The 64472-nt window shown below is 48.6% G+C and overlaps 1 protein-coding gene across 3 annotated transcripts; it reads right to left on the minus strand.

Annotated features, from left to right (window-relative positions):
- Positions 1 to 39610: 39610 nt before the first annotated feature.
- HTR3A (5-hydroxytryptamine receptor 3A) lies at positions 39611 to 53060 on the minus strand. Of its 3 annotated transcripts, none has more exons than XM_027081870.1 (9): positions 52763 to 53060; positions 50302 to 50463; positions 49267 to 49311; positions 47028 to 47137; positions 45473 to 45642; positions 42989 to 43149; positions 42458 to 42668; positions 42126 to 42347; positions 39611 to 40252 (listed from the first exon to the last, which is right to left on the minus strand). In XM_027081870.1, the coding sequence occupies exons 6-9, from the start codon at positions 43082 to 43084 to the stop codon at positions 39954 to 39956; spliced, it is 828 nt and encodes a 275-aa protein (XP_026937671.1). In that variant the 5' UTR covers positions 43085 to 43149; positions 45473 to 45642; positions 47028 to 47137; positions 49267 to 49311; positions 50302 to 50463; positions 52763 to 53060; the 3' UTR covers positions 39611 to 39953. The 3 variants fall into 3 exon arrangements, with proteins under 3 accessions (XP_026937671.1, XP_026937670.1, XP_026937669.1); XM_027081869.1 differs by having other exon boundaries at positions 39954 to 40252; positions 50302 to 50445; positions 52755 to 52832; XM_027081868.1 differs by having other exon boundaries at positions 39954 to 40252; positions 50302 to 50468; positions 52763 to 52829.
- Positions 53061 to 64472: the final 11412 nt, after the last annotated feature.

Raw genomic sequence — 64472 nt, forward strand, 5'->3', positions numbered from 1 at the left:
TGTTTTCCTTCCTCCTCTGTGTCTAACTTTTCTGCCTTCTTTGCACGATCTTGAGAACAAATCCACAGTCAGGCTGACATTTTGGCCCAGTCTCTGCCCAAGTAGCTCAGATCTGAGATCTGTTTTCCTGGAAAGAAAGTTAATGCATGTGTTGGTGTGGGAGAGGCTTAGAGAAGAAAGGATATCCAAACAGGCTGGATAATAACAACTATAGTAATAATAAATAGCAATGGTACCTACATTTGCTGAGCACTAACTACATAATAACTGTGCTGAGTGATTTTTTGATGCTTTTTCTCATTTAACCTCCTAGGTATGATTGCTATATACCCATTTTAAAGATGGTTACTATTATGTCCATTTCCAAATGAGAAGGTTGAGGCTCAGACAGTTGCATAAGTAGCCTGAGGTCAAAGGGCTAGTAAGGAGGGCTGGTGTCTAGGTTGGCCCTACAGCTTTTAGCTCTATTTGGGAGACCCTGAACAGGTCACTTCACCGCTCTGCATCTCAGTTAAATTGCATCTGTGACAGAGAAATAAGGAGAGCTAGTCCTCCTTACTTTATAAGCTGGTTAGGATGGCTGAACGGGTTAAGGAATATGAGGTGCTAGGTAAGTGTTAGTACTTATTTTTATGAAATCCGAGACTCTCTAGATCTGGGATAGAACAGAATTACGTAAGACACTGGGAATTCTTTTTCACATGTGAAAATTATATATATGTTCCTTGCTCTGATGTGAACCTGTATCTCCTATTTTGAGAGATAAATCGTCCTTCACAAGCCAGGCTCTTTGGATAGACTAGGGGACTTCATGCTTTTGCTTTTCAAAAGATGGTTTTATTTGAGCCTGATGACTATTGGGGAGCTACACAGGACAGATATATATCCCCGTTCTGCAGGCCGGAAAACGGAAACCAGAGTGGCTGTCAGGAGATGGCTCAGAGCAGGACCTCCTGCCGTCTACTCTGTTCCTGTCTGCGTTCCTTCACTTTCTATCCCAGGAGCCTGGGCAGGTGACAGTGTTGAGAGATGGGTAGGGCCTGGCATGTCGGGGACAAGGTTCTTGGGGGGTGTGGGAGACAGCCCCTGGGCTCTCCTCCTTTAGGCCATCAGAATGTCCATAGGCCCTCACAAACATCATTTGTGTAAAACTCTACCTGAAATGTGAGCTGTGATCACCTACTGTTATTTTGTCGTCATTTAAATAAGTGTTTTTAAACATTTAAAGTTTGTCATTTTCCTTTTGTGTTTAGGTGTCAGTGCAGGGTTTTGGGTGTCACGCAGGTGCTGAACTTTGGTGGCCCTGGACACTTGGTCTGGAAGCCTCTGCACAAACAGCCTGGGCAGAGTAACCAGAGGCTCTACCTTGATTCTTTTATTTTATTTTATTTTATTTTTGAGGTGGAGCTTTGGAGCTCTTGCCCAGACACATCTGGGTTTAGATCCTATCTCTGCCACTTACTAGCTGCGTCCTGGAAATTATTAAAACTCTCAGTGTCATCTGTAAAATGGAGAGAGTGCTGCATATGTGTGGCTACTCTCCAATGTTGTTATGAGTATTTTTTGTTTTGTTTTGTTTTGTTTTTTGGTACGCGGGCCTCTCACTGTTGTGGCCTCTCCCGTTGTGGAGCACAGGACGCGCAGGCTCAGCGGCCATGGCCCACGAGCCCATCCGCTCCGCGGCATGTGGGATCTTCCCGGACCGGGGCACAAACCCACGTCCCCTGCATCGGCAGGTGGACTGTAAACCACTGCGCCATGAGGGAAGAAGCCCTGTTATGAGTTTTACTATAATGTATAGTAAGGTGCCTAGTCCAATGTAGTAAGTGTCTAATATTGTAGCTGTTTTTATAGCTGTTTTTATTATAGTTTCTTTTTTTTCCTTAACCTAGTTGGACTCATGGTGATGGCTCCCTGCAGGGCGGTCCTTCTGACAGTGTTTTTGTGAGAAGGGAGAATGGGCTGTAGAACTCGTCCTGATCATGTCTCTTGAGTGATCATGAAGAGGGTTTTGGTAGAGGTCTAGGCAGTGGCCAGATGGGCCCAGGTTAAACTCTAGGCCCTCAGACTCCTCTCGCCTCTGACTGCCCTAAATCCTTTCATTCCATTAAGGTCCAGGTTGAGACCCAGAACCACATCCACAAGGGCCCCAAGTTCAGGCCCCAAGTATAGTTTTCCAGGACCTCCCCCATTACCGCATAATGGGACGGGGGCCTGGCATGTTTGTCCTTCCCCTGCTGCTGGGGTTAGTAAGGGAATCCAAGGAAAGGAATCGTATAAAATAGGAGGAGAAAAGAAAGAAACTGCACTGTTGAGAGTGAACAGACCAGGTGGAAGAGAAAAGAGTATCTGAGGTTCTCTCTGCTGATGAGGAGGGCACTCCACAGCTCCCCCTGCTGGCTGGATGGAAGACTGAAGTCCCTGTGGGAGCATAAAACCCACCCTGGACCAGCCTGAAGTCAAGGTTGGGTAAAGAGCCCAGCCAGGAGCTGGGGGGATGGGAGGAGGGAAGGGCTCATCCACCTGACAATTTCAAAACCTGAGGCTTTTATCAAAAATACGTGTCCCAGGGCTTCCCTGGTGGCGCAGTGGTTAAGAGTCTGCCTGCCGATGCAGGGGACACTGGTTCGTGCCCCGGTCCGGGAAAATCCCACATGCCGCAGAATGGCTGGGCCCGTGAGCCATGGCCGCTGAGCCTGCGCGTCCGGAGCCTGTGCTCCGCGCAACGGGAGAGGCCACAGCAGTGAGAGGCCCGCGTACCGCAAAAAAAAAAAAAAAAAAAAAAAGTGTCCCTGAACTCCACCCAAAAACCTGCTCAGTCATTGTTTCTTAGGGGCATGAGGCTCAGGCACCTGTACTCTTAACAGATTTCCCCAAAACATTTGAGGGTCTTTAGGGCTGAACAGAAAAGGATCTAGAACATTTTCCGTGTGGGTTGATTTTAAATACCATGCAAGTTAGACTGAAGATAAGTTTGGCCACAAACATTTTGGCTTGACACATGTTTATCGTACACCTACCATGTGCTAGGCACGTATTCTGCCGTCAGGCTTGCTCTCAGTTTTGAGGGCTGGGTGGCCTTTGTAAAGAGCAATCACCCCACCGACTTGTGGGCAGCCTAGGAGCACACATGTGCAGTGTGCCAAGGGGCATCTGGGAGCTGGAACTGGGAACAGGAAGGAGGAACTGGAAGCGGAGCAGGGGGGCCTCTGCAGTTTTCATTTTTTGAGATCCAGTATTGCTGACAGAAGGTGGATTACCCTGGCTTTCTTTCCTCTTAAACTGAAATGTGGGGAAGCCTCCTTTCTGCCCACCCTTGTTATCCTTCTTGGACATGATGAAAGGAGAGCGAACCACGGGTTTACGTCTATTTGCTTATCTGAAATTTGGGCCCTGTGCGGTTCTGCGTACTACATCTTAGCCAAAGTAAAGGGACTTTCTGCTTTACTCTTCTCCAGCAAAAACAACAGTGAGTCAAAATAAACAACCTCTGGAATCCAAACGCTGGCTCCTCCTACCAAAAAGGCAAAATATTTCTCCTTTTATTGACGGAGGCCCTCTGTGTAGGGCACGGCTGTGCCCACCTTCAGCGCGCACCCACCTGCATCGGAGCGCGCTGGTGACCAGGTGGAGAAATCCTGGTGCCGAGACGCGCTCGCTGCGGGAGGCCTGGATTGAGAGCTTTTAATCAGGGATACTTTTTTTAAAATCTTGTAAGTTAAGTTGACTTTCTGTGGCTCATGGGCCCTGATCCAGCCAGCAGTCCGCCTCCGCCCCCTCGCGGTGTCAGGTCTTAGCCGGGGGCCGGACCTCCATCCGCTCCAGGCCGCGGGGGAGCGAGAAGGCTGGACCTCCGCGCCGCAGACAGCCCAGATCCCGGAGCCGGGCGGGGCTTGGCCGCCCAACCGCGGCCACTTCCTCCAAGCCCTGCTGACCTCTAGTGGTCACGCGATGGAACTGACAGGACGCTGGGCCAGAGTGGAAAGCCAGGGTTTGTCTGGAACCTCCGCGTTCTCGCCCTTGCTTTTGCACAGTAGAATCACTTGGGACCTTTGAAAATACCCCTGGGGGTCCTGTGCGTGAGTGTGTGGCTGCATGGGGTGAGAGACCTGGCTGGAACTCAGACCCTAGGAAAAGACTCAAGAAGCAAAGGGGGGCCTCCTTGGTGGCGCAGTGGTTAAGAATCCGCCTGCCAATGCAGGGGACACGGGTTGGATCGCACGTGCCACGGAGCAACTAAGCCCATGCGCCACAACTACTGAGCCTGCGCTCTAGAGCCTGCATGCCTCAACTACTGAGCCCACGTGCCTAGAACCTGTGCTCCGCAACAAGAGAAGCCACCGCAATGAGAAGTCCGCGCACCCCAACGAAGAGTAGCCCCCACTCGCCGCAACTAGAGAAAGCCCGCGCGCAGCAACGAAGACCCAGTGCAGCCAAAAATAAATAAACAAATAAATTTATTAAAAAAAAAAAAAAGAAGCAAAGGGTCCTGTCAATTTGTCCTTGAGAGTCGGAGACGATCGTTTACAGCCTTTTCTGTGCTCACAGAGTTCACACTCTCTGATCTTAGGAAGTTCTTCCTGTTGTCTCACCTCAGTTCCCTCTCAAGAAGAGATAAATCTCGAATGAACAAATGCCAGTTTACCTATCAGCTCTGGCAGCACTGCAGGGGAGGTAAGTCGGCCTGGGGCTGCAGTATCCACAGCTGTCTGGGTGCGCCGGGCCGATATCTCCAGGCTCTGCGCTCCATCAGGCCCTCGATGAAATGGGTTGGAAGGGAGAAGAATCAGCACCAGCACAATTAAGTTAATTTCCAGCAGCTGCATGGGATTAAAATTACCCACTTCTTGCCGGACTCTGTTTAATGTTCCTGAAAACCATCTCCTGATCGTCCACTTTTGCTCTTTTCTCTTCCTCATAGTCTCAGCTTTTGGTAAATTTACTCCTGTTGCCCTGCCCTTCCTCCCTGTAGACGTGGCTGGAGGGTACAGCCCTGGTGAGACCCACCCTTCCCAGACTTGCCCAGGGAGCTGGGCAGGGGCAACATCGGGGGCAGCATGACCCTCAGGAGTGGGACAGGCTCTGCGGGTGGCTCAGCCCTCACGGAGTCCCAGGGAAGGGGAGCCTTGCACGCCCCGTGCCTGTCCTTCCAGGCAGCAGAGGGAAGGCAATAGCCTGCGTTAGAACAAGCGCCAGATGGGCAGAGGATGTGAGCTCACGTGCTGTGCTCGCCTTCGCCAGCTCATCTCCCCTCTGAGCCTTAGTCACGTCCTCCGTAGAGAAGAGACTGTTCTCTTTACAGGTTGCTGTGAAGACTGAATTAGATAATACGTAGACAAAACGTATGTATATAACATATAGATATATAATGGATAGAACCCGACCCAGTAGATGATCATACGTAATGTAGATTATAGTAATAGCTATATAAATACATAATAAATAGCACTGGTTGAGGGCACATTACAGGACCGTGTTTTAAGCTTTTTACGTGTATTGTTTAATCATCACAGCGATGTGCTGAGGTGAATCCTTTCATTATCCCCATTTACAAATGAGGAAAACAAGGTAAAGAGGTATTGGAAGACATGCCCAAAGGCACACAGTTAGTAAGTGGGGGACTTGGAATGTGAAAAATGAGCCCTAGACATCTGATCACATGTCCTGGGAGAATGTATCACTGGGATGTGCCCATACTGAGGCAAAGTGCTTGCTTGTCTCTGTGCATGTGGGAGTGTGTGCGCGCACACACACACATATGCATACATACACACAAACACATACACACACACGCATGCACACACCCAATACATATAAGCACACACACATACACGCACATACACATGCACGCATAACACATATGTACATACATATACACACATGCATGTATATACACACATAGTCACATGCACGCATATACATTCACACATGCACACACATACACATGTCCATACACACATGCACACATATACACACATACAGACATGTCCTTGCACACTGTCACTGTGTAACCGAAGACCCTGTACCCTTCCTCCTAGAAGAGCTTCCCTAAGGGGGCCACCTCTTGGAGAAGTAAAGGGGAAACAAATTAGTCACTGCAACGAGTAGGAGAAAACTAGCAGGAAGGGAAACCAAGCGTCTTTGGACAGAGGGAGAAATTCCCGAGGAGCCAGCTGGGCCGACAGGGTGCCACCCACACCTCAAATTGTGAAGCAGACTCGTGAGAACAGGAACAGGCTTCCTGTGACACTGTCCTTGCCTGATCACCCTGTTTCTTTCTAGGGACCCCGGGACCCAGCTGTTTAGCATGAGGGGCAGCGCTCCTGATGCTGCCATGCTGCAGGCAGCTCATCCCAAAGCTTCATCCAGGGATTCCAACAAGGGGCCAGATCCTTTCTGTGCTTTTCGTGTAATTGAACTTAATGGAATTTGTTCAATTTCGAGTTCTCCTCTGCTGCACTCTGTTCCCTTCCTCGCTGATCTGCCGAATGGAGCTGGGGGTGGGGATTTAGACTAGGGACTTGCTTCCGCTCTTTTCTAGCTGACAGCCGTGGCCACATCGTCACCTTCTCTGGTCAGCTCTAAGGTCCCATCCGGCCTGACCTTCTCAGTCTAAGATTCTAATCAGGTCTCATCAGCCACGGCCCACTGTGGCTAGGAGGTGCCTTGGGTAGTGTGTGAAGGGGGGTCACTGCATTTGTGAGCCTCAGATGACAGCGTGTCATCACAGCAGAGGAAATGGTGTGTGAACGGGGGCATATGTCATCCTGACTGACCCTGCCCCTGCCCACACGGCTTGATCTCAGAGTCAGAATCAGGTTTGCGGATAATGCAATGTCATCATGGAGTTACCTTCCCCCAAATACGTCAAAGGGATAAAAGGAAATATCAGAGCGAAGAAAAGGGATAACCCGAGAGAGTGGTTCTGAATCACAGCTGCCCCCTGCATAGCACTGCGTAGTGTCAGCTACTGTCCTAGACACTTCAAAAGACCAACTCATTTAGTTTTTGGAACAACGCTGCTGGGGTGGGTACTGATATAACCCCCATTTTACAGATGAAGACACTGAGACATAAAAGGTTACACAGCTGGTAGGTGGCAATGCTAGGATTCAAAATTATAAACCAGTGTTTATCGTTTTAACCATTAAATTATACTGCTTCCCAAGGAAAGTCTCTGTCCAGGTGGGAGGAGCCACTTGGGAGAAGGTAAATTTCCAAGTTGTCTCTGGAACCCGGATTGGATACTGCCCGTTTCAGAGGAAGACCGTGATCGGGAAGAGGGGAGCCCCTCACAGCCAGAGCACTTGCTTTTGCACACTAAAGAATCGGCAGGCAGCTCCTCCTCTTATTTAATTTTTGCTTGTAGCCCCCAGGCGTATGCCTGGGGCTCCCACATCCAGAGGAGAAGGAACAGCGGGACGCTTTGCCCTCTCGAGATGACATTCTCAGACTGGCCCTCTGAGGCACATCTCTCCCATCCTCCTGAGGTTTCCCTTCCTGCTCTGGCCACCCCCATGCCCACCTTCCCTGTGGGAGGACTGGCAAGGCCCGGGCAGCAGAATGTCTTTGCAACACGGGCCAACGCTGGCGCCTGCGTCACTTCCCTATTTCTGCTGAAAACACGCGCCGAAGATAGAACTGGGAGGCGAAGCCCCAAGACGGGTTCGAGCAGAGAAGGCAGCTGCACCCAGGTGGCTGAGCTGCGATAGAGCGTGAGAGCCGGTGGATCATGGGAGAATCCCGAGTACAGCCCTCACCGCACGGGCAGCCCACCCCCTCTCCTTGGGCGGTGCTGGCTGCAGCTGGCCTCATGCCATGGAAGTGGAGAAGGAAGAGGGGGAATCCCAGAAGTGAAAACAGCACCAAAAGAGAGCGGAGAGGAAGATGAGTGAAAGTCCTAGCTGATGCAAATATTGACTTAACCATTACGGGAGTAAATAAAACTCCCATTTATGTCATGCAAGTGCTATATTCCTTGAATACTTCTGCTGGAGGAATGTTTTATTTCACCATAGAAGAAAAATGTTTTCATATTCTCTCCTGCCGTTCAGACCCAGAACCCAGCGAGGCCTTGTGCCCCCGAGAGCCATAATATTATTTGTTAACATTTTTATGATGCCAAATGGTCTGTAGGAGAACGGGCGCAATTCTTTAGCTGGGAAACCATATGGCACGACGAGTAATAAATAAGGTATTGTGATAGTTAATGAACCTAATTGCCAGCAAAGGCTTTAATACAGAGACTGTGCTGCTGAGAATTTAGCACCACGTTAGGGATGCTGCGGAGCTCCCCTGACTTCTGAGGCTTAATTTAAGTTCTATATTGCAAACTCCAGAAAATAATTCCAAACCCTCCTGCTGGAACAGCAACCTGCTGGTAGACTGTGATTATACCAAATTACTAAAATCACAATCAATTTTATACACACAGTTAACCCTTGCCAGGAAGGACTCACAAGGAGGAGAGGGATCAAGATTGCAACCCAGGGCCTCCCTGGTGGCGCAGTGGTTGAGAGTCTGCCTGCCGATGCGGGGGACGCGGGTTCGTGCCCTGGTCCGGGAAGATCCCACGTGCCGCGGAGCGGCTGGGCCCGTGAGCCATGGCCGCTGAGCCTGCGCGTCCGGAGCCTGTGCTCCGCAGACAGTGAGAGGCCCGCGTAACAAAAAAAAAAAAAAAAAAAAAAAAAAGGATTGCAACCCATTCTACCTGTGGATCTGGATGGAGGAGGACAGGGAGAGGCAGGAAAGGGGTGGTGCCCGAAGAAAGGGGCCGGAGCCAGGGGTCCTGGTCTGCAAAGAGAAGAAGTGGGAGAGTTGCTGATAGGAGACCTAGGCACAGGCACGGTGTGTTGGATTTCTCTAGTCCTGCAGGGTCCCTTTCCCTGTGGGACAAGATGACAGAGGGTCTTGGAGACAGGGGTCTGTGCTCACCCATCACTCCCAGCAGCAGGAAACCTGGCAGGAAAAGGAACTTTGCCATTGCTGCTATTATTCCATAAGTCAAGGTTATTAACTAGAGAAGATCAAATCGTGGCAGTCAAATAACCTTGCACTGTGGAAGATGTAAATGCCGAACAGCTGCCGCTGAACTTTCAGTGGTGTCTGGTCCCTGGGCAAGAGAGGCACACGGCAACAGGGAGAGGAGCTGGAGGAGAGGATCCCACACCCTTCTGGAGCTTGCAGTAGCCTCGCCCACCCACCAGCCCTGGCCCGGATGGAGAAGGGTCAGCTGTAGAAAGAGTCTACCGTAGCAGGTCAAGCCAGGCGTGGAGGGAGAGAATGCTTTGAGGCTGTGGCACCCCGTCCACAGCCCAAGTTCCATGGCAATGCCCAGGCTGTGGTTTGGAGAGCAGCTCAGAAATGTCCTTTCCAGAGAGCACTGTGAAAGAGAGGGGAAACCGAGCACAGCTCTGTGTGCTAGGCCCTCCTGCATTCAGAGAAGGCAAGTGGGGCAGGTTGAGAGATGAGAGTGAGTATTGGAAATAAGGAATCTTCCCATAAACCAAGAAGATAATGGAGGGGCTTCCCTGGTGGCGCAGTGGTTGAGAGTCCGCCTGCCAATGCAGGGGACACGGGTTCGTGCCCTGGTCCGGGAAGATCCCACATGCCGCGGAGTGGCTGGGCCCATGAGCCGTGGCCGCTGAGCCTGTGCGTCCGGAGCCTGTGCTCCGCAATGGGAGGGGCCACAGAAGTGAGAGGCCCGCATACTGCAGGAAAAAAAAAAAAAAAAAAAAGAAGACAATGGAAAAAGCTCAAGTTGGAGAAGCTGGTAAAACCAAAAATGTACAGAAGAATCTGGAAGGTCATTAGAACCAGGCAGGAGGCAGAGGCAGGCCTGGCCTCAGGTATGAGACCCATGAGGGGTGACCACATATGGCCATATGGCTCCTTCCCAGGGAGCTTAGGGCAAAGCCCATTTCCTACTGTGGACTAAGGTAGATTCAGCGTCATCTGGGATGTTGGGTGCACTCTGGAGTCCCAGCAGCAGGGTTTATGGGACAGGCCTTACGAGCTGTGGCATCAGGTGTGAGAGAGACGAGGCATTACTGTAGGTGGTAAGCTTCTTGAAGGCAAGAAAACTGACCTTGGCGGCCAGTCTGCGCACACTTAGGAAGTCGAACGAGTTGAATCTCAGAGGACTAAACTCCACAGGGGACCAGAAGAGGAAGCACGTGTATCGATCCAACCAGCTGGGCAGTCGGTGTGGGTGACAGGTCCTCCAGACAGCACTGGCAGGGTCTAAGACCCTCACGGTCTGCTAGAGAGGGTAGGACCAGCCTCACGCTCAGCCCTTCTCTTGGTGCAGGGCACTCCCTGCTGCCCTGGCTTGTCTAGGGTCGCAGGACTCCCACAGGCCCTCTCTAACCCTGATGGAACTTCAGAATCAACTGGGGAGCCCCACCCCCAAAGACTCTAATTCAGCAGATCTAAGAGTAGGTGTTTAAAGTTACACAGGTGATCTGGACACAGTACTGGATAGAAAGCTATTTCTCTGCATGGTTCCTCACCCTGACTTCACCCTCACTCTACCCTCCCCACTCAGCTCCAGACTGTGGAAGGAGAAATACATACACTCTCCCTGGTAAGCCATTGACAGAACACAGAGATTGTGCTTCAACAGCGAGCAACGTGGAGAAGCAAAAGGAAGACATTCTTAACTCCAGGGTAGTTAACCAACCCCTGGGTCAAAGGCACAGGTAAGGTTGTTGAATTTCCACATCTGGTGGCCTTTCCAGTTAGATAGATACACATCTGGAGGCAGAGGGATGACAATGGCCTTCAGGTCTTTGGTGTTTGTAATTTGATGGTATTTCCGTATTTATAGAGGAGGAAAATGAAGGCCAGAGAGGTTGTGTGATTCTTACTCAGAAGGATGGTATGGAAACTAACTAGTACCCAGGTGTCTTGACTCTAAGTGTGTGCTCTTTCTAGAACAGTTTGCTTTTTCTTCCTTCAAGTTGTGTACTCTGGGCACTGGGAAGATAAAACGAGCAAAAGAAGATCTAGGATTCATGTTCATATATTGGATATGAAGGGGACAGAGGGTTCCCAGAGGAGGAAAATGTAAGATGCTGCAGGAGCTCACCATCTAGTTGGAGAGATTCTTACAAAGTCGTAAAGCTGTTTATCAAAGTTAAGATAGTGTAGGGTTTATGGGAGGAAGGGCCTTATCCGAGAATGCTTCCTAGAAAAGGACTCGGAAGTGATAGGTGCTTACTGTTAATTGTGAGTTGATCACCCAGCTCTGTGCTAGAGGCTTTGGGAAAAACAAGGATATTGTGTCTGTCCACAGGGAGCTTTCAGTCAAGTTAGAGAAGCAGTGTGTACCTGAGAGGCATGGAGAATGCCAAGGCAAGCAGGCCCCTGAGCCCTAGCGGTGGGACCCAGACTCTCAAGTGCTCTAGTCTCCCAGTGAAACTCACTTTCTCCAGATTCCGAGAAGTGGGGAAAGTTGGACCAAGTTGGGCCAAGACTCCCAGTGGCAAAGGGGGCTCCCTGGGGATCCTGGGCGAAGAGTCCACAGGCCCTGGGGAAGAACTGCTTCCTCAGGGTCAGGGGGTGCAACTGGAATAAGCTCTTGACTGGCTTCTCCATTCGCCCGGGGCCGGAGGGCAGAGCCCAGGGCCTCAATGACCCCAGCTCTCCCTCTCCCAAACGGAAGGTGGTAGGAACCCACCGTGGGCCCTGAGCCCTGTCAGATCCAGCAAGTCCTGAGCTGAAGAGCTGCCAGGTGTGGATTTAATACTGTACATGAATACACTTTGCAATCACAGGGAAGGCTTACTACTTTGAGAAGACCATCGAATATGTTATAGTGATGCAGATCCAGTGAAAAGAAGGAGAATAAGTAAAAGGAAAGATAATTATTTGATGGAATTCTCTTAGGATATGCCACAGCAGGGAATACCTGCAAAGAATGCAGATGTCTAGAGAGACACAACTACTCAAGCATCAAACGAACCTTTAAATTGTCAGAAGCGAGGACGGGAGGAAAGGGATGGCAGCGATCTGGGTGCACATCACGCCATCAGTACTGGGTCCCTCACTCCACCTTGCTGGCAGCGGTCTCTGTGCGCCAGCCACAGCACAATCCTGCAGAAGGGAGATGTCGCCTAATAAATGTCTCTGGAAAATTACGACTGTACTGCTACAGTGAAAAGGTGGCGCCGTTTGTCTCAGCGCCATCTGCACAGGCTCGTTTGTTGCTCCCGAGGCAGCCCACACGCACCCAGCAAGTCTGCAACTCTCCACCACTTGAAGTGCTTTCCTCACGAGGATGCTCTGGGGCCTGGGGTGCTAATTCCTCTTCCGGCTCTGGGCAGTCAGCAGGAGAGAAGCTGGAAGAGGCCTGCAAATGAATGCTGCAACATCAGACCTGGACCTTGGGGTGCAGACCAGGAGCCCGGCACCCTGCCCACGCAGGTGAAGAGGAACACAGAGCATCGTTCATTATTCATTCATTCATGCATCTCTTCAACCAACTGTACGGAGGGTCTGCTAGTTGCCAGGCGCTGTGATGGACATTGGGGCCACCTGGGTAGTTTGCTTGCACTTCCTGAAGGATTGGATTCAAATGTCATCTTCTCCATGAGGTCTTCCCTGGGCCCCCCATCTAATATGGCAGCCCCCCCTCTTGTAGCAGACTCCCACCCCACTGGGAGTTGCCTTTAACCAATGATTGATGGACACAAACCTCTGACACAAACCCCTCTCACTCCTTTGCCCCCAATGGCTACCACATTGTGATGTGTTTGGTGCTGTTGAAACATAAAATCTTGAGGAAGGAGTAGGTTGCTATAAAGCTAGGAATGTGCACGTGCTGCATTCATGGGATCTGTGGGCATTTAAAGCGTCTGCGTTGAGCTGGTTCCATTGACAGGTTGGAGGCGGCACTGCTGAAAGCTGGTGAATGAAAGGGACAATATACCGGTGTGGAGGGATGTGGCCATGGTCTTTGCCTGGACCCCGGTCCATTTTTTCATCCACCTGGAAGACACAGACTGCTCTGGTACCTCTGGGAATCTCAGCACAGCAGCAGCGAAGCCCATCAAGACCATGATCCTGAGAAGGCTTGAGATGCCTCCCTTCTCTCCTTCAGGGTCCTCTGCTGATTCTGAAATGGAAACCCCTCTCTTCTCCCTCTTCCCTCCCCTCCTCTCTCTGCACACAGCCCAAGAACCTCATCTTCACATGTAATAACCCTCCCTCACTGTCTTCAGGAAAAATAAGCACTGTTCTTTCTGTCATGTGCAGAAGCGCTTGTCAGACTTTGCTTTGGGACTCAGTGAACTCACTGGAGGGGAGTTGAAGCTGGGGAAATAGGGACCAGAGTATGACGACGCTTGCTTGGCTTTTTTTCAGTAGGCAATGCAGATAACGGTGATGGTGTGAATCAGGGGCTAGAGTGAACCAGAGCTGCCCAGTGTGGACAATGGACTAGCTGGAGCCCATCTCCGAGGTGGTGAGTCCAAGGAAGGGGGTCCCTGGAATAATCGGGGTGATTATGTAGTGTGGGTGATGGTGGTACAACGCAGGAGCCTTGAAAGCAGCACCAGAGAGGAGGTAATTGCTGATGGATATTCAGGAAGTTTAATTAAGAGAATTCAGTGACTGATTAGGTGTTTACATGTGGGTAGGAGAGCAGATTTTTGTGCGAAGGAGAAATGAAGGGCAGAGACAGAGATTGAGAAAGGGAAGTGGACAGAGAGGAAAGGTAAAGAGATATTAACAGGATGATAGAAAGGGTAGAGAATGACAGAGGTCAAAAGAGAGATGGAAAAGAAGCAGTCAGAAAGAGTCAATGAAACTCCTAGTGAGACTTCCTAATTTTTTTTAACTTCTTATTTCCAACTAATTTTAGACTCACAGAAAAGTTGAGAAAACAGTACAGAGACTTCCCATATACCACTCACCCAGCTTCCCCTAATGTCAACCTTTTATACAACCACGGCACAGCTATCAAGACCAGGACATTAACATTGGTACAATACTGATCGCTAAGGTGTAGACTTTATTGGAATTTCACCAATTTCCTAGTGAGATCTGGAGAGGGAGAAGCATAAACACACAGAACCAGAGAAGGAGATGGGTTTAGACAAAAGAACTCAAGGTCCTCTTCATGGAAAAAGTTTAGAAGGTGGCCCCATCAGATCTCAAAGGCATGGACTATCTTAGGGACATACGTTTGGTACCTCATAAGTGGTTATTTGATAAATGAATACATTCAAGTGCTCCAGTCACAGACCAGTCATTGTAACAAGTATCCACACAACCAACCAGTCTTCAGTCTGCTTGAAGCTTCCGCAGTGTCCAGGATCTGTGGCTTACACCGTAGGCATTTTTAAGGGGCCAAATGCCGAGGGCTTCTTCTAATCTCAGGTTCCCAGCTTCATCCTCCAGAGAGAGGTTCCTCTACTAATGCCCTCTGCTGACCTCTCTCCTTAAGTGTCTCCATGGGCGCACAGTCATGGCAGCCAGGATCTCAATCCCACTCCCTTTGAACGTATAATTTAGGGACTGAGGGAAGTTTATTACTGCCATGGAGTGAAGAAAGGAGCCTTTTACCCATCAGTTGGGGTCCTCAGTAAACTCACCCTCTTCATTTAGGAGCCAGGCAGCCTAGGGGTGGGTGGCTGTCAATCACCAGGAGGTTCATTAGTTCTCCCCTTCTGGTTTCCTCAGGCATGGAGGGAAGCCAGCCACAGCAGAGAGCAGCTGTGTGAAGTGGCAACCCAAATGGGGCTCTCAGCAGCCCCTTCTCTGGCCAACTCCAAAAGCCTGTGAAATCTCCCATGGCCAAGCCAGCCTGCTTTCATAACAATGGCACATTTGAAGTCTTCTCTAAAAGACCCATTACTGTAGTTCTTTGTTGCATTACGGGGGAGAAATCTGCCATGTTGTCTCCTCTTGATTAAGTGTCAAGAGTCCCTTGAAGAGGTTGTCCACTCTCACCACTATTATTTAACATAGTTTTGGAAGTTTTAGCCACAGCAATCAGAGAAGAAAAAGAAATAAAAGGAATCCAAATAGGAAAAGAAGAAGTAAAGCTGTCACTGTTTGCAGATGACATGATATTATACATAAAGAATCCTAAAGATGCTACCAGAAAACTATTAGAGCTAACAATGAATTTGGTAAAGTAGCAGGATACAATATTAATGCACAGAAATCTCTTGCATTCCTATACACTAATGATGAAAAATCTGAAAGAGAAATTAAGGAAACATTCCCATGTACCACTGCAACAAAAAGAATAAAATATCTAGAAATAAACCTACCTAAGGATACAAAAGACCTGTATGCAGAAAACTATAAGACACTGATGAAAGAAATTAAAGATGATACAAACAGATGGAGAGATATACCATGTTCTTGGACTAGAAGAATCAACATTGTGAAAAAGATTATACTACCCAAAGCAATCTAGACATTCAATGCAATCCATATCAAACTACCAATGGCATTTTTCACAGAACTAGAACAAAAAATTTCACAATTTGTATGGAAATACAAAAGACCCTGAATAGCCAAAACAATCTTGAGAAAGAAGAATGGAGCTGGAGGAATCAGGCTCCCTGACTTCAGACTATACTACAAAGCTACAGTAATCAAGGCAGTATGGTACTGGAACAAAAACAGAAATATAGATCAATGGAACAGGTTAGAAAGCCCAGAGATAAACCCACTCACATATGGTCACCTTATCTTTGATAAAGGAGGCAAGAATATAAATGGAGAAAAGACAGCCTCTTCAGTAAATGGTGCTGGGAAAACTGGACAGCTACATGTAAAGGAATGAAATTAGAACACTCCCTAACACCATACACAAAAATAAACTCAAGATGGATTAAAGACCTAAATGTAAGGTCAGATACTATCAAACTCTTAGAGGAAAACATAGGCAGAACACTCTATGACATAAATCACAGCAAGATCCTTTTTGACCCACCTCCTAGAGAAATGAAAATAAAAACAAAAATAAACAAATGGGACCTAATGAAACTTCAAAGCTTTTGCACAGCAAAGGAAAACATTAACAAGACTAAAAGACAACCCTCAGAATGGGAGAAAATATTTGCTAATGAAGCAACTGACAAAGGATTAATCTCCAAAATTTACAAGCAGCTCATGCAGCTCAATATCAAAAAAAAAAAACAACCCAATCCCAAAATGGGCAGAAGACCTAAATAGACATTTCTCCAAAGAAGATATACAGATTGCCAACAAACACTTGAAAGGATGCTGAACATCACTAATCATTAGAGAAATGCAAATCAAAACTACTGTGAGGTATCATTTCACACCAGGCAGAATGGTCATCATCAAAAAAGCTACAAACAATAAATGCTGGAGAGGGTGTGGAGAAAAGGGAACCCTCTTGCACTGTTGGTGGGAATGTAAATTGAGGTTCCTTAAAAAGCTAAAAATAGAACTACCATATGACCCAACAATCCCACTACTGGGCATATACCCTGAGAAAACCACAATGCTCATTGCAGCTCTATTTACAATTACCCGGACATGGAAGCAACCTAAGTGTCCATCAATGGATGAATGGATAAAGATATGGCACATATGTACAATGGAATATTACTCAGCCAAAGAAAGAAATGAAATTGAGTTATTTGTAGTGAGGTGGATGGACCTAGAGTCTGTCATACAGATTGAAGTAAGTCAGAAAGAGAAAAACAAATACCATATGCTAACACATATATATGGAATCTAAAAAAAAAAAAAAATACTAGGGGCAGGACAGGAATAAAGACACAGATGTAGAGAATGGACTTGAGTACATGGGGAGGGGGAAGGGTAAGCTCGGGCAAAGTGAGAGAGTGGCATTGACATATATACACTGCCAAATGTAAAATAGATAGCTAATGGGAAACAGCCGCATAGCACAGGGAGATCAGCTCGGTGCTCTGTGACCACCTAGAGGGGTGGGATAGGGAGGGTGGGAGGGAGACGCAAGAGGGAGGAGATATGGGGATATATGTATAGCTGATTCACTTTGTTATAAAGCAGAAACTAACACACCACTGTAAGGCAATTATACTCCAATAAAGATGTTAAAAAAAAAAAAAAGAGTCCCTTTGAAGGCCAAGGGCAGTCCTAGGGGGTTGTGCCAGAGGAAAGAGAACATAAAACTTGGATTAGCAGCAGACAGTAGGGAAAGCTGTCACTTGTCTCCACCAAGGGACCAGTGATTCCAGGCCAGTATAGATGGCCCTTGTGGAACTCTTAGTCTTTCTTTTCCTTCCTTCCTTCCTTCCTTCCTTCCTTCCTTCCTTCCTTCCTTCCTTCCTTCCCTCCTTTCCTTTCCTTTCCTTTCCTTTCTTTCCCAGGATATGGGAAGCGAAGGGACTGAGAACACCCATTAGTTGAGGGATACTTAGGTAAACTTAGATAAAATTACGTCTCACACACCTCCAGACACTAGGAGTGTGCCCTGTATATGATCCCTCGTCCTTGCCCTTGAAGCCCTTCCCATGATCCCCCCTTCTCTTCATAGATAACTCTGATCTTTCTCTCAACCCGGTGGAGAGATGCATGGAGCAACAAACAAGAAAGAATTAAGGGCCTGAAACAATTTTTTTCAGATTTGTCATGTTCCCATATTTGACTCAACCCTCCCCAAATAATCACTCGATCAGTTTGCATCTTTTTCCCTAATAGCAAGGATAAGCAAGAGTTGGCTTATATAGAAATAGAAGGAATTCCGTTTAGCTGTACTGCTGGCCCAGTGCTTGACATAAAGCGCTCAAAAATATATGTTAACTGAATGAATGAATGAGTGGTAATACAGAGAAAACCTTTATATCTGGCCAATATGGTAGAAAGAGCATTGGAAGTAGAGAGAACCAGGTTAAAACTCTGGACCTGCTCCTTTCCACGTGCCCTCAGGCAGGTTAGGTGACCTCTCTCAGCTTTAGTTTTTCTCACTAAGAAAAACAAAGATGACTAGCTCCACTCTTCAGTGCTATGGTAAAAACAACAGATAATGTGTATGCGAGACAACGCACATAGCTTACTCGGTCTCTCTGATGGTTGGTGAGATGAGGTCTGGCTTTAGAATCCCCCAGCACCACGGCCGAGTGAGAGGCTACTTCCCGCATGGAGGAGTACCCTGCACTCTCAGCCCTCTAGCAGCAGCAGTCCGGGCACCTTCTATGTGACAAGGTGATGCTTGCTGTCACATACTGCAGTCTCATTGAATACAACAACCCTGCAAAACAGATGTCTTCTCCCCATTTTCCAGATGAGGAAAGCGAGTCTCAGACAGGGGAAATGACTTCACAGTGGTTGGAGCTTCAGCGAGCACCGGCGTCACCTGGAGGGCTTGTTAAAACTCAGATGCCTGGGCTCCAGCTTAAGTCTCTGATTCAGGGGGTCTGGAGTGGGGCCTGATAACTGGCGTTTCAACAAGTTCCTAAGCGACACTGATGCTGCTGCTCAGAGACCAGAGTTTGAGGACCCCTGATTTCCAGGGTCGTGGCTGGGAAGCGGCAGGCCAGGCATTGAAACCCAAGGCTTCTGACCCCAAGGCTCTCCTTCCCTGCCCACCTCAGCGGGTGCCTCTGCACAGTGTCTGGGTAGGAACTCCATCAATGCCCCGAAATCTCTCTGCCTGGAGTCGAGTAGACTGGCCGGGGCCACCGTAAATCTACAAGGCTCCCAGGGAAATGGGGTAAAGCAAAAGCAGGCTCCCGAAAGGGAGACGGTCTGAGGACAGGACGTGGCCCCAGTCGTGATCCCAGCTCACTGGCCCCTGAGCTTCTTTTACAGGGTGTTTTATGAGCCAGTTTTCAGTGCCAGCATCAGGCTGTGGGGGGAGCCCAGGCCCACCAAGAGTAAACAGCAGCCCGGGCAGGCGGGCAGGGTTCGCAGAGAGGCCCCCGCTGCAGGGCGCTTTTAAATTGCTACCGTATTTAATTGTTAGCCCAGCTCCTTCATTGGTGGAGTGATGGGAGAAGGGAGAGGTAGGCAGGGCCCAGCATGAGCTGTGAGAAGCTGTATTTCTCTCCATTTGGGGCTCACTGGGGATTCTGTACAAAGCAGCGCCTTGGGGCTCAGCGCTGGAGTTTATCAACCCCTGTGCTTGATGGGTTCAAGGTCTGTGCCTCCTGGTTAGTGGGACCCAGGAGGGTGGGGAACCCAGCTGCTCCTGGCACGCATCTCGCCATTCTTGCGGGCAGGGACTGACTTTGACCTTTGTGGGTCCTGAAATGGAAGCCACAGCTAGTATGAGGCACCATAAAGCTTCTTGGCAGCACACGCTGTCACCTGGCTCTTCAAGGCCTCGTCCACGCAGCGGAAATACAAGAAAGCTGTCTGGAGGCAGAGGGATGGCCACAGAGATCTCTCCAGGGCACTGCCAGCCTGAAATCCCAAGGATCTTGTGTCTCCTGAAACCTTCTGGCCCTAAGGTGAGGGCAGGCATCTTTACCCCTGAGATCAGTCCAGACACCCACCCATCTTTGCCTATTCTTTCCCTCCTACTATCTTCCAACAGGAATCCAGAACCGCTCCAGCCTCAGAGCAATTTAACCCAACTGAGCAGGGAGAATATTACACTGAGGAAACCTCATCACCAGAAAATGACAGTAATGATAACTATTGCTATCCCCCATTCACAGCATACTAAATGCTGGCCACTGTTCACGTACTGATGCATTTAATCGACTCAATAAACAATGACCTGGGTACTGTTATTATCACCATTTTACAGATGGGAAAACTGAGGCACTAAGGGGTTGAGTAGCTTGGCCAAGACCACACAGCTAGAGATTGAGTGAGCCTGCAGGGCAGGAAGGGCATTTGGGGCAGGTTGAGCAAAGGCCTAGGGAGGAGGTGGCAAGGCCCTTTTGAAGGTCAACTAGGAGTTCAGTGAGGCTGGAGTGTGTGTGTTGGGGCAAAGAGGTAAGAGAAGGTATGGCGAAGTAGGGAAGGGATTAATCAGGAAGGATTTTGAATAGATGCTAAAGAGTTTAATTTTATCCTGGAGGCAATGAGAAGTCACTGAAGAAAGCTAAATATGTAAAAGACGTACTTAGATCATGTTTTGGGAAAATCACTCTGAAAGTAGTGTGGAAGGTCAAAGTGGCATGGAGACTGTTCACGGGCCTACTGCAGTAATCCAAGTTCTCCAGAGACTTACACTTTTTTTCTATATATAAAGAGATTGATATATTTGTTTAGTTTTTGCCAAGCTGGAGACCCGGAAGAGCCGATGTGTAGTTCTAGTTGGAAAGCCAGCAGGCTGGGGATCTAGGAATAACTGATGCTTCAGTTTGAGTCTGAAGATCAGAAAAAAAAAAAATGTCCCAGCTAATGCAATCAGGCAGGAGGCATTCCTCCTTACTCACAGAAATGTCAGCCCTTTGTTCTATTCAAACCTTCAACAGATTGGCTGAGGCCCACCCCCATCAGGGAGGGCAATCTGCTTTCCTCAAGTCTAACAATTCAGAAGTTAATCTCATCCAGAAACACCCCCACAGACGCACCCAGAATAATGTTTGCCCAGATGGGTGGGCACCCTGTGGCCACATAAAATTAACCATCACACAAAGGAGAAATGATAGTGGCTTCGATGAGAACAGTGGCCACAGCAATACAGAGGAAATTACAGATTAGAAAATTGTTAACAAGTTGAACAGGATTTGGTGACCAGTCAGTCTTGAAAGATGGGAGAGAGAGTCCATGATAACACCTGGGTTTTGGTTGGGGGAGACCAAGTGAAAGGTGGTTCTTTTTACTGGGAGAGTGTCATCTTGTTGTCCCTTAGCTTCACCAGTTTATGGGGACAAACACTATCCCATTAACAGTTAAATATCAGTTTTACTGGCTCAAAGCCCCACCTGCAGATCCTTGCAAAGTTTTCCCAAAGAACTCCTGGCATCTTAAAAAGTCTTACCCACATTCATGAATCCATCTGAGTCATCAGGCATGGACGCCACCCCTGCAGAACAAGAGATCCACTGCCCACCCCCTCTCATTGGCACCAGCAGCCTAGTGGAGCTCTGCCCAGGTGTGCAGAAGCTGTAGGCTGTGCACATGTGTGCGGCCACCTGCTGGGAGGTCAGAGCTGGGAGCTCCTTCCTTCTGGCAAGGAGGCTGTCATAGACCATACAGCTTTTACCATGAGATTCTTAGTTTCACCCTTGGAGCCCTTGTTCCTGGGGTGCCTACCTGCCATCCCCTAGGTTCTGGGGGTTCGTCCATACCAGCTGCCCTGCAAAACCTAGATTGGTACCTAGATCACTGCCCTCCTATGACCACTGGGCAATTTTGGCGGGTATCCCTTATCATACTAGATGTCTCCATTTGTGGGGAATTCTCTCCTGGAGGCCTGGAAGTTCTTATGATTTGGCTTCTGCCAGCTACCCCCAGTCTCGCGCTCCACCCCTCCCACTGCACCTGACGTGCCTTTATGAGCCTGGAAACCAAATGCAGATGGAGTCTCTGTCCCCACACACCAATGATCCTCAGCCCAATGGATCAGTGCATGGAGATAGATGCTCAAGGACATGAGTATTGTTCAAATTTTGGGGTGGTATGTTTTGGTCTAGATTTTTTGTTTGTTTTCTTGCTTTGTTGTGGTTGTTCGTGCTTTGATTTTACTTTGGATCTTAGGTATGGAGGGTTGAGGTAACTGTAGTCCTCATTCCAAGTTACGGCCACCAGATCTGTGCAAGTTCTCCCTCCTATTTATTTCTTCTTCTTATTTCCATACCTAGAGTGACTGTATGTTTATTATACAAGAAGGAGCACATCTGAGAAGAAAAAGAGGCATTTTAATAATCGTTATGCTGGGATCACAGCCGTAATCCGGGACAACCACGGGCAAACCAGGACATATGGTCCCTGCTTATTCATGTGTCCGTTTCTGTGTCCCTCTAACAGCCATTCTATTTTGTCTAATTAGTGCATTTCATTTTTATACATTTTTATAAAATGTGTATTTTTGTTTTATGCACATGCATTGTTATATAAATGATACTTTGCTATAGATCTATTTCTGTTTCTTACCTTTTTCATTAAGCACTGTTCACGTTTACATCGAATCTGTTGCTTCTAGTGAATGCATAATAAATGTTCCGTGTCGTGCAACAACCACAGACACGGATGCGCCCACTTGGTGATGGACACCCAGGTGCCCAGCCTCACCCCATCATGGATCACGCTGTCGTGATTCTCCTTGTTCAGGGAGCCTCAAGAGCTGCTGGGAGAATTACTTTGGGATCTCAGGAGCAGAATTGCCAGGTTGTTATTTAAGTAAGTAGTACCAGATTGCTTTCCAAAATTTGCCTGACTCTTCGTGACTAATGTATACATTTCAGCTCCAGCCCAGCTGGGACACCCGGGGAAGAGAAGGTTGAGAACAGAAACCAAGGAAGCACCAGAGTTTTGAGAATGATCAGAGGGGGTGGATATGATGGTGGAGACTGTGGCCAAAGCTGTCATAAAGGCAGGAGGGAAAAAACAAAAAAGGCTGCAGCAAGATGAGACATGGCAGCACAGAGCTCTGGCTCTGAGGGAGACACCCCTGCGCTTGACCTCAGCCCAGCCCCCAGCTAGCTATGTGACTTTGTTTCCTCACGTGTCAACTGGGTATAACAAGTCCCTGCTTTGATAGGTTGTAATTTGGTTCTGTATCTGGCATCTCAGCATCCAATAAATGTTAGGAATTTGATCCTCTAACAGTTTTTCATCCAAGCACTTATCAGAGTTTGTGTTTATTTTGTCATTTGTAGGATTATTTGATTCATATCTGTATCTTCCACTATATTGTGTGCTGCTTTGGGGCTGGACCCTGTCTACTTGATGACGACTTTATCCTTAGCACCTACTACAGTGCCTGGCACAGAGGAGACACAACAGATATTTATTGCATTAATTAACCAGTGTAAGTAAAATACAGAGGATAATTACTGGTTGTGGTAAGTGCCCTGAAGGAAAAGACATCATGAAGTAATTGAGAATAATTGAGCTGAGGGAAGAACACAGGTAGGTCTGCAGTGAAGGCTTCTCTGAGGAGGTGACATGAACTGAGAGAGAAAGGTAGAGAATGGACCGTCCATATGGAACGTTGAGTGTTTCAGGCAGGAGGACAGCATGTTCAAAGGCTCTGAGGCAGGTCAGGGCTTGGCATGTCATGGGAAGTCAATGAGGGATCTTAATAGGGAAAGTAACATAATAAATGAACACAGAGAAAACAGTTAGGAAGCTGTTGCCTTTGAAAGATTATGATGGCTTGTATCGTGAATAGATGATAGGTGGGCTTGGGGTACATTTTGGAAGTGGAAGATAGGACATGCTGAATGATCAGGTGTATGGCAGAAGGAAGATATGTAAATTAAGGTTGACTTGGGCAATTGTGTGAGTAGTGGTACCATTTACTGGGACCAGAAAACCTGGGAAGAAATAGGATTGGTGGTAGGGTGGGAGATTGAGACTAGAAAGCTCAGATTTCAACATATTAAGCTTGAGATAACTTCAGATCACTAAAGGGAGATATTGAATAAGCAGGTAGATAGAGAAGTCTGAGACTAATCGGGAGAGGTCCTAGTTTATTTGGAGTCATCAGCGCCTGAGAGGGTAAAGTCATGAGATAGGATTGGATAAACTCCCAAAGGAATAACGTATTGATAGAGGTGATAAGAAGGCCCTGCACAGAGCCTTGGGCCCTCCAGCATTTAGAGGCTGTTGGAAGGGGAGGAGTCAGCAAAGGAGATTGAGCAGGTGTGGCTAGTGAGGTGGGAGGACCTGGAGTGATGTCAGGAAAGGCAAGAGAGAGGAGGGAGTGGGCAACTGTTAGGCTGCTGGGAAGTGTAGGAAGAGTGGGACAGGGAGACGAGGCCTTTGGAATTGGCAGTGTGAAGGCTGCTGATGTGTTTTTTTAATGACTTTTTAAAACAACAGGTTTATCGAGATACAATTCGCATGCCACAAAAATTGGCCCATTTTAAGTATACGGTACAGATTTTTCGTATATTCACAGAATGGAGCCACTGCCGCCACGGTCTAATTTTAGAACACTTCCATCATACTTATTAACAGTACTCCCCTTCCCCTTCCCACCCCCTACCCAATCCCAGCTCCAGCCAGCTACTGATCTACTTTATGTCACTACAGATTTGCCTAGTCTGGACATTTCGTATAAATGGAATCATACAATATGTGGTCTTTGCCGCAGGCTTCTTTCACTTAGCTTAATGTTTCCAGGTTTCCTCCATATTGTAGCACGTGTCAGTACTTCATTCCTTTTGTGACTGAATATTATTTCCTTGTACGAATATGCCACCTTTACTGATCATGCATCAGTTGATTACAGTTTGGATTGTTTCCACTTTTTTGCTATTATGAATAATGCTGCTGTGAACATTGTGTACTAACTTTTCTGTGGACATATGTTTTCATTTCTCTTGGGTAGATACCTAGAGTGGAATTGCTAGATCACGTTAAACATGTCATTTGGGCTTCCCTGGTGGCGCGGTGGTTGAGAGTCCACCTGCCGATGCAGGAGACACGGGTTTGTGCCCCGGTCCGGGAAGATCCCACATGCCGCGGAGTAGCTGGGCCCGTGAGCCATGGCCGCTGAGCCTGCGCGTCCAGAGCCTGTGCTCCGCAACGGGAGAGGCCACAACAGTGAGAGGCCCGCGTACCGCAAAAACAACAACAACAACAAAAATGTCATGCTATGTTTAACATCTTGAGAAATTACCAAACTGTTTTCCAAAGTGGCTGCTCCGTTTTACATCCTCACCAGCCCTGTATGAGGGCTCTAATACAGGGCTCTATGAGGGCTTTAATTTTGTATGAGGGCTCTAATTTTGCCACATCCTCACCATCTCTTGTTATTGTCTGTCTTTTATTTTAGCCATCCTAGTGGATGTGAAATGGTATCTCATTGTGGTTTCGATTTGCATTTCCCTCATGACTATTTCATGTGCTTATCGGCCATTTGTATATAGCTACTGGTAAATTCCACAAGGACGGATTCAAGGGAATCTGTTGAAACCAGACGAAGTTAACAAAGAATTGAAGGTGAGGAATTGGGAAAAGCAAATATAAAAACTATTTGAGAAGTTCCCCTTTGGAACAGTTTCAAGGGAAGTTTCTTTGTGCTTTCTTAATAATAGGAGACACTAAAATATGTTTGTTCATGAGGATGGTCCAGCAGACCTGGATGCTAGGTGATGCGGAGGAAAGGGGAAATAAACACAAAAGCAAAAGTTCTTGAGCAGGACTCAGGGCATGTGAGATGGGGTTGCCTTTGAAATCATCCCCCTTTCCTGCATCTTAACCTGTGAGAACTTGGGTACCGGTATGGCCCATCTGTGGATTTGCTGGTCAGAAGATGAGGGGGTTCCTTTCTGATGGCTCAGTGAATGAAAGAATGAGGTCATTGACAAGAAGCAGAGTGGAATAGGCGTGGGAGATTGGGAGAAAAAAACAGAATAATATAATAATTATTTGGAGAGTAAGAACTCAAACTTAAAAGAGAAATATAGGCTTGCTGGGGGTGGAGGGGGCGGTCATTCAGTGCCCGTTATAGTTTGAAGCCATGGATTTATAGTAAATCCAGTCAGCTCAGTTTGATTTTCTCCAAGAATATTCAACTACTCAGATGTGGGAGCAGAGAATGTGGCTGGCTGGACTCAGCTGGGGTTGTGGCTTCACCAGGTGAATGAAGATTCATTTCCTTCCCATGTGGACACCCAATGTGTTAGACAGGGAGCTGAGTGGAGGGTTGAGGATGTATATAAAGTAGTGATTATAATAAGGGCCATGGCAGTGGTTCTTAAGGTGTGATTGCCAGATCAGCAGCATCTACATCACGCAGAAACTTGTTAGATATGCAATTTGGGAGCCCCACCCCAGAACTACATAAGAGGATAGTGTCCTCAGAGGATGGAAGTGAAGATGGAAGGGAGTCAGCTGTTTCTAGACTGGAAGCTCCAGAGGAGAGATGAGATGGGTTAGTTTAGGAGATACGACCAGCAGTTTGGGGACCAGTGATCCACTGATAATGGATGACCCAGGAAGCCTGGACTTCTAGAGGTTCCTAAAATAAGCAGGGATGCGAGGTGTGATCGGATTTACCGTGAAGAGCCCTAGAAGAAAGTGGGTGATAGTTCATTCCAGGGTCCTGAATCCTTAGCTGAGTTCTAGATGGCAGCTCCTCCGGAGGCTGGGAACGGGCAACAAATCACTTCAACCACATTCTACTGATTATTAATAAAGTCACAAACCCAGCTCATATTTAAGGGGAAGGGTCTACACAAAGGCATGAATACAGTCAGGTATGGCTCATTGAGGACCACCAATGTACCAGACCACTACAACTGTTAATGCTTTTTATGTCCAGCTTAAAAAATCATTGACTGCTACAAGATCATTAAGTTATTTTACGTTGTATTTTTAAAGCTTTTTGTTTTACTTTTTTTTTTTTTTTGCCGCACAACACGGACATGCAGGATCTTAATTCCCCGACCAGGGATCGAACCCATGCCCCCTGCAGTGGAAGCATGGAGTCTTAACCACTGGACTGCCAGGGAAGTCCCTGTTTTCCCTTTCACATTTAGATCTACCATCCATCTGGAATGAATGTGTGTGATCGATGCAAAGTAGGAGTCAAGATTCATTTCTTTCCCATGTGGACACCCAATGTATTAAGAAGACCAATCCTTGTACCATTGCTGTACAGTGCCATCTTTGTTATAAATCAAGTATCCATATATGTTTGTGTTTATTTCTGGATTTTCTATTTTGTTTCATTAGTATATGTACTGTGGCTGCCCCTGTTCCAGTCTGTCTTGATTACTGTAGTTATGTGAAAAGTCTTGATAACCAGTAATGGAAATCTTACAATTTTGTTCTTCTTCGTATAAGATTTTCTTGGCTTTTAGCATTTTTACAAGTTCATTAAAATATAATAAGATAATAAAAGGATAATGAGATTGTTGTGGATTGAATTGTGCCCCCCAAAAGATATGTGTAAGTCCTAACTCTCAGTGCCTCAGAATGTGACCTTATTTAGAAATAGGGTATTTGCAGATATAATCAGGTTAAGCTAAGGTCAGATTGGAGTAGGGTGGGCCAATACATAGGGTGGGTCCTACTCCAATATGAGTGGGGTTCTTATAAGAAGAGGAGAAAGCAGATACACAGAATGGGAAGGCCATGTGACAACGGAGGCAGAGATTGGAGGGATGCAGCGGCAAGCCCAGGGACATCAAAGGGTAATGACCACCACAAGTTAGGAAGGGGAAAGGGAGGATTCTCTCCTACAGGTTTCAGAGGAAGCAGGGATGCGGTGACATCTTGATTTCCAACTTCTAGACTCCAGACTGTGAGATAGTAAATTTCTTTTGTTTTAAGCCACCCATTTTGTGAGATTTCGGTACAGTAGCCCCAGGAAACTAATACCAAGATGTTATAGCAAACAACTTTTTTCTAATAAATTCCAAAATTTAAATGAAATAGACAAATTCCTAGGGCAACACACTTACAAAATTGACACAAAAAGAAATAAACGTTTTGAAATCCTGTATCTATTAAAGAAGCTGAATCTGTAATTTAAAAAAAGTTTGTCCACAAAGAAAACTATAGACCCAGATGACGATTTACCAAACTTTAAGAGATGCATTTTAAACCATCAGTAATGTGGAGAATTGTTCAAGGTTAGAGTACAAGATCCCAGGCAAAAATGATGTGGACTTACATTCTTTCAGTGAAAATGGGTATGGTAAAGAGAGGATGGATAGAAGAGAGATTAGGAAGAGAAGGCAGAATCAATAGAATTTGTGGATGTTCTAGACTTGAAGGAAAGATGATAGAGTGACATCCTTGCTCAGGTGTCTTGCTTGGACACCTAGGTCAGTAGTTGTGACATTCACTGAATCAGAGAGCATGGAAAGTGCAGCTGAAGGAGGGGATTGATAGGAATTGAAATTTGACCTCTTGAATTTGAGGGGACGCTCCAAGGACAGATGTTAGATAGATACTGGATCTGTAGTTCAGGAGTGCATTGTTGCTTGGGGATACAGACTTAAGGGTTAGGGGCCCACTGAGTGATGTTTGAAGCTATGAGAATGGCTGAGATCCCCCCAGGAAGGAGCACTGTCAGAAGAGAAGAGGCCAAGGACAGAAGCCTGAGGAACATAAAGACCTATCGGTTGTCAGTCTGAAAGCTATCACAATTAAAAACAAAACCAAGGGACTTCTCTGGTGGTACAGTGGTTAAGAATCCGCCTGCCAGTGCAGGAGACACGGGTTCGAACCCCAGTCTGGGAAGATCCTACACGCTGTGGAGCAACTGAGCCTGTGAGCCACAACTACTGAGCTGGCACGCCACAACTACTGAAGCCCGCGTACCCTAAAGCCCGCGCACAGCAAGGAAGAGTAACCCCTGCTCGCCGCAACTAGAGAAAGCCCGTGCACAGCAACAAAGACCCAACGCAGGCAAAAATAAATTTTAAAAATTAAAAAAAAAACCAAAGCTGAAAAAAAAACAAAACAAAACTGCTATCCAACTAGATCGAATGATAAAGAAAAATTGTTATTATGCATAACAAGTAGTCTCAAGGTAGGGGGACTATAGGGTTGGTTGATAGGTGAAAAGGATCCTATATTCATTTCCTAGGGCTGTCATAACAAAGTCGCACACATTGGATGGCTTCAAACAACAGAAACTTGTCTTACAGCTCTGGAGGCTAGACGTCTAACATCAGCTGTCATCAGGACCACGGTCCCTCCCACATTAAAAGATCAGTGGCTGCCAGGGCTTGTGGAGGGATGGTGGGGGGATGAATAGGCAGAATACAGAGGATTTTTAGGGTACTGAAACTACTTTGTAGGACGCTATAGTGCTGGATACTTCTGTCCAAAGCCCTAGAATGTACACAGCAAGAGTGAAGCCTGAGGCAAACTATGGGCTCTGGGTGTGGGATGTGCCAATGTAAGTTCATCGATTGTAACAAATGTACCACTCTGTTGGGGGATGTTGATGATGGGGAAGGTTATGTGTGGGGCGGGTAGAGGGGTACAGGGGAAATCTCTGTACCTTCCACTTAATTTTGTTGTGAATCTAAAACTGCTCTAAAATAACTCTTCTTTTAAAAAAGTATATTTATAGCCATGACTTATACCCACCTACACGTCTCTACCTGGAGATACACACACTAATTGCTTCTAGCATTGCATATAAACATACACACACTTTTCTCCCTGTCTACATGTCTTTCTAGCAGCTACTGCATAAACAGGGAGGCACAGAATCTCCATCGGCGACACTGACGTATACAACTTTCTCTCCTTATGTAAGTGAGAGGCGTGTCAGTCCAGGTCCTCTGAGAATCAGATGCCAATATGGGATTCAATGTGCAAGCATTTTACTAGGGGGAATGCCCGTGAGGGGAACTGGGGAGGGAGACAGAGATGGCGGCGAGAGCTGTCAGACTGCTCGGTAAGTCAGTCTGGTCTGAGTGAAGGAGAGAGGGAAGGAATGAGGGAAGGAGTCTTCCTGGACTGCCATGCAGCAGAGGAAAGCTTTGGCAAGGCTGTCGGGGAGTCCTCCAGCCCCTTGTTCATCAGAGGAATCCCACCTCCCAGGAACGGGCCTCTCTTAGCATCCCAGCCGCTCTCAGTCCCCGGCCAGGGGCAGCCCTTGGGAGGCGTGGCCTTGGCACCAACACTGCTTTCAGAGCAGCACCTGGGGCCCTTGATCAATTACCTTCAGCGTAGCTGGCAGTCCAGGGGCAGGGCGTTCTCATGGCTACCCTAAGAGGTGCCCTTTTTTTTTGTACTTAATCTAATCACTCCAGATTAAAAAACAGAAAAACAGGTCATAGTTGGAGAATTCCCCAGGAGACAGAATCGCCTGTGTGGTCCTCTCTGTCACCGAGGCTTTTCTAGATGGAGTCTCTGCTCAGAGAGGCCCTCCAGGTTGGCGCCTCAGGAAGGCCAGGGCTGTCCGAGAACTTGGCCTGTGCTGTACTCCAGGCATGCCTTGGGGAGCCCTGGCTAAGCTTACTGCTGCTGCTTCCTGGCTGCTTTCGGGGAAGATTTCCCTGCTCAAGCACAGGAGAGGCCAGGACACTCTTGGCTGGTGTCTTCGGGGACCCAAACCTCAGATCAGGGACACAGTGAGTGGGGAATGCCCACTCAGGGATTCCCCATCGTGTCTCCCTCTCCCTGGGGTCCATGACCTTTGTGGCAGAGCTGCCGGTCCAGCCCTCATCAGAGCACAAGGAACGGAGGGCAGCCAACCAGGCCAGTGGCTCAGTGTGAATCATCTTGTGTCCAAGGCCGAGTTCCACTGATGAAACTGCAGAGAGCCACAGTGGCCCAAGCCCAGTATTGTACAGATGAAAGTCTTGTTTATGCGAAAGATATATCTACAGAGGGAGCAATAAACTGCAAAGCAAAGTATGAAGGTTTGCAGCAAATGCTATAAAGTTTTATATTCCTGAAAACTAGGGATAAAAGATATAACCATTTAAAGCAAAGTGGATAAAAGGGGCTTCCACACGATTGTAAAACAGCCTTATAATAGCTAATTGCTAGTTTCTTATTACAGCGGAGAGAGTCAAAATAGCCTTTAAAATACCCGTCATTGGAAAGTGGGAGGGAGAGAGGACAAGGACAGGAGGGAGTGACCTGCCAGAAAGGGTTTGGGTCCCAGTCCCCAAGGGGTCTCAGAGGAGAGACCACTGTCATCCCTGCAAGGCGGTCCTGTCCCCAGTACTGAGGGCCTGAGGGCCTGTCCAACGTTCCCATTCACTATCGCAGAGACCTTGAGTGAATGTGGACAAGTCATCTCGCCGCCCTGGGCCACAACATCTTCTTAACCAGGAAGAGAGTGCACGATGACCTCGCAGGTGCTTCCAGCTCTGGTACTGTCACCACTGTCCACCCGGGGCCTCCACATTCCAGGCACTGTGTTAGGAAGGTGGTGGGGAGGACGGCTAAGATTCTGAGAATGGTGGAGAAGATCATTGCAATTCCAGGTAATATGTTGTGGAACAGAGGTATGCATGGGTGTGACGGATGCTCTAAGAGCTCTCAGAGGAGATGACATCTGAGCTGCCTTTTGGGGTTGAGTAGGAACTTGCCAGAATGACATACTAGGCAGAGTGACTAGCATGTGTAAAGGCCCATGACCAGAGCTTCCTGAGTGGGGTCCGTGTAAGTGGTGCCCGTGGGTTTATACAGTGCACAACCTGTGCAGCCTGACGCAGGCATCCTATGAAGCCGGGGCCCAGGTGCATGCAGAGGATGGTGAGGTTGGTCCCAAACCCCAGCAGGCACTGCAGTAGACCTTCAGCTTTGGACCTCTCAACCCACCCCCATTTCCCACCGCCTCCCTTATATCAGGCCCCTTAGGGGTGCTACTGTTTAAATGTGGCCTGACCCCAGGGGATCTCTGTTGTACTCCCAAACTCTGGGGAACCCCCGGGGAACTATCAGGAAGCTAGGGAGAGGCCCAAATCCATTTCCCCCTTCAGCAATACAATTGCTCTTTCTCTTTACTCTGCAGGAGGACATATGGGTTTCCTCCTCCACAAACGGGATGATTAACGAAAAGTAAACTTTTAAGGCAATGGTTTACCCCGGGATTCCTTGTCAATCCAGCCCCATTTAGCCAACTTCCAACCCCATGGGGCACATCCCCTGCCAGCAGTGCTCCTTCCACACTGCACCCCACCCCACATACAGGCACTGGGCAGCAACTCCTGCTTCGGGGTTGGAGGGAGTCCCCAGGACCTGCCCTTCAGCCCTTCAGATGGTGGAGATGGGGACCCTTGGAGCCCCTCCCGGCCTGCCTCTGCCTGCCCGGCACCGCTTCCTGCTCCAGAATCAGCCCATCCTTCTTCCTGGGGGCAGGAGGGCAGAGGCCGAGCTAGGACCCTACATAGCTTTGCTGAGGACATGCGGCATTTGACCCGTGACCCTACAGGAAATCCTTCCAACCTCTGAGGCAAACCTCAGGAGGAAAACCATGACCCCAGAGGGAACAAAGGGCAGTGCTGTGCCTCTCCTCCCCTCCCCCAGCCCAAGATGGCTCAACTCTGAAACATGCAGGAGTGAAAGCATTCGCAGCCGACCAGCCCGGCTCAGGTCTCAGCCATGGAAGGGGGCCGGGGAATCCGTAAAGAGGTAAGGTGCATGCATGCATCCTGCTTGCCCAGGACAGTCCAGGTGTAATTAATAACAGCACCTCCATTTCCAGGACAGAAGTGCTCTGGTCTGGCTGATAATTACAGGATCATCCTAGCAGAAAGGGACTCACATAGAATCCGCACCACCACCCCCTTCATTCATCCAAATATTGAGCTTCCACCCTGAGCCCGGCACAGGTCTGGCCCTGGAGATGACGAGGCAGGCAGTCCCGGCTGTGGGAGCTCACGGATTTTGACAGCTACAGCGCCAAACCAGCTATGACACAATGTGGACGTTCTGGGGGCAAGTGATTCATTCTCTTAAAGGATCTGAGAAGGTTCACCGAAGAAGTGACATCAGGGGTTTCAATGGCCAATCAGCCTCCTTAAGGCCACTCCGCCCACATTCTCCACTCAGCCCCGCAGAGTTACTCTCCCGCCCAGATTCTCCCATGCCGTTTAGGCTGCCTGGGTCTCTCTTATGCCTTGCTCCCTGCGCCTCACCCAAACTGGCAGTGACGGGAGAGGTAAAAAGTAGATTAGGGAAGGGGTTGCAGGTCAGAGCTCCCATCTGCACAGCAGATGTCTGTTTCCCCCACCGCAGCTCATTCACTCGTTGGCCCACTAAATGCCAAGCGTGGGCTACATGCCAGCTCAGTGTGAGCGGTGAACAGGACGAGAAATACCGGCCTTTGGGAACCCAGATAAATGCTCAACAAATCACCCGACAATAAAGAAATGCCTCACAGTTCTTGGGAGAGGGAAGAAATGGCGGGGATGGAGGGGTAGCAATGGGAGAAACACGTCGCTCACCTTCACAAGACTTTTGAGGGGTGATCCTTTCATGGGAATTTTAAGCCCAATGACAAACCCATCTGGCAGATGGATTTGAGTTTCATTAGTGAGAGCCAGAAAAATGAGTCCTTGGGTGAAAAGGGCAGGGGGTGGATATGTCAGCAAAGAGAAGAGGATAGAGCACAGAGCTGGAGCCTCAGGCCAAGATGAAGTGTCACCCAGATGGAAAGGCAGGATTTCCTGGACCCTGACCTGGGAAGGTCCTCCAGAGTTTATTCTATCCATCCCCCTGCCTGTACTGCTTTCTCAAAGAGGGTGGATCAGGAGAAGCGGGGTGGGTGTCTCTGTTGAAGTCTTCGGAGGGAGATGATTCTGCACCCCATTCTGGGTTTAACACCTCTTGCCTCAAGAAGCCCCAGGAAGATGAGAAAACTCTGGGAGTTGCGGGCGTTGGGGAAGGTGCTGCCTTGGCCTGATCCTATATCTCCTACCAGGCTGGGGTCCTGATTTCATTGCTTTCATGTCCCCTTCCCCTAAGGTCATAAAATAGCTCAAACTCATCACCATAAAGTCATTGCACAAATGAACACTGCCTAATGGACTGTATTATTTCTTATATAGTGCTAATTAAATAGGTCTGAAATGGACCACACCTCATTTTTCCTGTGCAAGGGCCTGGGCAGGAGGCTTCTAGATTTGCGCATAAAAGCAATAAGAACACTGTAGTTAAAATTTATCAAGCACTTACTTTGCACTGGACCCTTTACTTGCATTGCTTCTTTTACTCCTCCCCAAAATCCCGTAAGGTAGGTATTGTTAAGTGTGTCTATTTTACAGTTGAGGAAACTGAGGCACAGAGAAGCTAAGCAACTTTGCCCGAGATCTTACAGGGTAGTGGGCAGAATGATGGCCCCCCTCAGAGATAACTACTTCCTAATACCCAGAACCTGTGATTATGTTGCATTACAAGGTAAAAGGGTCTTTGCAGTTGTGATTAATTTAAAGATCTTGAGGTGGGGGTTTATTCTGGCTCATCTGGGTGGGTCCATTGTATTCACAAAGGTCTTTATAAGGGAAAGAGGGAGGCAAAAGGGACAGAGAAGGAGATGTGATGAAGCAGAGAGATCTGAAAGATATTACACTCCTGGCTTCAAAGCTGGGGGAAGGGGCCAGGAGCCAAACTCTGAGTCTCTAGAATCCAGGAAAGGCAAGGAAACAGATTCTCTCCTAGAGCTTCCAGAAAGAACAGAGCCCTGCCGATGCATTTTGGACTTCTGACCTCGAGAACTGCAGGATAGTAAATGTGTGTTTTTAAATTGGTAATTTGTTACAGCAGCAGCAGAAAACTAATACGCACAGCTAGCATGGGGCAACAGCAAAGTTATGGGTGTTGCCCTAGGATGGGTAAAGAAATCATGTCATTAACCCTATTTGGGACTGACATCATCTCTTCAGTCCTTACCCCAGAGCCACTGGACGGGTGTCTCCCAGGGTCCCGCCTTCCTCATCTAACTACAGACCCCCACGCCCACCCCTACACACACCTCCCCAGCTCCTGCTCTGGGCAGCCCCTTACTCTCACTCTTCTTTTCCTAGGACAATTGAGGAGCATCTCAGAGCCAGTGTGAAGGGGGATGGAGTTGGGGTCCTAGAGACATGGGCAGAAGAGAAAGGCAGAGAGTCATCCATGGAACTTACGTGTATGGGTTTTGCGTAAAACAACTTCTTCACCATCAGGCATCAATATCTTCAACACATAAGCAGAAAGGGGGAAATAAACTAAGTGTGCAGCTTAGTGTGGGGTCCAGGCCTGAGCACAGAAACAAGAGGGGCCGTTTTTTAGGGATGAGTACTGGCACAGCCTCTGCCCAGAGCATCAGAGTAGGGCATCAGGCAGTCTGAAACATGACCCTTAGTGCTGGCCAAAAGGAAGGGGCTGGCCTTGAGAAAAGGGGACTCAGAGGCTCCTGAGGAGGGCTGGGGCATTTGAGGGGGAAGGGGGGAGAGAAGGGGGCAAAAAAAGTTTGCCTTATCCCTTCGATAGAATAGCTGGACTTTGCTGCCACCTTGTGGACAGATTTTAGAAGGACCGGGTTGTGACTGTCCTTGGCCCAAGTTTGACGTCCTATTCCGGGCCTTACAGGATGGTACTTCTTTCTGAGTCTTGAGTGGGCGGTTCGCCCAGGCACATGGAAGTGAGTCCTAGGCTCCCATGGTCCTGGATGTCATGTTCATGATGTGTCCCCCTGCCAGGAATTTAGGTCTCTTTGCAGACAGGGACACAGGAGGTGGAATTGAATAGGAAAGACCCAGCCAGGAGGAGGATGATACCCCCAAGCTGTGCCCAGTATTCACATGCTTTCCCAGAGGAGGAACCCAAAGCTGTAGTTTTAGGGAGGAACTCTGTACAAAGGAGCCTGGGAATGCACAGGGGCGAGCGAGGCTGAGTGGGTAGTAATAGGAGAAAAAGGGACAGGAAGGTATGGGACACAGAGATATGAATTCAGCCTGGTGTGGATAGAACTTTATCCCCTGCTGGCCTTATAGTGAATGACCAGCTCACTTCACCCTGCCCATCTCTAAAATGGAGCCAACAAGGAAAAGGGAGACATTCCTACCCATTCAGAATGTGATGTGAGCAGACCAAGGAAGGGCCCCTAAGCCACTAGACATCCCTCTACTCCAGCCTCATGACTTCCCTGGGCTTTGGCCCCATACTGAGAGTATGGTGCCCCACAGCACCTATGAGCAGGTACTAATGTGCGCCCATTTTTCAGATGAGAAGGTTGAGGCACAGAGGAATTAAGTGCTTGTCCAAGGTTTCACAGCTAGCATGTGATGGGGCCAAAATTCAAATTTGGGGTGGCCCACTCCACATGGCACTCTGATATTGTGCCCAATAAATGTATTGCAGAAGGAATGGGAGTGGCCATGCTTCTGGTGTCCTAGCTCTGGTTCCCTCCCAACTTGAGTTTTGACAGTGGAAATTGAGGCAGATCTTCTCCCTGCTCTGCCCCTTCCCAACTTAGATAAAAGTCTCTCTTTTTCTTTTTTTGTGGTACGCGGGCCTCTCATTGTTCTGGCCTCTCCCGTTGCGGAGCACAGGCTCCGGACACGCAGGCTCAGTGGCCATGGCTCACGGGCCCAGCTGCTCCGCGGCATGTGGGATCCTCCCGGACTGGGGCACGAACCCGTGTCCCCTGAATCAGCAGGCGGACTCTCAACCACTGCGCCACCAGGGAAGCCCTAAAAGTTTCTCCTTAAAGGCTTCTAGGAAATGAGTTCCATTCCTTCCCTTTCAGACTCCCAATCTCATTCATGTCAGGAATATGGCTCTCAGGAAGTCCTTCTTGCAGTCTAACCTCCCACCCCTCCTCCTGCAGGTCAAGCCCAGATATAAGGTCCCAGATAGGAGAGAGAGAGGATGTGAAGCAGGCTTCTGTTTCCGAGAAGGGTGTTCTTGGTCTCTAAAAGCAGGGTTTCATTCTCTAACCGTGACAGTCAGGGCTGGCCAATCACAGGCCTTAATGGGAGAGCTTAAATTATAGAGGACCAAGTTAGAGGAAAGAAGAAGAAGAAGAAAAAAAAAACCCGCCCAACTCCCAACCCCTGGTACTGCAGCTGATAGGTAATTATCTGTTGTTTGTGTGCACTGTTGGGGCTCCAGCCCTGACTGCCCAGGATGGACATTGCGGTCTGGGGAGAAGCCCACTGAGTTGGTGTCAGGTCAAGGCGATTGAGAGGGGCCCCGGCCAGACCGTTCGCGACTTATTCCCCCCCTCTTCACCCCCTCCACTCCCCTCCAATCAGGGGAGGAGCTGCCCTCTCTTGCCCGCCACCCGTCCCCCAACACTCAACACTCGGAGGAGAGAGGGAGTGATTAGCATGGGGCATTGTCCTTGGATAATGGGCCCCAGCTGCCGCTTGAAAGAAGAGACAAAGCGCTGGACCGCTCCACAAGCATTATCCCCTCGTTAAATCTCTGTTATTAGATTAGATTCAAAACGTATTGATTCAGAGGCTGGAGGGAAGTGAGGGAGGGAAGGAGGGGAATCTGGCTGGGGAATGTTGAACCATACCTCCCCACTGACTCGTCCTCCCCCCTACCCCACCAGGCAAGTTTCCCTCCTATTCTCTCAGTGAAATCTCCCCTAAGCCCACATCCTGACTCTGAGCTCAGCTACTCTCCCTAGACCCTCCCAAGAGCCGCGGAATGTCCACTCTTGTGAGGGGCCCTGGGGTCACTGAGCAGAGATGGCCATTGCCTAGGAGGAGAGGCAGCCTCCCTGGGATGGTGGCGGTGGACTCCACAGCTTGGAGCACCATACAGGGCGGTTCAGGCTGGGCACTTTCAAGATCTTTAAGGGAGTCTTTTGAGGAGAAATGACAGGTTTGGAAAGCTGCGTGGATGGGAAAGAAGGTGAGAAGCGGGACTATTCGTAGGTGAATGGAGAAGGCTGCAGGAGAGGAGTGGAGATGAGACAGAGAGAACCAGGGTGCTTCCCAGAAGCACTTGTAAAGACATGGGCGGTTTCTGGTTTTCTCTCTCTGCCTAGGACACAAGGAGAGGGACGGAGCTGAAGTGGCAGGAGGAAGGAAGCAAGCAAGTTCTGGGAGAGATAACAGGTGAGAGGGAGCTTCTGGGTGTTCTCATATCCCAAACTGGGTAAAGGTCTCCTTGGGAGGAGCCCAAGCTCAATACTGACGGACAGGGGTTAGTACACCGGGGGATCCTCTGGCCCTGGGTCTCAGTTTCCCATCCCTGGGCAGCGCAGCCTGGATGCTGCATTGATGAGCTGATTGGCTGTGGCTAGTGGAGCAGAAGACGTTACATGTGGTGGCTCACGCTCGGGTTGCTTGATTGGCTGCCTCAGTGCTGGGCTTGTTACCCCATTGATTGTGGGTGAAGAGTGGGGAGGGGGAGATGGGGAATCAATAGGTTGATTAGTGTCTTACTAGCTCTCTGGTTGGACACCTTGTCAACAGCCACCCACTTACTGATCGGTGGTGCATCGACCGTTCCAGACTGTCCAGCTTTCTCCCTCTCTCTGGCCTGAGACGTGAGAATCACCCAGCAGCATGACTGGCCCAGCAGGGCCAAGTGGAGAGTGGAGCGGGACAGCTTTGATCCCAAGGCCAGGCTCCCAGGTATGGGCTGCCAGGACCATCTTGAGAGAGTCGGGACGAGCAACCCTCATCTTTAGCCCAAGCTGCGCTTAGCAGGAGGCAACAATTGTGAATGGGAGCCAATCTCCAGCCCCACAGTCTCCTGCTTTTTGCTGGGAAACCCTGATACCTATCCATCAGCAAAACAAACAAAAATCCTTAACTAATATCAAGAGCACATACATCTGAGGTGGAAGTAGCAGATGAAACCTCATTCCAGGTCAATTTACGAACCAGCAGCTGGATAGACAATATTTAATGAGTTCTTTCGGCATGCTGGGGAAACTGGGGTGAGAAGAAGAAGCTCAGAGAAGCTAAACCAGACGAGCCTGCTTCCTCAGCCTCTAGACTTTTTCAGACATGAAGCTCTCAAGGGCCTAAGGTTCTGCCCTCCGTCCAGCTTCACTGGATGGTCTAGAAACTAGAGCTGCAGAGTTTGGGATCAGGGAAAGTATAGGTTCAGGTGATCCATACTGAATCCCTTGTAGTCGACCAGCCTTGAAACAACTCATCCCAGGTATTTGGGGGGGTCCTTTTCTTTCAGCCTTGTAGAATTCAGTCCCTAAGAGACAGGCACCCCAAGACAGGGAAAGAGAGAAAGCTGGAATGAGAAAGGGAGAACCAGAGAAAGCCTCAAGCAAACATGGCAAACATGAAGCCATCATTCTTGGTGGTTCCGGCATTCCTTTCCTCTGAATGCTTGTTAGGTGGATGGAGTGATAGAGTTGGGATGCTCCTTAGCATGTCTTAAATCCTGATGTGTGGGAGAGGGGCCAGGATCTGAGATGCAAGATCAAAGACCGTGCCCCGGCCTCTGCCTCCATCATGGTCCTGCTTTCTGGTGGATGTGCCAGGGGCCGGCCGCTGAGAGTTCCCAGAGGAGAAACATAAACTCAAGACTTAGCAGTTTCTGCTTTCAAACACCGAACCAGTGGGTGCTGGCTGTGGTGCCGATGTTCTTGCAGGGAGAGAGCTGGCTTCCAGCTTCACCAAGAGACCGTGAGCCCAGAATGATGGCAGGACTGTGTAGACCCTTCCAGCATCTTTCCAGGAGGTCACAGAACTGAGCACGCTCCTCCCCACCTCTGCATTGTGTTCATGGTCCTGACCCTCACACCTTGAATCCCACCTCCTATTGTTTCTTTTTCAGAACAGCCACTGTTTGGTCACTTCTTAATTCCTTGGGGCAGAGGGCATCGTACATCTGGAACCACAGATAATTCCCCAACCTCATTTCCACCAGTAACTTCAGACCTCGTCTTCCACCCACCCAGCTGCTGACAAATGGTCAAGAAGAGAGTTTAGGGGCTTCATAGCATTTTATTACCCCACCTCCCCCATCTGATGGATGTGCAGGGAAGTGGCCAGAGGTGAAGTGACAGAGAGACATTAGGGTTGGTTAAACCTAATGCAGAGTTATCAGGCCCGTGTGGTAGAGAGCTGGTTTACCTTCCATCTCAAAACAAGGCTGAGGGAGTGAGCAGATTCCAAGGTGCCAATTCAGGGGAGCGCCAATGGGGAAACTGAGGCTTGATGCTTAGATAGAGTGAAGTCAGGGCATGTGTGGATTTCTCCTGATCTAAGATAGTGTGTTTTAAAGCCATAATGGGCCTGTAGGAGAGTGGAGGATGTAAGAGCCTTAAACACCAAGTTTTTAGGGGAAGGGTTAAGGCCCTGTCTTGGGATTGCTGAGAGACTTGGCGTTGGAAACAGGCATGGAACTGTTTATGTGTTTTGAGAAGGTCCCTGGCATCCCCTGGGCCCTGAAATTCCCCCATCCTCGGCCTAACCAGCCTCATTACCCACCCCCTACTGGGCTGGACCCACTCAGGAATACTGCCAGACGGACCAGAGCGTGACCAGGGTGACGCCGTAGGCCAGCACCGCCAGCAGGTAGATGCGGAAGAGCAGCCTGTCCAGCACGGAGCCCACGTGCAGCCACTCCCGGGCCACCTCTCGGCTCTCCTCCCGTTTTTCCAGGAAGTGCCGGATGGAGGTCAGCTCCTGCAGCAGCCCACGCACCGCCAGGGAGGCCTCCCGCGGCGGTGGGGGAGGGCTACCACTGCCCCTCGGGGTCTTCTCCAAGTCCCGGGATCCCCCCAAATGGCTGCAGTGGTTTGCCATGTCTAGAAGAAGGGCAGAGCATTGGCAAAGGAGGCAGGCCCAGCAGCGTTGCTTGAACACTGACCTTTAGGTTTCTAAGGCCTCAGACATTTTTATTATTTATAATCTTAGACCAAAGAAGTATAGAGAATAACTTACGTATTTGTGTACCCACCATCCAACTTAAACAAATAAAGAAAGCCAGGACAGGGACTTCCCTGGTGGCGCAGTGGTTAAGAACCCGCCTGCCAATGCAGGGGACACAGGTTCGAGCCCTGGTCCGGAAGATCCCACATGCCACGGAGTAACTAAGCCCGTGCACCACAACTACTGAGCCTGTGCTCTAGAGCCCACAAGCCATAACTACTGAACCCGTGCACCACAACTACTGAGCCCACGTGCCACAACTACTGAAGCCCGCGTGCCTAGAGTCCATGCTCCACAGCAAGAGAAGCCACCGCAATGAGAAGCCCACGCACCACAACGAAGAGTAGCCCCCGCTCGCCACAACTAGAGAAAAGCCCGCGCACAGCAACGAAGACCCAATGCAGCCCAAAATAAATAAATAAATAAATAAATAAAGTATGGTTCATTAAAAAAAAAAAAAAAGAAAGCCAGTACAGTGGAAGATCCGCGTATACCTCTCCTTAGTCACATCCTCCGTTCCCTCCCCACATCACCAAGATCATGAATTTGATATTTATCCTTCCCATGCATTTTTTTTAACCCATGGGCCTTCCCCAGAAATTTGATATCCATTATTTCATTTGAGCCTCCCAGCAGCCCCACAGAGAGGCAGAATAAGAGTAATTCCCAACCACACTCTTCACATGAAGATGCTAAAGCTCGGAGAGGTTGTGACCAGCCCGTGGTGACACAGCTGGAGCATCATTCAAAGGGGAAGCCACCAAGGCCCAGGTATCTGGACTCCAAAGCCACTGCTCTGTCCGCTACATCATATTGCCTCACTGCCCTCCTCTCCATGACTTCGAATCCTTCTAGACCAGAAAATACACCTTCGCATCACTACCTTCCCCAGGTGAGCAGCTGAATTAGGTATTAGGCTGTCGCGCGAGCTCATGATGAGATGGTCTTTGATTAACCAAACATCTTCTGTAAAAGGCCTGGCCCCAGCCAGGAAGAAGACGCAAGGAGGGGAGTGGGGTGGAGAGTTTAAAACACCAGCTTAGAGTCAGGTGGGCTTGGGTTCACCAGGTCCTGGCTCTGTGACTTAAGGCAGGCTATTTGGCTTCTCTGTGCTTCTGTTTGCTGATTGAAAAATTAGAGTGAAGATCCTATTGAGTTGCCATGAGAATTACCTGTGATAGTGCAGGACACTGCTTTGCAAACACCTGGTAAAGTGCTCAAGAAAGAAACCAGCAAACCAATCACCGCCGCTGCCAACAGCAAGGATGACAAATTCCTCAGGGGCATGAGGAATTTAGTGTCCCTCTGTGCCCTGTCCCTCTGCCTTATAGGTGTTTGAAATTCTAACGGACCTGGTCTTTGGCTGTTTTTAATGAGAGAGTGTTAGGAACCCGGATGCAGTGCTGAACCACGTGAGGCTAGCTGTCCCCTAAGTGCCCAAGGGGCATCCATTTGACCCCCCCGCCTGGGGATCCATCCCAGGAGAGGCCACCCTCAGCCCAGAGGTCTCAGCTCCTGATCTGCTCAGCCTCTGGGACTCCTAACCCCTCTCCGTCCCCACCTGGGATGATGCGCAAATACGAAGGTGAGGAAAGGGTTTGATTGATGCCTTTGGCTGAAGTCCACCGTGGGTTCTCTGTGCAGGACGGTACCCGTTTCCCAGGGCCTGCGCAGGCTCTCTGGCCTGGCTAGCCCTCCAGAGAACCCCTCCCATGTCCCTGCATCCAGGCCAGAAGTTCCCTCTCTCACCTGAGCAGGCATCGGTCTTGGGAGCTTGGGAGGTGGCTGGGGGCCTCCGGGAAGTCGACTGTTCCCCTAGGCAGAGGAGCAGGGCGACTCTCTCCAGGACCAGGTGCCGCAGCCAGGCAGGCACTGGCTGCTGCAGGTTCTGCTTATGTACCAGCCGCACGATGAGGATGGTCTCGGCCAAGCTGATCACCAGAAGAGCCATGCACACGACGAAGTAGACACCTGTGCACCCCGGGGTGGGGCGGGGGTGGGGGACACACATGGGAGGTGGGAGAGGGCCGGTTCCTCTGGTCCTCGGTTGCACTGAGCTCTTCCCCGGGAGCGGGCCTTACCGATGAGGGGCGTGCCGATGGCCGTGGCCGGCAGCGTGTCGGACACGATGATCAGGAAGACCGAGTAGCCCAGGAGGAGCGTGATCTTGAAGGAGACCCTCTCGCCACTGTCCGGGGGCAGGTAGAAGCCTACAATGTCCATGACCATGAGGAAAATACTGGGCAGCAGCAGGTTGACGGCGTAGAACAGGGGCCGCCGGCGGATGACCACCTGGGACCAAGAGAGGAGCTCTGGGGGAGCCGGGAGCAGACGGGTCCTGCGCCCAGGAACCACCACCCCATCCCAGACCCCCCTGCTTCGTGGGGCTTGCAGCCTGGATGGCTCGGAAAAGGAGACGGGCAGACCCCATATTCCGCCTCCAGATCCAGGCTTGAGGCTGTTCAGGAGAAGTAAAGGACAATTCAGTTGCGTTTCCCCACCTACTTCACTGAGAGAAGAGTGTGAGCTGGGAAAGGGCTATGCCTCCTTAAGTCTACCTGGGTGTGACTTTACTCATTGTTTTACCCACATCCGCATCCTGTCCGACTCACGTAGAACTTCATCTCTGCGTAACAGTCGCTGCTTTCTATACTGAACTCCTGAAACTGGGTCAGCACCCCCAGCAGCTCCCACTCGCCCTGGTTCATGAAGATGCTCCTGTCCAGTTTCACCTTTTCTGGCAGACGCCACAGGGAGAGGTTGATGTCCTGGACTGAGACAGGAGAAATCAAGCAGCTTTGGAGTCTGAGCCAGGGGTGTGCCTGTGGTGGGGGGGCAGCACCCACGTGGTGGGGCTCAAGCCTCAGCTCTTAATCTTCAGCCTCAGCTTTCTCAGCTATACGATGAGGTAATAGTGCACACTGTACCTGTCTGTGCAGTGGGGCTGTAACAAGGGAGACGAAGTCTTGGGTGGGAACACAGCAAAATGCCAAGAACCAGCGAACCATTTATTAGGAAGTTCTCTTCTCTCTCTCTGTTTCTGTTTCTGTCTTTGTCTCTGTCTCTCTCTGTCTTTCTCTCTCTGTCTATCTCTGTCTCTGTCTGTCTGTTTCTCTCTCTCTCTCTCTCTCTCTCTCTCCCTCTCTCTCTCTCTCTCTCTCTCTCTCTCTCTCTCTCTCTCATACACACACACACACACACACACACACAGCCCTTCAAGCACCTTTCTAGGTTTCCTGTTAGAGTTTCTCATTTAGACAATGAGCAAGAGACAGCTTTCCTCACCTTTGCCTTGATAGAGCTGCCTGTCTTTAAAGGTGAACTAGGAAAATAAGCACTTATTATTATACTCACTTATAGAACAGCAGTTATACTGCTCTGTATCAGTACTAGAGAAACAGATATACATATGCACAAAAGGACAGAAGTATCCACTGCAGCAAAATATTGGGGAAGATCTAAATGGCTACCAATCAGGAAAATGCTTGATAAGGTATCATGCAGTCCAAATCATAAGCTATTCTACAGCGGTCAAAATTTATGAGGAAGAGCTAAATCTGTAGTAACTTGGAAAAATGTCCAAGACCTGTTGTTGGGTAAAAAGGCTCAGATACCAGTATATAATAGAACATGAAATATTTTACATTTATGTAAAGTAAAAACCTATAGGACAATTTCCAGGCACTTTCCATAGATGTGTATGTATGTGTATATATTCAAAGGATAGAGTAGGATCTGGAAGAACATATTATGTGAAGTTTGTACTGATAAAAATTGTTAAGTCTTGGTGTGGGGAGTTGTTGGTAAGATTTTGGGACTGAGAGTAAAGGTCAAAGATCAAAGATTATTTGTAATTACGGCTTTAAAAAAAATTTATTTTGCCGCGCTGCGTGGCATGCAGGATCTTCGTTCCCCGACCAGGAATCGAACCCCTGCAGTGGAAGGGCAGAATCTTAACCACTGGACTGCTAGGGAAGTCCCTGTAATTATGGCTTTTGTTCAAGGGAGTTAGGTATTACCTTTGCCATTTACAGTTAATGCAATAAAATCAGGATAGAACTGGAGGATGCCCTTTTGCAGTAGGGCAATTCTCACTTCACCAGACCATACTGGGCACCTAACGTTTGTCCACTCAATAAAAGTTTACCGAGCGTCTTCCTTTGGTGGATAGACCAATGGTGGATAGAAATCATGTCGCTGCCCTCTCTAAGTTTCTATCTGGAGGGGTAGACATTGAACAAGTCCTTACAAGTGACTAGAAGTGGGGAGAAGAGGAGACTAAGAAGTTGAGTGCTGGGGATGCCTCGTCTGGGGGATGAGAGGGGGTTTCCCTGGGGCACGGACGGGGACACTGTGATTAGGAGGACTGTAGAGGAGTTGGCCCAGCTGTGGGGGGGGGGGTGGGGCAGAAAGGGGGGGGGGGGGGGGGGGGGGGGGGAGGGACACGTTGGCCTAGGAGAGGAAGCAGCATGTGAGTAAAGGAAAGAGCAAGGGGCTCTGGGGCCCAGGAAGGCAGGCAGCTGGGCTGGGGAGCGCACGCCAGGTGAGGCCGGAGGGGTGGCCGGCCTCTCGGGGCCTCTCGGCCAGGTAAGAGATTTGGATTGTGTCTCAGGGAAGCAGACAGTGACATGATCAGATCTGCATTTTAATGAGATCTCCCTGGCTGCTGTGAGGAGCATGAATGGGGGGGAAGGAGGAAGAATGAATGGGTGGGGACAGCTAGGAGGCTACTGCAACAACCTGGGCAGGAGATGAGGGTTGCTTGCACTGGGGGGAGGGTCCATCAGTGGAGAAGTGGCTGGATTTGAAAGACATTTCGTGCCAGATCCTACTTGTGATATTGGGAAAGAATTGTCCCTGAGCATCTTGCCGTCAGTTTACACTGTCTCATTCAATCCTTATGACAACTGAGGGAGGCGACAAGGGCAACAATGGTAGTGCCATTTGGAAGATAAGGAAACAGAGGCTCAGCAACATTAAAAAACAAGGGGTGATCAAGTTGGAAGAGGAAGACTGCATCCTAGCGTGTGCTCCTCAAGCGGGCACCCCGGGCACCCCCAACGTGTGCTCCCGCCTCCCGAAGCCCACAGACTCACTGGTGTGCAGCCAGCTGGTGAAGGTCAGCGAGCAGTTCTGTACATCGAAGGGGAAGTTGTAGATGTCGAGGCTACAGGCGGTCACCACCTGGAGGGGCTTGTAGTTCTGGACCTCTCCATGATGCCGGACATACACGTACGGGATATTTGGAGACTTCCCCACATCCACACTGGCCAGGGAAGAGGGGTCGGTTTGGGATTCAAGAAGCAGGTGAGGCCGTGGGAGTCTGAAGGTCTCTGAGCTACTCGGCAGGGAGGGTCTAGGCAGCAAGACAACCTGGCAGTTTTGTCTGGCCTCCGTTTTTCCAAGCTTCTTATCTATCTTAGGTTTCGTCACCTGCCGTTGCCAAGGCCACTTTCCAAGCAGTAAAGGGCATTTCTCATTTATTCCCCTGGAAACCTCACCACAAAAGGCAGGCCAGGAGGCCATGGACCCCCAAGCCATGGGCTGTAAGGAGAATGCCCAGCCGTCCCCATGCGCCCCCCACCCAGGCTGGGCAGACCTCAGCCCCCAGGATCGCCAGCCCGATGGTGACGAGCAGGCTTGGTGGGAGAGCAGGACCTTGGGTTCCATCCCTAGAAGTCCTGTGAAATGAAAACCATCATTTCCGGGGTGGGGCAGGGGGGAAGGAACTGGCAAAATCAGTGAGAGGAATCGGAACAAAACAGCAAAGTCCTGCTAACTTCATCCTGTTCTGTCAGCCAACCCCGGGCCGGGCCCTTCCAAGCAAGCACTGCGGCTGAGCCTCGGCCCCTGAGCCTGCTGAGCCTTCTGCGACATCAGGCTGAGAGATGAGAAGTCAAGACCAAGGCTACGTCACTGTTCAAGCTGGAGATCCAGCCAGAAACTGGGGCTCCCCGATCCCTCCAGCCTGAGCTATGCAAGGCCGGGGCTCTGAGTCAGCTGCCTCCCCAAATAACAAGGTGAATGGCACCCCTGGAACTGGGTGATGCGGGGGGTACTGGGTGGAGGGCAACTGGCCCCCACCACCTTCTCCTTCTGTGTATCTCCCCAGCCATCTTCCCAGACCTTGGATTCAGAAACCCAGGCAGTGGAGCCTGAAGAATGGGGAGAAGGAATGTTGGCGGCTAGGAATAAAGGCTGGTGGGACCCCCTTCATATCAGGGGTGCAATTTGTGGCCAGTGAGGCACATGTGTGACTTGAAAGTTTGAGTGTCTCCCGGCCCCAAATCTCCTTCGTGACCAGGAGCGGTAACCACCGTTAGCACTTCATTCCTTTCAGCAATGTAACTGTCCCTTTTAAAAACACAGCCGTTCCTCGTTAGACTATTATGATTCAGTGTGGATTCATTCACTGGCCTCCCTTCCCAGGGAAGGGGGCCCTTGGACCAAGAAGTGCAGAGTTTCAACATCAGACATAGAAAAAGAGGAGTTTTCTAAAAGGAAAAGAAAGGGAGAAAAAAGACAAAGGGGAATTGGGTCCCGATTCAACTTTACCTATGGTTCGGCAGGTCTAGTGGGGCATCTCAAATGCAACAGCAGTGATCCTGTCTCCCGCCCCCTGGCTGCCCAGTATCTGATGACAGTACTCACAACTCATTGATGAGGATGTCTGGGACCCAGATGCTGTCCGTGGGGATGGACAACTTGGTGATGTTGTCAAAGTCCTCAGGGTTCCACTGGAGAAACTCATCAGTCCAGTACTAGGGGAGGAACAGGAACGGTCACAGGCTACCCCGTCCGTCTCAGGCCGAGTCGTCCGCAACTCAGGCCAACTTCACCACTTGGAGCCCAGGCAACAGGTGGGCATCTTCTTGGGAGAATCTGGGTGTCAGTGGCACCCAGACCACTCAGCGGTACCCAGATGTCCCCCAACCTCTGTACTCACACATCCCTACATGCGAATACAACACAGACGGATGCAGCCTCTCCCCGGGAAGGTATTCAATCATTAATAATGTTATAAACCCCCTAGCCACCAACTGAGGGATCTTAGACAAATTGCTTCTTGGGTCTTGATCGCCACATGTGTAAACAGGGATAATAGCATACACCTCACAGGGTAGAGATGGTTATTACTAAATTTTGATCAATGCCTCCTCCACTATCCTGCCGGAATGACTGATCTAAAATGTAAATTTCATCATGTCACTCCTTTGCTTAAAAGTCTTCAGTGGAGCTCCACTGCCATTAGGATCATGGACAACAAAGGCCCACCTGATCTGGCCTCCACCTATCTCTCCAGCCTCATTTTTCTTGCCATGGCTCTCTGTGGAGTCTACACTCCAGCCACATGGAATTAAACATTGTCAAAACCTCTGCATCGCTGCGTATCCTGCTCCCCCCACACTGCAGTCCTGTCTTCTTTATCGAGGTGAGTCTTACTCATCCTTCCAGATGTAACCAAGGAATCTGTTTCCTTCTCCAGGAGCCTCCCATGACCCCTACGCCCCAGGCTGAGTTTAGTGCCTCTTCTTTGCTCCCACAATTGGCATCTTTTCTTTGCTGCACAGGAGCGGCTATCTTGCTGTGTTGCATTGTCTGGTCACGTGTCTGTGGCCTCCACTAGTCTATGAGCTCATCGTGGGCAGGACCTGAGTCTAATTTGGTAACTTAGCACAGCTGCTGGTACATAGTAGATTGGCATCTCCTACTGCTGGAGCAGACAAGTGACCCTGGAGGTCCAGAGGTGGGACTTAAGCCAGATGTCCTGGGAAAGGAGCCCCAGAATGCCTGTTCTGGCTTGGGTCCCTCTCTTGAGGCAGGTGTGCTGTGTATTAAGAGATCTCGCTAAGGCAGAAAGGGAGCAGGACGTCAGGAATCAGTATTCTGGCTTCTTCCCCCACCCCACTCCCTGTCCCATGAGGAGCGGGAGGGATATAACAGAGACCCACATGCACCAGGTGTGTCCTCAGAGCCTCTCTCGGGTTTGACTTCTAGGAACTGTCCCCCGCCTCCTGCTGTCCTCTCTTCAGTCACTTTGGTGTCCCCTCCTGCTCTGATGTCTTCCCCACAGCCTCAGGGGCTGCCAGAGCAGGACCAGCCTGTGGACGGCAGCCCGCACTGTCTCCTGCCCTCCCCCGCCAGCTCCAAGCCAGAAATGCCGCCAAGGCCTCGCAGCCCTCCACACACCAGTGCCTGAGTGATGCCCTTCAGAAGCCGGAAGAGCGGGCAAATGGCCAGGGATGGGGAGACTAACTGGATGGAATCATCCTGTTTCAATCGCCCAATTTGGTTGTCATCCAATTTGGCTTTAAAGAAGGAAGAACTTTCTAGCAATTAGAGCTGTTTCAAAGCAAAGTGACTGCCTTCTGAGCTACCAGTCACTGAGGTGTTTGAGCAACAGAGGTGGGAAAAGCACATGTTTGCGAGGCTGCGAAAAACTTCAGAAACCAGGGTGTGGAGGATTCGTCCTCCACCAATCTTTTTTTTTGCGGTTGTGGCCTCTCACTGTTGTGGCCTCTCCCCTTGCGGAGCACAAGCTCCGGATGCGCAGGCTCAGCGGCCATGGATCACGGGCCCAGCCGCTCCGCGGCATGTGGGATCTTCCCGGACCGGGGCACGAACCCGTGTCCCCTGCATCGGCAGGCGGACTCTCAACCACTGCGCCACCAGGGAAGCCCCACCAATCTTTAAGCCACCTTCTATTCCCAGTCCTGAGGTTAGAGGGGTCCAGACCCAGGAGATCCTGGATCTCGTGAGTAGGCCTCCCACCTCTTCCCTCCCCTCCCCTCCCCTCCCCAAGGCCTCTGAGATCCTGACTCCTTTGGGTTGTAGGAGCCCCAGTCCGAGGAAATGGGGGTGGGGGAGGGGCAGGGGCTGGTCAGCTCACCTGCCGGTACCAGATGTACGTGGTCAGCACCTGGTTCTTCTCATCCTGTGGAAAGAACGGGAGCTCAGCATAGGCGGCCCTGTGGGCTGCAGGCCCCTTGCGCACACCAACCCCAGCAGGAGCTGCTGCTCTGTGTCTCTGTTCCCTTGGGAAGTGAGAGTGAGGAAATGAGGTGGAGGAAAAGGGGTGAGCCAGGAAGAGTTGGTTTTTTACTAGGACACACCTAGAAAGAAGTCCAGTGATTTCTTTTTTAACATCGTGCGTGTGTGTGTGTGTGTCTTCTATTATCTTCTATTCTGTTGTGTGTATTTTACATATACATTTATAACACAATATAAGATAATGATAGAAGACATATAACAGCATCATATAGATGTATATCCGTACATTTATATGTGTATCTATCTCCCACTCTAGCATGGAGTCAAGCTGTACAAAACCACACAGGATGAAAAATCCGTCACTATCCCTCCCTTCGATCCAATTCCCAATTTCCCTTCCTGAAACGGCCAACTGACTCTAGTAGAGACAGCCAGAGAAGTCCATTCCACCCATCCTACCCCAGTGCAGTGCCCTGAGTCTTGCCATATCCTCTCATTTATCTCTGCCCAATGTCCGACCTCCTCGGCTGGGCAGTGCACCCCACCCTACGTCAGTAATTGATTAATTGATTTATTTAGGATTAATTCCTCAACGACGAGTTAGTAACACCCGCCGTGTACCAAGGACGTGTGTAAGACAGCAAGGGTGTAGAGACGAATAGGACGGTCTGAACCCTCACACAGCTCACACGGGTAGGTACGATTGTGAAAACCGCATGCGCTGAGTGACCCGCTGGCTGTAGGGTACAGGAGGGGCAGCCATGAAGGTGACCCCAGTTTTCTGGTTTGGGCAGCTGTCCTGAGCCGTGGTGCCAGAGCACAGGTGCTCTGGGTGCTTGAATGCCCACCGAGTTGCCTGGGGGTGACTTGGTCTCACATGGCCTCCCACCCAGAAGGCCCACCTCTGAGCCGGGCAGTAGGGACAGGCGCTCACCACGCTGAGGATGGCGTAGACGATGACATCAATGGACACCGTGGTCGGCGTCCTCCAGTCCCGCACAGGCCGCACACCCTTCTTGTAGTTGGCCAGGAGGTGATCTGACAGCCGCAGCAGAGCTGGCCTGGAGGCGTTCCGGGCCTGGGGGCTCCGCCTGTGCTTGGCTGGGAAGGAGAACAGTTCAAATCAGACAACAGAGCCTGAGTCTCCCCCAGTTCTCTGGCCCTGGTTTGAAAGCTATTAAAAGGAAAGTGTCCCCACCCTTCCCAGATACTCCCACAGCTGAAATTCCCATCACTAGAGCATATGCCCAAATCCAAAGATACCGTCTCCATTTACATGAGAAGGGGAGCTGGGCTGTGAACGCAGGTGCCACAAGACAGGTGAGGTCTCAAGTAGGCCAAGGGCTCAGAAGGGTTGAGAGAAGCTGCCTGCCCAGAGGAGGTGGGCCCACGGGGCCCTGCATGAGGGGCTCTGGGAGATAGAGGGGAGCTGGCCCTCGGGTGTGATACTGGAAAGTGTGTCCCCAAGTGCACAGTTTCTAAGCCCAATGGTCTGCCGAGGGTCAGTCCCAGCCAAGGTCACATCTCAGCGTCTGCAGAGCACACTGTCCCCTTGATCCCAGCCCGCAACTGGCGAGGAGAAAAGGGGGGGGGCATCCAGTGACTATGGACATTCCTTCTCCCTCCTGCAAAATCTACCCAGAGGAGATCCCTGCCCCCTCTCCACACTCACAGAAACTCCTGGGGGGTGTTTGCCAGGCCTCCTTCTAGGGTAGCTTTATGGGCAGGTTTGATGGGGTTAGGAAGAGGGCTGGGCTGAGGTGTGGAGGAAGTGAGGAGAAACCAAACGGTCCCCAGAGCAGGAGGCCTGCAAAGATAAAGCAGTGAAACCCCAACCCCTGGGCCCTAGCCCCGCTCTCTGGGGACTTCATGAGCACCTCAGTTGTCGTCTGGGAAACAGTAGAAGCACCTCCCGAAAGGTGCCAGAAATATGAAGGTGAAAGACGGGGTCGGGGAGGGGAACAACTTGGAGGACCAGGGCACAGGCTGCAAGGCCGTGAGGGGCTGGCAGAGGGAGACCAGGGTCTTTCACAGACCAGGGGCCAGCAGGCCTGGCTTTCTCTCGACAAGGCTGCTTCTTCTCCCATCTCATCTATCATGTGTGGACCTCTACAGCAAGTTGGTCCTGCAGAACCCCTTCCCGCCCCTCACCCACCTGCCCCTGATAAACTTTCAGCTTCCCTCAAAAAGGCAGAGAAGAGCAGAGAGAGAGGAAGACAAGAGGACATTTATTGAGTGTCCCCTTTGAAAAAATATCAATGAACATATTGTTCATTGCAGTCTTAGGAGAGCCCACTGGAGTATCATGACACCCCATTTATAGATAAAGAAGGTAAGGCTCAGAAGCCTTGGTGAGGCCCCCCAAGGCTCAGAAAGACGAGTGCCGTGCCCTGCAAGGGAAGGAAATGAAATTCAAACCCAGGTCCCTGTGTGTCTTCACTACATGCCAGCTCAGATCCTACTGTCTGGGACTCTGATCACTTTGGACAGAACAAGTCTGGGTCCTGCAGGCCTCAGAGCAAAGGACCAATGCTGGGAGGGACAGAGCTTCTCTTCAGCTAAGGAAACTCCAGACCACAGTCCTAACTTGCAGCCCAGGCCTACTCATCCTGGGCTGAGTTTCCCCAAACGACAGCTCATGGGAAGAAAACCACTGTGCCCAGAAGCCCTTCAGATCCGTCCAATTAAGCACATCCTAACTGTGCCCCAGCCCCAGCTTCAACCCTGCTCTGGATGGAGAGAAAACCTTCCTAAATGGGGAACAAATATTGTCTGCAGCAAAAGGAAATGGATCCTTTTGTGACCAAAACGCGCTGTGTCCCCAGGAGGCGGAAAGGGATGGGTGGGGGAATGCAGAGAAAAGTTTGGTGCTATTAGAGGTTAGCCCTGGAAGGAACTTTAGAGAACCCATGCAACGAAAGCAGTGAAGCTGGGGAAACATGATGACATTCATTCTGGTCTCCACTCTACTGCTAAGGAGCTGTGTGACCCTGAGTGAATTACTCCCCATCTCTGGTCCACAGCATTCCCATTTATAACAAGAAAGGGTGGACCAAATGAGCTCAAAGTTCCCTTGCGGCTGCCCTTCGATGAGTTTGGGGGCAGGGCAAAAAGAGAGGAGCCCCTGTCCCATGCCCGTCTAAGCATTTCCCACACAGCTCAGGGCCCCTCTCTGCAAGCCCTGCTCTCACCCGACATTCAACATGCCCAATTTCTAGCTGGATCCCAGTGTGTTAAAAGCCTCTCCTGCTCATATGCAGTAAGATCCCCAACTTGCTTGTAGCCCCACCCACTCCAAAACCCTCTTTCCCTCAACTTCTGGAGGGGCCAAGCATCCCCTCTCCCACCTCTGTAGCTGCCAGCAGGTCCTGCGTGCTTCCCGAAGGCCTCCTTACCTTCTCCCTGGGCCAGGAGCGTGGGCAGAAGCAAGGCAAGCAGCGCCTGCGGCACCCACAGCAGCATGGCGAGCTTCTGGCGGTGTCGGACGCCTCGAGTGGCCTTCAGGGTGAGCCCTGCTGAGGACCAGCCCGCCTGCGCTCTGCCAGCCTCATGTCTCAGCCAGCCTGCCTCTCCCAGCTGGCTGCTCACTGCACCTTCGGAGGCTGCAGCCTCGCACTGCCCCGGCCACCAGGGCTGGGAAGCCGCCAAGTTTTCCTGCAATCAATCCTTCAGCTGGATCAGGTTTCAGGGCGGGGAAGGAAGAAGAGGGAGCCAGTGAGAGGGGAGCCCACCAGGTTGATGTCATGCAGCCAGAGCTCAGTCCACCCATTCAGCCAGGTGGCCTGGCCAAGTTCCCCAAGGAGCAACTTGGTGTCAGGGGGCTTCAGGAGCTCCTGGAGCAAGGGTGCAGCCTGTCCACTGGGAGGTGCTTTAGGCTGCTGCCTTCATTTATGCCCGTCGGTAGCATCGGGCTGGGGCAGGGTGGGGTGGGGTCCGAGAAGCAGGAGGACCATGCTTTAACTCCACAGGTGACACAGTGCCCCTACCTAAGCGGGTGACTGGCCATTATCATTAAAGAGCAAATACACATTTAACTGCTCCCCTGCCACACGCACACACACAAGGATACAGAATGTCCCATTCTGTATCCTTGGGGCTCCCTGTGGGTAAACATGAGGCACCCCCCGCCCCGCTGTATTTTGCTCCAAGCCCAGGCCAACGTGGCCTGGGGCCCATTCCTTCCACTGAGCCAAACCCTCCAGAGACAGCAAGCCAGGAAGGAGCCTCAGACACTGAACTTGATCTAAAAGGGGCAGCACCGAAGCTGGAGGAGAAAAAGGGACAAGAAGAAGCTGAAAAGAAACAGAAGGTAAACTATAGAAAGGGGGGGTCTGGAGAAGAAGGGGGAGAAGTAAAAAAGTAAAAAGAAAGCTTCCCTGGTGGCGCAGTGGTTGAGAGTCCGCCTGCCGATGCAGGGGACACGGGTTCGTGCCCCAGTCCGGGAAGATCCCACATGCCACGGAGCGGCTGGGCCCGTGAGCCGTGGCCGCTGAGCCTGCGCGTCCAGAGCCTGTGCTCTGCAATGGGAGAGGCCACAACAGTGAGAGGCCTGTGTACGGCAAAAAAAAAAAAAAAGTAAAAAGAAGCAGAAAAGGAAGAAGAGAAAGAAAAATTGGTAGGAAACTGAGAAGGAAGAGGAAAATAGAAGTAAAAGGCAAGGAAGGAAGGGGACAAATAGAGGAAAAGAAGGAGGAAAAGAGGAGAAGAAAGAGGAGGGGAAAGGGTGAAGCAGAGGCAGCAGGAAGGGGCTGAGCCGTGAGCCCCAGGTGGCCTGAATGTGGCTGACCCTCCCCGAATGGGACTCTGGGCAATGGGCTCTCCATACTGCGGTGGACCATCTCGGGGACAGTAAGGAAGCCTGGAGACCCTGTGCCACGGACCCCAAGCTTTCATTTCTGCAGTGAGCTCCTGGGACCCTCTGGGACTGCCCGATTGTGTTAGGGAGGGAAGAGGATGTCTTCTGCCCAGCGTGTGCATTAGAGAATTAGCTTCTTAGGTAACAGAATTAGAGCGAGTCGGGCAGGCCACGGCCTCCAATGGAGATGTATTGCCCGTGCGTCTCTCTGATGGAGCAGCAATCAGGTTTCCCTTGAAGAAATTAATGGACGTGATGGCACAACTGACAAGGGGAGCTGGAGCCGTGGCCAGTGGCGGGGTGTAAATTGCCTCCGATGAAACTGTGGAGTCACTTCTGCCCCTTTAAAACAAGACAAGAATTAGTGTGAGGCCTTGATGAACTCTCCTTGGCCAGTGGGGATGAGGGAAAAGCAGAGGCCTGGCTAATTTGATTCCTGAGCTCTGCCTGCAGACGGCCAGGCACCTCCCAGGGAGGCAGACGCACAGATGGCAGCCATCCAGTGTGGGTAATGAAAAGCTCGGAGGCTGTAGGGTCTGCAGGCCTTCCTCTGTGTCCAGATGCTCCCAGAACCATGGGAAGGAGGACTGTGTTCACATGTGTGCCTGGAGCTTTCCACGCATTCATGATGCCGTCCCATGACACAGTCCTTTAACCACTTTTCTTGCTCCCATTTTCCAGGTTAAAACACAGAGCCCAGAGAGCCTCCAGGACTTGCCTCAGTTCCCAAAGCTACTTATGGATGGAGCTGAGATCCTCCAGACGCGTGGTTCCAGCCCTTCCCATTACAGCTGTGTGCTTCCCATCTCCTCCAGTAGATTTTTACTGGTCTGTAAAACGTTTACCACCAAAGAACCTGATCTTTTAAAACCTGTAAACCTATAAAAATTCTGCAGCCTGTAGTAACATCTGGCCCCACTAGAGGCCCACTGGCTAGAGAAGGGTTGGGGGAAGCTTATGGTTTCTCATTATGGTGCTAAATGGGAGATAGAGCTTTATCCTCCCCCAACCCCTTGAGGAGAGGGATTCACGAAGCCCATTGGTTGGACACCCAGGCTTGGTTCTCGCTCACGGAGCCCCTGTGAGACCCACCTCTCTTTGCTCTGGGGGTGGCATGGGGGCAGCCTTTCTACCACCTAGTTCCAGGGACCTGACACATCCTGGCCTGGAGGCTGAACAACTTAGGTGTTGTCTATTCATGGAGAGGGTGGAAACCAGGAGGATCAGTTTTCCTAGTTCCCCTGCCCAAAGAGGCAGCAGTGGCCTTTATAGGAAGGAGAGAAGAGGAACAGTGTCTTCAGACATTGAAGGGTCCCTTCTCTCTGGGTTTTTCTTTCCTCGATGTCCCATCAGGTCTCATCACGACCTGTTCTCTAATAAGGCACCGGTCCTTGGAATGGCCTGCTATTTACCAAGCATACTGTGTGCCAGGCACTGTGCTAAGCTCTTTATCATATTTAATCCTTACTTCCTATGAAGAAGATATTATTCCCATATTGCCGGTGAGGAAATTGAGGCACAGAGAAGTTAAGCAACCTTACATAGCCAATAAGTGGAGAACATGGTATTAAGTCTCATAGACTCGGAAGCCTGGGCTTTTAACCACCTGATTGCACTGAATCCCAGAGCATCTCTGGATTTAGGCCCAGGCTGATTGGACCCTGGCTCCAGTCCCGGGAATGCATGGGGGTCCACATTCTTGCCTTGATTGGTTTTGTTGAAAGGGTAGGCTCACAAGCCTGCTAATTAAAGATATTTTTATTGAGGTGTGTCATAAGTAGGATATATGATAACTTAATGGATTGTTAAGTGTACTATTTTCCCCACTACAAAATGGATTCAGAAACACCGCACTCCACCATCCTGGTCCCAGCAAAGCTCTGTGAATGTCAGGTATGGGCTGCACAGTAAATGTGGAACTGGTGACCTCTGTAGCCCCTCCTCATGGCATGGACGTGATGCTAGAGTTTCGGAGTCTGATATTACTCTGTAGAGTCTGAGTGCATGAGGTGGGGCTTCATTAGAAGGATGGGGTTATTTCTTGTCTTGCCACCTGAGGAAAAGGCTTTTTTTCTAGCCCTCTAACCAGACAGGATGGAGATTCTGAAGTAAGTGATACATTGGGGCTTTTTCTCTCAATATTGACCCCCAAAGGTCAAGATGACCAAGGGTTTGTTCCTAGGAGGTGGCTGCTTATATTGCCACCTTCCACATGCAGACAGGCAAGAAGTAGGAATGAAGACACCCAGGCAAGGGGCCTGTGAAGTTATGCTGTTCTTTTTGGGACTCTATGAAGCTATTTTGGGACACGAGGAATTTTGAGGAGGAATGAGTGCCCTGTGCCCTACAAGATGGACTGTCTCAGTCTTCATGTATCCCTTTGCTTACTTCCCTCATCTCTTCCCTTAATATGTACTCAATACTGAATGCCCCACCTTCATCCTCCATGCTAAGGGGAGGAGAAGGAAGGGGAATTTACTACTGATTAGGCCAGTGTGGTGGCAGCAGCGACGGTCTGAGAGAGAAGCACTGAGAACAGTGGAACCCAAGGGACCACGATGGGCTGCTTGGTCCCACTGCCTCACCTGCCTGGCCATCTTCCTGCTGCTAAACTTCAGAGATCAGGGACTTGTTTTCACAAGGGAGCTGGTAATCCTTCACACAATCCATGGTGGTGGTGGTGGGGTCATGGGTGTGAGAAACAGCAGAACAGGCAGGGTCCTTCTGGCAAAGAAGGATGGAGGTCTCACTCAAGTCCTAGCAAAGATCCAAGAAGGGGGTATTCCAGCCTCTTGAATATGTCTCCTTCCTAAAGATGAAACTTTTCCCCTTCCCTTTTCCCTAAATTTCCATCAAGTTCTAGCTTCTTCAGCTCCTTGAGATGGAATCTCTTCTTCTGTGCCCCCCAAAACAGAGAAACTTCTCCAAGGTAGAAGGTCCTGGAAAGTGCATCTAGAATTAGCAAGCTAGTAACAAAGGCCAGGCCTTAATGGGGCTGGTTATGGGTCAGTCCATCTGGTCACCCAAGATCTAGACCTGGGGACAGAAGGTCATTTGGCTTAAATTTCTCTCACTCAAAAGAATTACTAAATTCCAGGGAGGAAGGGACTAGAGAAGACACCTTATTCCTAGTGAGTGGCCATTAGTCCATCTGGACACCCCAGAGCTGGGCCTAGGGATGGAGATGTTTTGGCTTAAATTTCTCTCTTACTTGAATTCTAATTCCTATCAAGGAAGGAACTGGAGTGGCCTTTTTATCCATCCTCTTGTTTCCGGGAAGATTAGAGTCTTAATATATTGTTATTAGTATTTTCTGAGAAATGATCTTTTTTTTTAACATCTTTATTGGAGTATAATTGCTTTACATTGTTGTGTTAGTTTCTGCTGTATAACAGAGTGAATCAGCTATACTTACACTTATATTCCCATATCCCCTCCCTCTGGCGTCTCCCTCCCACCCTCCCTATCCCACCCCTCTAGGTGGTCACAAAGCACCGAGCTGATCTCCCTTTGCTATGCGGCTGCTTCCCACTAGCTATCTGTTTTACATTTGGTAGTGTATATATGTCCATGCCACTCTCTCACTTAGTCCCAGCTTACCCTTCCCCCTCCCTGGATCCTTAAGTCCATTCTCTACGACTGCGTCTTTATTCCTGTCCCGCCCCTACCTTCTTCAGAACCTTTTTTTTTTTTTTTTTTTTTTTAGATTCCATTATATGTGTTAGCATACGGTATTTGTTTTTCTCTTTCTGACTTACTTCACTCTGTATAACAGATTCTAGGTCCATCCACCTCACTACAAATAACTCAATTTCATTTCTTTTAATGGCTGAGTAATATTCCATTATATATATGTGTCACATCTTCTTTATCCATTCATCTGTCTATGGAAACTTAGGTTGCTTCCATGTCCTGGCTATTGTAAATAATGCTGCAATGAATGTTGTGGTACATGACTCTTTCTGAATTATGGTTTACTCAGGGTATATGCCCAGGAGTGGGATTGCTGGGTCATATGGTAGTTCTATTTATAGTTTTTTAAGGAACCTCCATACTGTTCTCCATAGTGGCTGTATCAGTTTACATTCCCGCCAACAATGCAACAGGGTTCCCTTTTCTCCACACCCTCTCCAGCATTTATTGTTTGTAGATTTTTTGATGATGGCCATTCTGCCTGGCGTGAGGTGATACCTCATTGTAGTTTTGATTTGCATTTCTCTAGTGATTAGTGACGTTCAGCATCCTTTTATGTGTTTGTTGGCAATCTGTATATCTTCTTTGGAGAAATGTCTGTTTAGGTCTTCTGCCCATTTTTGGATTGGGTTTTTGTTTTTTTGATATTGAGCTGCATGAGCTGCTTGTATATTTTGGAGATTAATCCTTTGTCAGTTGCTTCATTTGCAAATATTTTCTCCCATTCTGAGGGTTTCTCCCATTCTTTTCATCTTGTTTATGGCTTCCTTTGCTGTGCAAAAGCTTTTAAGTCTATTAGTCTTGAGTCTTAAATAGACTATTATTATTACTATTAGACTATTACTAATAGTCTATTAGTCTATTAGTCTTGAGTCTTCTTCCTTTTTTTCTTGATGAATCTGGCTAATGGTTTATCAATTTTGTTTATCTTCTCAAAGAACCAGGTTTTAGTTTTATTGATCTTTGCTATCGTTTCCTTCATTTCTTTTTCATTTATTTCTGATCTGATCTTTATGATTTCTTTCCTCTGTTAACTTTGGGATTCTTTGTTCTTCTTTCTCTGATTGCTTTAGGTGTAAGGTTAGGTTGTTTATTTGAGATGTTTCTTGTTTTATGAGGTAGGATAATATTACTATAAACTTCCCTCTTAGAACTGCTTTTGCTGCATCTCATAGGTTTTGGTCATCGTGTTTTCATTGTCATTTGTTTCTAGGTATTTTCTGATTTCCTCTATGATTTCTTCAGTGATTTCTTGGTTATTTATTATCATATTGTTTAGCCTCCATGTGTTTGTAGTTTTTAGTTTTTTTCCTGTAATTGATATCTAGTCTCATAGCCTTGTGGTTAGAAAAGACACTTGATACAATTTCAATTTTCTTAAATTTACCAAGGCTTGATTTGTGACCCAAGATATGATCTATCCCAGAGAATATTCCATGAGTACTTGAGAATAAAGTGTATTCTGTTGTTTTTGGATGGAATGTCCTATAAATATCAATTAAATCCATTTTGTTTAATGTGTCATTTAAAGCTTATGTTTCCTTATTTATTTTCATTTTGGTTGATCTGTCTATTGGTGAAAGTAGGGTGTTAAAGTCCCTTGCTGTTATTGTGTTACTGTCGATTTCCCCTTTTATGGCTGTTAGCATTTGCCTTATGTATTGAGGTGCTCCTATGTTGGGTGCATAAGTATTTACAATTGTTATATCTTCTTCTTGGATTGATCCCTTGATCATTATGTAGTATCCTTCTTTGTCTCTTGTAATAATCTTTATTTTAAAGTCTATTTTGTCTGATATGAGAATTGTTACTCCAGCTTTCTTTTGATTTCCATTTACATGGAATATCTTTTTCCAACCCCTCACTTTCAATCTGTATGTGTCCCTAGGTCTGAAGTGGGTCGCTTGTAGACAGCATATATACGGGACTTGTTTTTGTATCCATTCAGCCAGTCTATGTCTTTTGGTTGGAGCATTTAATCCATTTACATTTAAGGTAATTATTGATATGTATGTTCCTATTACCATTTTCTTAATTGTTTTTGGTTTGTTATTGTAGGTCTTTTCCTTCTCTTGTGTTTCCTGCTTAGAGAAGTTCCTTTAGCATTTGTTGTAAAGCTGGTTTGGTGGTGCTGAATTCTCTTAACTTTTGCTTGTCTGTAAAAGTTTTAATTTCTCCATCAAATCTGAATGAGATCCTTGCTGGGTAGAGTAATCTTGGTTTTAGGTTTTTCTCTTTCATCACTTTAAATATGTCCTACCACTCCCTTCTGGCTTGCAGAGTTTCTGCTCAAAGATCAGTTGATAACGTTATGGGGATTCCCTTGTATGTCATTTGTTGCTTTTCTCTTGCTGCCTTCAATATTTTTTCTTTGTATTTAATTTTTGATAGTTCGATTAATATGTGTCTTGACATGTTTCTCCTTGGATTTATCCTGCCTGGGACTCTCTGTGCTTTCTGGACTTGATTGATTATTTCCTTTCCCATATTACAGAATATGTAATATTCTGTAATATGTAATCTTTTCAAATATTTTCTCAGTCCCTTTCTTTTTCTTTCTTTTTCTCTTCTTCTTCTGAGACTCCTATAAGTTGAATGTTGGTGTGTTTAATGCTGTCCCAGAGGCCTCTGAGACTGTCCTCAATTCTTTTCATTCTTTTTTCTTTATTCTGCTCTGCAGTAGTTATTTCCACTATTTTATTTTCCAGGTCACTTATCCATCCTTCTGCTTCAGTTATTCTGCTATTGATTCCTTCTAGAGAATTTTTAATTTAATTTATTGTGTTGTTCATCATTGTTTGCTCTTTAGTTCTTCTAGGTCCTTATTAAATGTTACTTGTATTTTCTCCATTCTATTTCCAAGATTTTAGATCATCTTTACTATCATTACTCTGAATTCTTTTTCAGGTAGGCTGCCTATTTCCTCTTCATCTGCTTGATCTGGTGGGTTTTTACTTTGCTCCTTCAACTGCCATGTATTTCTCTGTCTTCTCATTTTGCTTAACTTACTGCATTTGGGGTCTCCGATTCACAGGCTGCAGGTTCATAGTTCCTGTTGTTTTTGGTGTCTGCCCCCAGTGGGTAATATTGGTTCAGTTGGTTGTGTAGGATTCCTGGTGGAGGAGACTGGTGCCTGTGTTCTGGTAAATTAGGCTGGATCTTGTCGTTCTGGTGAGCAGGATAACGTCTGGTGGTGTGTTTTGGGGTGTCTGTGATCTTATTATAATTTTAGGCAGCCTCTCTGCTATTGAGTGGGATTGTGTTCCTGTCTTGCTAGTTTTTTGGCATGGGGTGCCCTGCACTGGAGCTTGCTGGTCATTCAGTGGAGCTGGGTCTTAGCATTGAGACAGAGATCTCTGGGAGAGCTCTCACCAATTGATATTACATGGAGCCAGGAGGTCTCTGGTAGTCCAATGTCCTGAACTCAGCTCTCGGACCTCAGAGGCTCAGGCCTGACAGCCGGCCGGAACACCAAGACCCTGTCAGCCACACGGCCAGGTACGTGGGGGAGTTTCTTGCCTTTTGGGAAGTCTGAGGTTTTCTGCCAGCATTCAGTAGGTGTTCTGTAGGAGGTGTTCCACATGTAGATGTATTTTTGATGTATTTGTGGGGAGGAAGGTGATCTCACATCTTACTTCTCTGCCATCTTGAAGGTCCTTCTTCGAGAAATTTTCAAAGAAAGAGACCTCACAAGCCCCTCTGGGATTCCAAAACCAAGTTTCTTCTAATATCTCACTTTAATTGCACTTGGTACACTTTGAATCGTTTCCTTCCATACTGTAGAAATGAGTCACATCTCCATCCATCCTCTCCATCATCTCTGAGAGGCAGTGAAACACAGTGCGCTTTTCTGGACTCTTCCAGAGAGAAGAAACAGAGGCAAAGAATAATAACATTTACCAAACTTTGTACTGCACTGCATGGATTACAATGCACTTTCATGCATGTTCTCATTCCCTTTGAAATACACTAGAGCACTCTGAGGTAGGTGACATTATCGTCATTTTATAAATGAAGAACTACCACATTGAGACTTTTAGTAATTTGTCCAAGGTCACTCAGCTAATAGGTGGCCAAGTCTGCTAGGAACCCTAAGCCAACTAGGGCTACACTCATGAAAAACGGATGCTGTCATCTATCTTTTCCACTGAGGTAAGAAGCAAAGAGGAAGGAAACACAATTCACTGTAATGGCCATTGCCTCTAGGGTGTTGTGGAATGTGGATCTAAAAAGAGGGTAGGCAGGATGTGGAGGTAGTTTTTCTGTATCTACCTATTAAGCCTTTACATTTTGTACCATGTAAATATATTACCTATTCAAAAAATGAGTTTTTAAAAACAAGCTATGGGAAGAATGGAATATAAGCCGGTTAGTCATGGCTCCATCATAATCTATCAGAGTGACCTTGGGTAAGTCAGCTAAACTGTCTATGCCTCGGTTTTATCACCTATCAAATGAGGATAAGGAGTAATTGCCCTGACTACTGCATTTACCTGTCTATCAAATGCACAGGACTTTTTTTGAGAGTAATCGTTCAGTAACTACTAATGTGGAATGGAAAAGACAGTATCAGCATCACCTGGTTGAAATTACACATGCCCCTCCACCCAGATATTCTGATACCTGCTCCCCCTTCCCCACTACACAATTATGAAAACCATAATTCATAACCAGTCTGTGTTATGAAAAACCACAGAACCTGGAGTCAGACTTGAGCTCAAATCTCAGTTGCTCAGCTTACTAGTTGTATGATCCTGGTCAAGATACCTAAAGTGTCCAACCTCATCTTTCTCGTGTCTAAATTGAGTGTACCATACTTCTCCCTGAAGGTCATTGTGAGAATTAAGTGAGGTGGTGATGTAAAGCATGTAGCACAATGCCCAGGACCTAGTATATACTCAAAAACTGGGTAGTATCCTTCTTATTACAAATAAAAGGGAAGCAATAGAATTAATAGCCACCATCCATTCTACTCTCTAATTCTATGAGTTCAACTTTTTTTTTTTTAAGATTTTACCTACAAGTGATACCATACAGTATTTATCGTTCTCTGTATGGCTTATTTCACTGAGCATAATGCCCTCCAAGTTCATCCATGTTGTCACAAATGGAAGGATTTCCTCTTTTATGGATGAAGAATAAATATTCCATTGTGTTTATATACCACATATTCTTTACACTTAGGTCTTATCCAAATCTTGGCTATTAGACATGAGAGAGCAGATTTCTTTCTGAGAGTCTGATTTCATTTCCTTTGGATATGTAACCTAGAAGTGGGATTGCTAGATCTTATGGTAATTGTTTTAATTTTTTAAAGAACCTCTGTAATGTTTTCCATAGTGGCTGTACCAATTTACTTTCCCTCCAACAATGTACAAAGGTTCCCTTCTCTCTACATCCTCACCAACACTTATTTCCTGTCTTGATAACAGACATCTTAACAGGTGTGATGTGAAGTTGTATCTCATTGTAGTTTGATTTGCATTTCCCTGATGGTTAGTCATGTTGAGCACTTTTTTATGTACCTATTGGCCATTTTCTTTAGAAAAATGTCAAGTCCTTTGTCCATTTTTCATCAGGTTATTTGTTGTTTTTGCTACTAAGTTGTATGAGTTTCTTATATATTTTAGGTATTAATCCCTTATCAGATAATATGGTTTGCAAATATTTTCTCCCATTTCATAGGTTGCCTTTTCATTTTGTTGTTACCTTTGCTGTGCAGAAGATTTTTAGTTTGATGTAATCCCACTTGTTTATTTTTTCTTTTGTTGATTGTGCTTTTTGTGTCATATCCAAAAAAATCATTGCCAAGATCATCGTCAAGGAGTTTTTTCCCCGTGTTTTCTTTTAGGAATTTTCTGCTTTCAAGTCTTATATTTAAGTCCTTAATCCACTTTAAGTTAATTTTTGTGAGTGATGTAAGATAGGAGTCCAATTTCATTCTTTTGCATGTGAATATCCAGTTTTCCCAACATCATTTATTGAAGAGACTATCCTTTACAGGCAGGGACTTTTTTAATCTGCTGTGTTGATTGCTGAATTCCCAGAACTTAGAAGGGTGCTTGTTACATAGTAGATGTTCAATAACTATTTGTTGGGTGAGTGAATTACTGGCATTAGCAGAAGGGAAGAAAAATGGGGCTATTCTATCAAAATCCTCCTGTGCTCTGGAGCTCTCCTGACCTCCTTGGGGGGCCTGTCAACTGAGGTAAGATGATGCTGCCAGCCCTGGAGCTTGGATCCTTGGCTGCCTACTTTGGTTCTGGGGATGTACTGAGCACACTGTCATGGTCCAACTGTTGCCATGACTCTGGTCTGCTGCTCTCTTGGACACATGGGACTCAGCTGACCACTGGGTGGCTTGTGTAATAACGCATTTCTTGGAATGGGGAACATTTGGGCCCCCTGAGATACCATTACCTGGAGTAAGAAAATACTCTGGGACCCAGAGCCTATAGTCCTGTGTGAATAGATAGAGAGATGGGACAATGGGGAGAGGACAGGCATGAGAGAAACTCCAGCCTCACTCCTGACAAGGGGGAGGCAGCAAGTCCTCA

The sequence above is a fragment of the Aethalodelphis obliquidens genome, unplaced genomic scaffold, assembly GCF_003676395.1.
Source record: "Aethalodelphis obliquidens isolate GAN/ISIS:26980383/991018 unplaced genomic scaffold, ASM367639v1 scaffold46, whole genome shotgun sequence".
Classification (NCBI taxonomy): domain Eukaryota; kingdom Metazoa; phylum Chordata; class Mammalia; order Artiodactyla; family Delphinidae; genus Aethalodelphis; species Aethalodelphis obliquidens.

Excerpts from the sequence above, each read along its gene's own strand:
- HTR3A (XM_027081868.1), bottom strand. The coding sequence starts at position 52,829 with ATGCTGCTGTGGGTGCCGCAGGCGCTGCTTGCCTTGCTTCTGCCCACG. Across the intron at positions 47,138-49,266 it reads CGTACATCTGGTACCGGCAG|TACTGGACTGATGAGTTTCT; the intron begins GTGAGCTGACCA and ends TTCCTCCCCTAG. Across the intron at positions 42,348-42,457 it reads CATCGGCACGCCCCTCATCG|GTGTCTACTTCGTCGTGTGC; the intron begins GTAAGGCCCGCT and ends CGGGGTGCACAG.